The following is a 72,089-nucleotide window of genomic DNA, read 5'->3' on the forward strand; positions in this document are numbered from 1 at the left end:
CCAAACTGTATTGGAAATGTTAAGTTGTTAGACCATTTTCTTTCCTGAAGCAATGAATGAGAGTTTCTGTTGCTCCACATTCTCATCAGTATTTGGTGTTGTCAGTGTTTTGGGTTTTAATCATTCTAGATGCACAGAGGTGTCTTGTTTTAATTTGCAATACCCTAATGACATAAGATACTGAGCAGCTTCTCATGTGCTTTTATTTGCCCTTTATTTTTTCTTCTCAACTCGCATACTTTTTATATACTTTTTTTCTTAGTACATTAGCTAGGACTTGCAGTACAGTGCCCAGTAAGAGTAATGAAAGAAGATAGCCTTGTCTTGTTGATGATCTTAGGGGGAAAGTTAAATAAGACCTTAGTTTTATTTTAAATCAACTGGATTACTTTCCCCTCTATTTCTAGTCAGAAGGTTTTTGTGGTTTTTTAAATCATTTATAGTATTGCATTTTCCAAATAATTCTTGTGTATCAATAAAATTTTTCATGTTTAACATATGATGGATTATAATAATTAGGTTTAAAATGTTGATACAGCCTTATACACCTGGAATCCATTCAACATTTTTATGGTGTATAATTATTTATATACAGGGTTGAATTTTATTTAGTAATGTTTTGTTGTAGGTTTTCATATCTGTTTTTATGAAACATCTTGGTTTGTAGTTTTTGTTTTTGTTTTTCAGGCTGCCATCCAGTTTTGTTATTTGAGTAATACTGACCTCATAGAATAAGTTAGGAAGTGTTTGCTAGCTATTTGGGTAGATTATAGGGAACTGGTATCATTATTATTGAACCGTTTGTCAGAATTCACTAGTGAAACCACCTGCAACAGGCAATTTCATTTTAGAAGGTTGTTAATCACTGAGTTGGTTGTTTTAATAGATATCTGCTCAGATTATACATCTTGTGTGAATTTCTTTAGATAATGACTTTGAGGGAATGTTCTATTTCAAGTTACCAAATTTGTGGGCATAGAGTTGTTAATAATACTCATTTACCAATGTTGCAATGTTCATGGGATCAGTAGTGATGGCCACTCTTCAACTTCTGATATTTGTAATTTGTGTCTTCTCTTGTAATTTTTTCCCCCCTTTGGTAACCTGACGAGAGGCTTATAAATTTTACTGTTAAAGAAGACTGAAAAAGTAGTGGTCTGTAGTTTGGTTTGACAAAACTAAAACTTATCCTGGTTAAAGCAGGAGGTAGAAAATAAACCTAGTGAAGTTGCTTTGGGAGAACAAGTTTGAGTCAGAATGTTAATACTGCAAGATATAATGTTCCTAATTTCATTAATTGATGACTATAAGAAGTTGAATTCAAAAAGGAGTCGAATTGTTGGTAATCAGGGACTCATTGAAAGAAACAAAATACAGATTTTCTAGAACAATCAGCATGAAAGGTTGTGACTGTTTCTTTATAAAATCATAATAGATTAGTTTGAGAAGGGCAATAAATAACATTTTGCTACTGACAGTGCTGTCTTGGGCAAGGAGAACATAAAAGGAAGCATGTTTATAAAATTAATTGCTAATATACATGCATTAATTTAGTTCTTAGGGAATATTTTCATATGGTCATCCCATTTCAAATTTCCTATAAACTGGTCAAATTAACAGAGCCTAGAAGAATTGAACCAACTATCTGAGCTACGACCATCTGGCAGACTTCACATAACATGAATTAAAAATAAATGTTATTTTTGGGGCGCCTGGGTGGCTCAGTGTGTTAAGCTGCTGCCTTCGGCTCAGGTCATGATCTCAGGGTCCTGGGATCGAGTCCCGCATCGGGCTCTCTGCTCAGCAGGGAGCCTGCTTCCCTTCCTCTCTCTCTCTGCCTGCCTCTCTGCCTACTTGTGATCTCTCTCTGTCAAATAACTTTTTAAAAAAAAGATTTTATTTATTTAACTTTTTTTTAAAAAAGTTATTTTTGTAATTTGTGGAGAATCTGATTGGGTTTTGCAGCAGAAAATAAACTGTGTAGTACAGAATGAGGGACAAAGAATCATTAAAACCATTATTTCTCTACAAGAATTCTAACCTTCCCAGTATTTTATGTATATTGTACATTTTCTGTCATTAGAAAGTGCTATCACACTGGGGACATCTGATCTGCATAATGTTGTGAGTTAGACCACATTTCTAGACTCAAAATTTTAGAGTGTAGAAAACTGAGGTTTACAGAGGTAATTTTCTAGTTACTTGGAACAATGAGGAAAGACCTAGGTCTTCTGATAATACAGCTAGTATTTTTTATTATACTAGTTTTGAAATGTATTATGCATTAACTATGTAATTTTACCTGCTTTATACTTACATTAGTCACTTAAATAGTAATACAAGAAATTAAAATATTCTTCAAAGAAATACAGTTATTATTAACTTCTTCATTGGTTTGAGAAGACCATAAATCATTCAGAAACCAGACTATATGTGGTCATAAAAAGCACATAGATCACCTTGATTTTTAGAAAATATCACTGCATCTGGCTTCCTAATTTGTATCGTAAGTGACATTTAAGATACAAAAGAAATACTACCGTTTCCTTCTGCTCTGCACCACACATTCTGACACTTGATTTTATTTTCATTTGTTTTCACCTCCAGGATTTACATATCCACTGATGTCCTTACATAGACATCATAGATTGCAGTCTTTTTGAGGACAAAACTTTTTTTTCTTTCAAGACCTTCACCATGACTTTAAGAACAAATGGTAGATATTTGAAATTTTTAATTCATTAAGTGACCAAATAAACTTAACTTACACTTTTCTTACCAAAATTTTTGGTTAATTTTGTTAAAATGGTACTAATCTATGGAGAGGCTAAACTTAATTTATATTTATATAATTTATATTAATATATTTATATTAATCTATATTAATATAAATAATTTATATTAATTTATATTTATTTCTATGTACGAGAATTTTCTTCTGATTAAGGAGAAGTAAATGAATAGCGCTTCTTGTGTTCTATGTTGACTTTTTTGGATATTACATATTACTATAATACATATGTATCTATCAGACAAAAATAAAAATACAGTTCTTGCCTCAGAGTTCTTAGATTATAGAATGCTTTTAGTAAACTTTGGTACATGGACAGTTGGTATTATTAATAAAAACTTTTAAAGGAAATTATAAAATTCATTGATTCTCTGAAAAGGAAATAATTTCACTCTGCTTTATATTCATGAAATTTAATTTCATGGTTATCCAAAAAGTTCAAAACTGTCAGTGAAAAAATGTCTTCAGCCTAATTAATGTCAAATTTTGGAAATGTGCAGTCTATGCTTTAAGTACTGATATTTCTGGTTAAGAATAACAAAATTAAGGTTTGGTAGAATTTAAGAGGCAATGTATTGCCTGTTTCAAAAAATGTTGATCCAGGGCACCTGGGTGGCTCAGTGGGTTAAGCCGCTGCCTTCGGCTCAGGTCATGATCTCAGGGTCCTGGGATGGAGTCCCACATCGGACTCTCTGCTCAGTAGGGAGCCTGCTTCCCTCTTTCTCTCTCTACCTGCCTCTCTACCTACTTGTGATCTCTCTCTGTCAAGTAAATAAATAAAATCTTTAAAAAAAAATGTTGATCCATACCTCAAAGTTTAAGTAAATCTTCAGTGCTGCACCATTGCTACTTAAATCCATTTACAAGTTACTATACCATTGCTCCATTCTAAGAGGAGGTAATTTGTATTCTCTATAATCCAAAATGTAATTGTTCACCTGAAGACTGAGTAACCCCTGAGGGTTTACTCCATGCAATCTCAAAATGATCATGCTTTCTCAGTAAGGAGCATGCTTTCAACAGAAGAAACAGACATTTATACAGATATTCAAGTAAATTTTTTCCAAATTTTTCTTCAGCATGCATAATGGACTCATGTGTATATAAGTAGATTGTCACATAAAAGGTGACAATCATGTTTTATTGTTTTAACTATTGAAATATTTCACTGTGCTGGACAAATTGTTTTTTTTTTGTTTGTTTGTTTGTTTTGTGTAATTGACTACTACAAACTGTTTTTCAGAGTCTTGTTTTGTTTCAAACACAATGATGTCCAAATCTTCCTGTGTTTTGGCTTTTCTAGTTGGTCCATGTTTTTACCTTTGATCCTATGAGTCTTGTTCTGCTCTCTCTAGAATTTAGGGCTTACTACTTTATCTTTAAAACGAAATTAAATTCAAAACTCCTAAATTGTGCTAGGAACTGTATTCAGCTTTGAGGTCAAGTAGGATAACCGTGCCCTATGAGTTTCCCTTGGGAGTGGACAAAAGAATATGAAAGGAGGCATGGAAACAAATAATTATTATAAGTTAAAGATATAACAGTTAGGAAAATACTTGCTTTATGTGACTAAAAGATGACAGTGCTACTAACTCTATATAAGAAAGGTTTCATGTTTATGTGCTACCAATTACCATCTGATTGTCTTATATAAAGCTGTAATTTATAAATCTATATAAAATCCCAAACTTAATTTCATTATGAGTTAAATTGTTTCCTTATTTTCTCCAAGTATTACAGTTTTAAATATATTATTTAACCCACTGAGATTTCTTAAGTGATTCTTAAGAGTACAACATACTTTATTTAATAAATGGGTCAAGAACTATTTTTATGGTTCTCTTTGAAGCCAAGACTGTGAAATCACCTCTCTTCAGTGATTCTGAAAGTTCTGAGAAAGCATTACAGATGAATTAGAAACCCCACATATGTACCATAGTTTCCTGAGGTAGAGAGTGTGCACTGAAAATGGAGATCAGCTGCTACAGTTAATTTTGGAAAACCTCAAATAATATTTATATTGACAAGAGTTTGAGGTGTGTGTGTGTATTTTTCTATATATATGGAAAACCATAAGAATAAGAGCTTTAAATTATTGTTCCTTACATGGTTTATTGTGATGGCTGTTATTTGGTCTTTGTAATATCTTATTTTCAAAATACCATTCTGATTGGTATTTTCTTAGCTATTAAAATATTATTTTGAGGTATAATTTGACTTTAGGAAAATTGACTTACTGAACTAGCTGTATGGTCTTCGATACACTGTTTAATTTCCCTGGTAAGACTAAAACCTTTTGTTCTTGATCATGGGTAAGGTGGTCTTTATTTCAGCATTAATTATGGTATCAGCTATAGGTTTTGGTTTCAATTTTGGTTTTGAAATTTAATTTATGAGGTTGAGAAAATTTACTAGTATTCTTATTTCACTGAGCAATTTTTTCATGAATGTATGTTTTATTTTGTCAAGCACATTCGCCACATCTTTTGCAGTTAGCATATAATATTTCATCCTTTAATTTTAATGGAATAAATGAAATATGTAGAAGGGTTTTTTTTTAATGTTGACGACTTTGACTTACTATGAGATTATTTTGTTCAACTGGCTTTTTAAAGTATTTTGTTGTTGTTTTGTTTGTTTTGTTTTTAAGTAATCTCAATACCCAGTGTGGGATTTGATTTCACTAGAGTAATATGCTCCACCCACTGAGCCAGCCTTGCATCCCTCAACTAATGTGGAAGTTTATATCATAGGTTTGACTCCTCTTTCCTTTTTCTTTATTGTATTTAATGCTATAACTTAAAGCACTGATTAGACAACTTTTATAAGTTATGTTTTCATCAATTATTGTTGAGGTTTCTTTAAATTTTTAGATCCATGATATATTAGAAAGAGATTGTATAATCTTCAAGCATGTGGAGATTTTCTAGATCTATCTACTTAGTGACTTAGAATTGATTACCACTATAGTACAGAACAAATTCTGTACAAATTCTCTTCTAACAAAATGTGACCTGTTTTGTGGATCAGCTTTTATCATTGAGTATTTCCAGTACATTTGAGAGAAATGTGTATTTTATCAATATTGGATGTGATATTATACAATATTAGTTAAGTCAAAATATTTAGTACAGTTCTTCCAATCTTCTATATATTTACCAATTTTTTTTGCCTAATAAAAGGCTAGAGGAAGGATATTAATGAGGCCAACTACTAATTTATGACTACTACTATTACTAAATTTAATAGTAATTTAAACTACTAAATTTAAAACTAAAACTACTAATTTACTAGTTTTGCTTTTTTGAGATTGTTATATTTACCAAATATTTATTCATCCAGGCATTACTATCTCTTCAGAATTAGTTTTCTATACTTTCTCTTCAGTTTAAATTCTCTTAACAGACTTTATGTAGCAGGTCTGCTAGAGAGAAATTCTTCCACATTTTGTCTGAAATGTATGTATTCACTGATTCTTTATCTGCTATTTATAGCTCTCTTGAAAGCCCCCTAAAAATAAATCTTAAAGCCTAATGTGAGTGTTTTTTTTTTTTTATTGTAGCATTTCCATTCAGTGCTTTTGAAAATTTCCAAAAAGAAATTCTATCTTTTATTGAAAAGCATTATTTATTCCCTCATGTTTCTCACTTCTCTAAATTATTTAACATGTTAACCATAATTACCTTAATCCATTTCTGATGATTCCAACAGCTGGACATTTCCAGGTCTGATAGCATTATTATGATAGTAATACGTTTTCACATTTCTTAATATTTCATTAAATGTGGGATACTTTGTATTTTAAAAAAATGATAAAAATTGTTTCCCATAAAAAATGAGACTGTTTCATTTGCCAAGTTACTCATCTGGGATTGAAGGGTGGAAGGCCTGATGCATTGCGCAAGTCTCGGCCACCTGTTAACTTTCTCCTGTTCCTGTACATACGTCCTTAACTCTGCCAGGCCCCTTACTGTCCCTTGGCAGCAAGGGACCCTTACTTCTCCTGCCTCAACTCCAGGGACAGACAGTCATTTCCCATGTCTAAATTTTAGCTGTCTTCCTCTTAACAGCATTTAGGGAGATTTGTTCCTCCTTTCACTTCTCTGTGAAAGGTGTAATCCACCGTGGATCTCATCTAGCAGGGGACTTGTTCCTTTTTTGTATTCACAGGATTCATAGTCCCATGTCTGTTTTCTAACGCCATAAAATAACTATGATTTTGAGTATTACTTGTCTTGAAATAATTACTGGATCTTAAGTGACATTCTTTGGTGATTCTTTACTAGCCTGGTACCATTTTAAAATGGCACTGGGAGATCTGGTCTTAAATTAGTTGTACTTGAAGTTACTATGAAATCAGTATATTAGTATGTGTACTAAAACACCCACTGTAGGGGGAGATGACTAACTGCATCCCCCAAATTATAGTTTCCTTGAGCAAATTGTTGGAAATGGAAGAAGAAAAAGGAAAAGACCAGATAACATGTATACTGAAAATTACAGGTTTGTTTCCTAAGGAATCAGGCAATAAGTCTACCCAACTAAGTCTAACAAACACTGAAAAAAATACAGAGTAGATAAGTTTGGGGCCACTCCATATAAACATTCACTCCTGCTATTGAGTAAAAATGAGAATGACTCATCTTATAGGAAGTCACTGAGTGGATAATTCTTGTATCTTGCCGAATACATATTAATAGAATTATTCTGATTATACACTGTGCAAATGAAAAATGGGATCAATCACCAATAAACAACAACAAACATATAAAGGACAATTGGGTATGTCTGCTTGACCAGTAAAAAAGCCTGTCAATCTAAAAAGAGGGAGCCAGGCCATACTTTAGAAAAGATAGTTGATTAATAATCCGAAGACAACTTATTTTGGTAAAGTTTCATTGTTTTATTTTTACTTCTGTTTCCCTTGCCTCAGGAGACCTATCTAGAAAGAAGTTGCTATAGCCAATGTCAGAGTTTACTTCCCGAGTTCTTCTAGAGTACTTCAATAGTTCTCTTATGCTTTTATGTCTGACATTTAGGTCTTCAGCACACTTTGAATTTATTTTTGTGTATGGTATAAGAAAATGGTCCAGTTTCATTATTTTGCATGTTGTTATCAAGTACTTCATCAAAACAAAAGCTTCTCCACCGTGAAGAAAACAACAAACTAAAGGCGAATTACAGAAAAGGATAAGATACTTGCAAGTGACATATTTGATAAAGGGTTAGCATCAATATTTAACCTTGCATATTTTAGAGAAATGTAGAAGAATATGGTAAAATCCCTTTTTGAAAATACATTTGAATGTAATTCATTTTAGAATAATGATTATCCGTTCCAAGAAAGAATCCTTCTAAGATTCTCTATAAAATATGGCATACTCCGTTTCAGCGGGTACAGACCTATTTTACTGCTCTCCTAGTGAAATATCTGTGTAGCGTCCATAAAATGTTATAGTGAATATTCTTTATGCTAAAAAATGATTCTTAAGCTCCCAATCCATATAATACGTAAAACGTCTGATGATAACATAGTGCCTGATTTAATCTAATATGAATCATAGCGTTATGATCCAACACGGTGTGCATCTCTGACAGGTGTACTACAAACTGCATTGCAATCTGAGGCCAGTAGACATATTAAATCCTTGATTTACCGATCTACATTTTATAGTTAGAAGATTGATATCTTAACTCTGCTTAAACAAAAATGGCCATACTGATAGTAGTAAAAAATGTTTCTTATTTAAGTGTAAATCAAACAAGGAGGTGAAATGAAGTGGTAATCATTTCAGCTCCTTTCTCACCACATTGTCTCTCAAGGTGATGTAACAATGCACTGCTTGAAGTACTGGAATGCTTTTATATGTAATTTATCTCAATGTGGATTTGTTTAATCATAGGTGGCTAAAACTGATTAATGCATGAATAGGATACAGTCAATATCAACATGTATCATTCTTTGGGCATCTCTGCAGTAAGAGAGTGAATGAAAAGTTCGAGTTGGGAAAGTATCAATTTCCATTAATAAAGATTTTTAAGCCTGCACAGAACAATAGATATTTTAATGAAGGAACAGGGAAAAGCATAAACTCCTTGAATGAGAATTATAAACACCAATTACAATACTGTGTATAGCTGAATTTGGAAAGAAGTTTTCAACCTGTATCTATAAAACATAAAAATGTGAAATAGGTCCCCTTAGGGTGCTCTTGGAGAAAGAAGTAATGTACTGGTATTTCAAATTTAAATCTAGTTTAATAGTAGGCAGTAACTTAAACTTAAAACTTTTCTCTGTCATAAAGAATGATTTAGGCTATTTTCTGAGTATATGCACCATCTAAAATTTTGTTTAAAAAAAAAGTGTAGAGGGGCACACAGTGTTTTATCTAAATTAATGAAATAATGTGTGTGCCAGACAAGTGAACATCATTTGTTTTTGTTTTTGTTTTTGTTTTCAAAAAGTATTAGAGCAATTCTGTTAAATATTTTATACCCATCTTCGTAGCATTATATTTTTGGTAGAAATATTCCTAGAAACCTACACTTTTGTCTATATGGCCCAATGATAGTGACACCTATAAAAGTTACAATTGTTAGGTTTATTTGAAATTATTATCTGCGTGTAGCAGCATGTAGAATTTTACTTTTAAACACGAATCTGGTTGAACTCCAGACAATTTATCTAGACTTTTAAAGCCAGTATCAGGGCAGCCAGGTGGCTTAGTCAGTTAAGTGACAGCCTTCCACTCAAGTCATGCCCTCATGGTCCTGGGATCCAGCCCTGCATCCTGCACAGGCTCCCTGCTCAGTGGGAAGTCTGCTTCTCCTTCTCCCTCTCTCTCTGTGTGCTTGCCCGCTCTACTCTCTGTCTCTAAAATACATAAATGAATCTTAAAAAAAAAAAAAAATGCCAGTACCTTCTGTGAGGCAGTTTCATGATCCCTAAAATTGCAAGGAGGTAAATCTCAGGTTAGGAAAACCTGAAAGCTAGTTCTTAGGTTTTTAGTGCTGTTATTTCATGGGTGTGTTGGGTGTGTTGGGTGTGTGTGTGTGTGTGTTGCATATTAATCATACAAAAACTCCTGCTGTCACATAATATATATGTACATATTGTATGTACACAATATGCATGATATCTAAATATCATGGTTAACTTAACTGGGAGAAAAAAATGAGAAGGCTTCTATATATAAAATACTCCTGGATTTACAGGCCACATATATGAAATATCAGCGGTAAAATATTTTTCATTTGAGTTAAAGTGCATTTTTTACACCTTTTGCCAAAACCAATCTACTCTGTTACCCAGGCTCCCACAACATAATAATATATTAATAAAAATAAAATTACCATGAATTAATTTATTTTAATCTAGTTTTATTTGGCAGGTGCTTGATGGGTGAATGGTATACTGTGTAAGAAACAGTATCTGATAAATGTGCCAAGGTCATAGTCACAGAACAAATGTTATATGGATAAGAGAAAAAGGATTGCAAAGAAGGGTCTATCAGAAGCTCAGATTTATACCTGTCCTGGGTTAAGTTAAACTATTTTCTGTGCATAGGGCCAACCCCCATCCCACAGAGGCACAAAGGTAGCCTCTATGAGGAAGGAAAGGCATCCACCAATGTGGCAAGAATTGGTCACCTTTGGTCTTGGTGAACTTGTACAGGCATAAAGAGTCCTGGTAGAAGCGAGGATCACCCAGTCTCACAGCTGTCCATTTGTTGAAGTAACAGTATAACTGCCTTGCTAGTCTCCAGAATACAGAGTTTGAAGTCCCTCTCTCCTGACAAAGAAGCTGGGAGTTTTTCCAGTGTTAAGTCATGACCCAGACATGAAGGAAGATGCTGGGGACGAAGAACACAGCCATGAGGAAGACGGTCCCTTTGAACTTCAAGAATACAGGGTTGCCCAGGCCAGCTTGGAAGACGAAGGTGTTGGAAAACAGGAGGAAAAGCATGCTGATGTTGAAGAGAATGGCAGTATCCTGGATAACGAAAAGCACCACTATGAGGGGAACCATTCAGAGTAGTTCTGCGAAGGAATTAACAGATCCTAGGACAGCAGCAGGAACTGCAGGGAGAACCCAGGCGATAGTCACTGATCTGGAGCGTCTTCCTTTTGTTCGATTTGGCCCCCACGGGCACATGTCACAGTTTCCCAGAAAACAGCACCTAGATTTCTCCCCAGCAGTGAGGGAGAAGCACTAGTGCCTCAGAACCGGAGCTGTTTCCCCAGCTCTAAGACAGGGGATTCAAAGACCCCCTCCATCGGTTGTCCCACGGATGCCATCCTGGTTTCTGCAAACGGGTTTTAAATCCTGGAAGCAGATGGCGGTTGCAGGCTCCGGAGCTGTGCTAGCCTGGGCTTTCCCGCAGTACTCTGTGGCCAGCGCCGCTGCCTTGTTTGGACCGCTGCTTACCCGGGCCTCTTCCCCTCCTTTCATTACAGTGTCGCGGCTCCCAGCTCCTGAGGCTCCCAGCTGCTGTCCAAGGCCTTCCGCCTACACTGCAGGGCTTTGTAAGGGCCAGCCCCTGGGAGACACTTCGGCCTCTGCGTCAATCCTTGTTTCCATAGGATGGGCGGGTGAGGGACAGGCGGAGCTGAGGTACTCCTTGTGGAAGAAATGCCTGTGCAGGAAAAGGAGTTGGGAGCCAGCACCTTGGTGTGCTAGGAGAGGGCTGCCCCAAAACCCCGCACTTAATTTCCCAGGTTCAGCAACTATTTTTTAGGCTCCTGTCTTCTACATTGCTAACCTATTCCAATTTTCTTAGTTACAGCGTGTGTGTGTGTGTGTGTGTGTGTGATTGCGTAAGCCCGTGCACATTTGTATGCATGTGTGTTAACTTACTGTTTTTCTCCCCCCACTCTTAAAATGCAAGCTCCACATCTGTTGGAAATTTCTTCATTTATTTTCTTTTGCTATATCCGCAGATTGTAAAAAAAATGCCTGGTATATAGGAAGCACATAGAAAACATATGTTGAATGAATGAAAGATGAATACCGATGACTTATTTATATTAGCAATCCATATCTCAAACATATCCTGACCTACTTATGAGATAGGAAATGTTTGACTTACATAGAATTAAACCTGTGTCTGATCAAAAGATCTATATTTAGAAGAAAGCCAGTATAATATTTGTATATTATACTGGGAAATGATACCATTTGACTAAACTATACTAAAAAGTGCATATTTTACATCAATCTAAAATGCTAGCTCTTAAGAAAAATTACTAAAATTACAAAGGTTTTGTTAACAATAGAACAGTTACATTATTGAATATGTATGTTGTGATTTTATGAAGACACGTGTACCCTACTAGGTAATCCCAGCCATTCTGAGAATTTTATTATAAATAAGATCAGGCTTGCAACTTTAGGCTTAACATTTTGACATAGTGGTTTCTTATCATTTATGGTGTACAGAAACTTTTCATAGAAGGCACTGAGAAGGGCGCCTGGGTGGCTCCGTGGTTTAAGCCTCTGCCTTCAGCTCGGGTCATGATCTCAGGGTCCTGGGATCCAGCCCCACATCGGGCTCTCTGCTCGGCGGGGAGCCTGCTTCCCCCTCTCTCTCTGCCTGCCTCTCTGCCTACTTGTGATCTCTCTCTGTCAAATAAATAAATAAAAATCTTTAAAAAAAAAAAAAAGAAGGCACTGAGAAATAGTTCACTTGCAAAATCCATATTCAAAAATAAAGATCCTTTGGACAGATGGATAATGATGTGAAAGCAGTTTGACATATTTAAGGTTTGAAGTTTGTCCATTACTGCTGATGATAAAGTTCTAGGAAATTTCAATCTTTGCCCAAAAGATTAAGGTCAGCATCTCATTGAAATCTCTTTTTAAAAAGTAAATTAGGTAGTACTCTGGAATCCTTATTCCTGTGTTCAAGAATCATATGAAAGGGTGCTGATAAAGAAGAAACCTTGAACCGCAAGGCTGACTAAACAAAATCGCTAAGCTCTATATTAGTCTCAAGAGAAAAACAATCCAATGAAGTGACAGAGTGTTGCTGACTCAAGAAATCCTTGACTTTCACAGCTGTCTCCAATTTCCTAAATATGATTTTAGGTTTGTGGTTAGCTAACATTATTAACAGTAGAATTCTAGGTTTTATATATATAGAGAGAGAGAGAGAGAGAATATTCAGAAGCACATGGGAAAGGTTTATAAATTCTTCCATAAAATTGTCGTGTCACATTCATAATATTCACACTCAGCTTTTTTACTATGTAATAGAAGGCATTCATCACCATCCAAGACAGCTATAATTGACTGCGAGATGGTAGACATGCTTGAACATAGCTCTCCTTTTCTCCAAAGTTTAAACTCTACACAGCAAAAATTAAAAATGAGTACATTTTTTAGCAATGACCTAAGGTAGTGTCAAACCTATCCCATTCATCTCATTAGGGTTATTTTCTAACTAACTGTTGAGTCGTGTTAATACATACCCTATAAAGTTTGAAGAGAGGAAAAAAAACGAAGTTATTGAATGTATCCTCTGCAGTGCATTTATAAATGTGGCATTTATGAAGTCTTGTCAACCTCTCTACTCATATTTAATATGCCTAGTCTATACAGGTAAAAATTGAAGATCAAAAAGCTTAGGCTACCTGTTGAAAGTTACGCACCTAGTAAAGGTCAAAACCAAAATTCAAATCTAGGTTGTTCCATTCTCACATTGTTAACCAAAATGTTACAGTGAGAGTTGTATCTTGGTGGTTTTCAATTGTTTCTTTTCAGCAAAATGTCTAAGCTAGTAGCCTTATAAAGAAGAGAGTGTTTTCCTTTTTATTGATCATTACGTAAATTATAAGAATAATTGCACATGGAATATTTAAGGAGACTTTCATTATCAATAGGTGGTTTATATCAGTAAAAATGTCACTGGGTTCAAACAAAAAGTAAAAATCTATAAAACCAAAGAAAATGGGGGAGATGATGACCATGCAGTTTAAAAAGGTGGAAAGCACGTCAGTAATGGAACAGGAAAACTGAATCCAGGTGTGCCTGGTGGCTCACTTGGTTAGGAGTCTGCCCTTGGCTCAGGTCATGATCTCGGGATCATGGGATCAAGCCCCATATCAGGCTCCCTGCTCAGCAAAGAGTCTGTTTATCTTTATCTACTGCTCCCCTTGCTTGTGTTCTCTAGCTCAAACTGTCTCTCAAATAAATGACTAAAATCTAAAAAACAAAAACAAAAATAAAACAAAACACCTGAATCTGGGGTCAGAAATAAAAAATCCAAACAAATAATTTGGAGTATACACAAGAACCTTGGAGATTCACGATATCTGTCACTTCTATAAATGAGGTTGAAAATAACTGACACAGGATATTTATTTGAAATTCTAGTTAAGGTTTCAATTGTGTGTAAAGGAGAGTGAAATGCAACTAAATACAACCTATTGATGAAATACAAGTAAGTTCATATGTGATTATTAAATAGAGGAATGAGTATCTCTCTCAGATCGACTATATGTTTTAAGAATTTTCCCAGAGTTTTAATATTTTGTACTAACAAGAACCAGCAGTTGAATGCAACAGAAAGCGTCCCCTGAAAGCAACAGGGTGCTACACATACATGATATAAATCCACTCCACATTTTTTTTTTTTTTTTTGCCAAAGGCTTTGACTTACAAGTCCTATTGGGTCATCTTCTCTAATTTGCGCATAGTTCAGTACCTGCAGCTCTTCCTTTCATTCCCTCTGTTGAGCTATCTTCACAGTTTTTTAGGTAAGATCATGTATTTATTACAGTGCTCCACTATTTGATAATTTCCCTTGTTTACCTATACTAGTATTTTTCCTTGGGAATTGTTTTTGGTATTCCAGCTGGAAGTTCCACTGATACTGAATACACTGTTCTGAATTCTGTTTTATTGTTGTTGTTTTGTTTTCTCCCAACTGTTCCATTTAGCACCATGTAAAAAAATTTTTTTAGCAACATATACATTATATATGATAAATAGGTCTAAACTGCTATGGAAAGATTTTCAAGGTACATGTAGAATTTTAAAGAGGATACATCGGGGGCACCTGCATGGCTCAATACGTTAAGCCTCTGCCTTCAGCTCAGGTCATGATTTCAGGGTCCTGGGATCGAGCCCCAAATCGAATTGGGCTCTCTGCTCAGCAGGGAGCCTGCTTCCCCCTTTCTCTCTGACTGCCTCTCTGCCTACTTGTGATCTCTCTGCCAAATAAATAAAATACTTAAAAAAAATACATCGTAGAATGCATAGTGTGATTGCATTGGTATAAACGAGGGAAAAGTGAAATTACATATAGATTTGCTCTTGTATCACAGAATATATTTAAAAGGTTTCCAGGTGGATAACACAATGGTAGCTACCTAGGTCTGTATCTCCCAATATTTTCTCCTAAAACAAAAAAGAGAAAGAAAAGAGAATGTACTAAATATCATGCCTTCGGCTTTCCCAAATTGAAAACGGAGAATGCCCAAACTGTAAAGTTGAAAGTAGGGAAAAGAGAGAAGTCACTAGATTCTGGTGTACACTGTATATTAATCCTGCCCTGTGGCAAGGCTCTGTGCTGAAAATTGCAGAGAGAAAGAGGAGGAGGAGAAAAGGGAAAGATGAGAAGGAGAAAGCTGTGGAGGAGGAAGAGCTATGAAGAGAGAACAGAGGAGCTGGTGATGCATCCAAAGTGAATCTAAAACAGCTGGCAGTGAAAGTATGACAAGTGCAATAGTGAAAATACTTTTTAAAATAAAGCTTTCAGAATTATCACAGCATGATTGTCACAGAAGCAACTTAAGTTCTTACAATATGAAGTGGCTGTCTTTGAGACACAGAGCATCTGAGAGAAAAAAAAAAAGGAAAAAGAGAGGTACCTCTTGGGGGGAGAAATAATGAAATATAACGAAGATTTTAAACTAGAATCTCAAGTATCTTTTTGAAAATAAATGAAGACTTGAATCTACAAATTAGAGGGCAAATAGGAGAAAATTATCTCAGAATGATTAGGTCTTAGAAGTATCCTAGTAAAATATTCAACTTTGAAGAGAGAGATGAAAAAAATAATCGAGTTCTTTAGCAAAAAAAAAAAAAAAAAAAAAAGATCAAATAACTTATAGGGCAAAAAGGAATTAGACTGACATTCAATTTTTGCAAAGCAGCATTCAGAGCAAGACCATAATGGAGCAGGATCCACAAAATACCATTTAAAAAAGTGTGAACCAAGAATTTTATATTTAGTTAAACATTCCTTAAATAAAAAGGTTATAGAAAAATTTTAAACATAGATGAATTTAGGGAATTCTTTACTAATGAGATCTCCTCGGGGAAACTAGAATGAGCTCCATTACAGCAAGAGATGCCTGGGGTAATTTCAACAAACGGACAGTTACTGAACATTTAATGTATGCAACTTAAATTTAATGCTGAAAAATGGAGATGAGGATGGACTACTAATGTGCAAAATCCATAGATAGTGACAGAGTACAACTTTTTTTAATGGAAAGATGAGATAGAAGGAAGTTGGATGAGCTCATTGATTCTTTTTAAATTGATGTATAACATTATATCAGTCCTTGACACATGTATAGGCCAAAGATAGGAAATAAAGGATCCCATTAAAAACCGACAAATCAGGTATTAAAAGTTTGAGTATGGAAACTGGGAACTAAGGGCATTCATGAGTTAGAAGTACAAAGGTAGTAACTAGAACAAAAATACAAACCTTCCAGGATACACTTTACAGTTAAAATGAGATTATAGCATATAAAGAAGCATGAAATTCAAACATAAAACCTCTATTTCTGCAACAATATTTTATAATTAAAGCCAAAAATATTTGGCAGAAAAATAAATGGGAACAAATGTAGTTTACCTCTTAAAAAAAGATACCAAATTTCCTCACAAAATAAGAAGCGATTATGTTATTTTCAAGAGGCAGATGAAGATAAACTGATTTACAAAGACAGATTTTTTAAGGAAAGTCTACAGTTATATTAGGCAACTAGAAACTATAAAAAAGTGGGTAGCAATACTATTTATCTGACCAAGAATAACTTAAGTCCACAAGTTAAGATCACAGTAATTGGGACAGATTAAAGAAAAAACCTACACAGTTATTTTAATCTAGATATTTTCCATAGGATTACAGTTTAACAGTTCAGGCACCATGTATATTTGAGCAAGTTAATATATTATGATGAAAGTCAAGGCTGAAGTGTTAGAGAATGTAGTTAGATGTAAAGAAAGGCAAAAGCTAGAATAAACCCCAGGTGTTGGTTTGAATGGGTAGTATCAATAAGAACTCATTGTTTCCTAGGTCCAATTTCGGAGAGATCTTAGAAGCAGTGATCTTCTTGATGTTGGATTTTAAATGTATTCTCAGTTAAAGGAATCAAGGTTCCTTAAAGAGATGGTTGATTGCATGGGAAGGAGAAAGCAAGGTGAGTTTGGAACATCTTGTGGTGTTAAAAAAAAAAAAAAAAATAGGAAGTGCTCCACAGATAAAGGAGGCATTGCAAACACACCAAACATTATATGAATGAGATAGGTAGTTGGTACATAAAGTTAAACTTCATTAATTTTTCCACCTGCACCATTCCCATTGTATTAATATACCAAAATGTTTTTATGCATCTCCTTCTCGCTGGACATTTAGGCAGCTTCCAGTCCAGATCTATTTAGAACTGTGCTGCTATGAATTTTTTTGTCCATGTCTGTTAATAAGCCTGTGTATACATCTATGTTGTAAATATTTAGAAGAGGGCCTGCTAGGTCCTAGGGAAGATATCTGTTAAGCTTGGATAGATACCACCAAATAATTTTCTAAAGGGATTATCCCACTTTACTTTCCCATCAGCAGTGTGCTGGGTCCCACTTGATCTGTATTTTCTCCAGATTCTGTAGTTTTCTTCCTTTCCATGTTAGCCATTCTGATTTTTTGAAAAGCCTGTAAAGAGAGACCCATTATCTCAAAGAAATGATAGTCATGACAATAGACTTCATAGCAGTTACTCTGGAAGTCAGAAGGTGGTAGACAGGTGGAGACAGAAGTCAGAAGGTGGAAGGTGGAGACAGGTCTCCCAGCTTCTGTCTCTGACTTTGTCTAGCCTATCAGCGGCACAGCAATCCAAACCCTTTGATCAAAACATTGAGTCAGGTCATGTCCCTCCTTGCCTTAAAATTATCCAATGGCTTTGCCTCTCATTCTATTGAAAAAGCCCGAATTCTGAATATAGTATAGTAAGACTTTTATGAATTGGTTCCTTCTTATGCTTCGTTCTTCTCACTTATTCAGCCCTGGCCACCTACTCTTGATCACACACCAATCATGTGCCCACTCATGTCCTTTGCTCAGTCTGTTCCTTGGCCTGGAAATTGTTCCCCCCAGATGGCCACATGGCTTCCTTGTCAAATATTTTCTCCAAATGCTTAAGTAGCAACCCTCTTTTCACTTCCTAGAGTCTTTCTTGCACAATTCTACTCTTTGATATCTATCCCCATCTAAAATATGGGTTGGTCTTCATCTAATATGATACATATTTTGTGAGTTTCTAAACCTCTGTTGTATAAGCACAGCTTTTTTAAAACTGCTATCATGTAAGAAAATCTTGCAAAATCAATAAATTGCTTTTCTCAGTGGGTTTGCTGCCAGAACACTGGTGTTACAAAAACCACTGCTAAACCTAAATAAAAATGGGGAAGGAAAACACTCTACCAACACTGTCGTCATTGGATATGCAGATTCAGGCAAGTCTACCACTACTGGTTCTCTAATCTATAAATGTGGTGGGATCCATAAAATAACTATCAAAAATTTGAGAAGGGGGCTGCTAAGATGGGAAAGGACTCCTTCAAGAATTCCTGGATCTTGGATAAATTGGAAGCTGAATGTAAATGTGCTATCTCCATTGATATCTGCCTGTGGAAACTCGAAACCAGCAAGTATTATGGGACCTTCACTGATGCCCCAGGACACAGAGACGTTATCAAAGGTGTGATTACAGGCACATCTCACGCTGATGGTGCTGTCCTGATTGTTGCTGGTGGTGTTGATTAATCTGAAGCAGGTATCTCCAAGAATACACAGATCCCTGAGCATGCCCTTCTGGCTTACACACCGGGTGTGAAACAACTAATTGTTTGTGTCAACAAAATGGATTTCACTGAGCCCCCCCAAGAGCCAGAAGAGGTGTGATAAAAATCATTAAGGAAGTCAGCACCTACATTAAGAAAATTGGCTACATCCTTGGCACAGTAGCATTTGTGCCAATTTCCGGTTGGAATGGTGACAACATGCTGGAGACCAGGGCTAACATGCCTTGGTTCAGAGGATGGAATCACCAGCTAGGATGGCAATGCCCATGGAACCATACCGTTGGAAACTGAATTGTACTTCACTACCAACTCGTCAAGCTGACGAGCACTTGCATCTAGTCCTTTAGGACGTCTGCATGATTGGTGATATTAGTACTGTTCCGTGGGCGGAGGGTGGTGGTTTTAAAACCTGGTCCCCTTTGCTCCAGTTAATGCTACAACTGAAGTAAGTCTTTTGAAATGCACCATAAAGCTTTGAATGAGGCTCTGCTTGGAGGCAGTATGGGCTTCAGTAGCAAAGGTGCTCTTTGTGGTGATGTGGCTGGTGAGAGCAAAAATGACCCACCAATGGAAGCAGTGGGATTCATGGCTCATTTGATTATCTTGACCTATCCTGGCCAAATCAGTGCCAGATAAGTCCCTATGCTGGATTGTCACATCATGGCTCACATTGCTGGCAACTTTGCTGAGGTGAGGGAGATGATTGTTCATTGTTCTAGGAAAAAAAGCTAAAGATGGCCCCACATTCTTGAAATCTGGTGATGCTGCCAGTGATGAGAGGATTCCTGGCAAGCCTATGTGTGTTGAGAGTTTCTCTGACTGTCCTCCTCTGGGTCATTTTGTTGTTGGTGACGTGAGACCGTTGCTTGTGGGTGTCATGAAAGCAGTGTACAAGAAGGCAGCTGGAGCTGGCAGGGTCACCAGGTCAGTCCAGAAGTTGAAAGGCTACATGAGTATTATCCCCAATACCTGCCACCCTAGTCTTACTCAGTGGTAGAAGAACAGTCTCAGAACTGTTTATGTCAGTTGACCATTTAACAGTAAAAGACTGGTTAATGATAACGGTGCATTGTAAAACCTTTGGAAAGGAAGGAAATTTTGTGGACCATTCGCTCTGTATGTGTGTGTGTGTGTGTGTGTGTGTGTGTAGCAGTTTTAAGTTCCTAGTTTTTAAAATCAGTACTTTTTTTTTTTTTTAAGATTTTATTTATCTGACAGAGAGAGACACAGCAAGAAAGGGAATACAAGCAGGGGGAGTGGGAGGGGGAGAAGCAGGCTCCCCTCTGAGCAGAGAACCCCATGCGGGGCTCAATCCCAGGACCCTGAGATCATGACCTGAGCCAAAGGCAGAGGCTTAACACACTGAGCCACCCAGGCACCCCTAAAATCAGTACTTTTTAATGGAAACGACCTGACCAAAAATCTGTGACAGATTTTTGAGACCCTTTAGAACAAAAGTGTTATGGGGAAAGGGGAAGAAAAACTAATAAATTAATATAATGTAGAAATTTATATTGAAAGTACATTTTTAAGCTTATAGTTACTTGTTTGAAGGAAATAAGTGTTGTTTTTTTCTACTGCTTTAAGCATTTCTTTTGTTTGGGTTTCAGAGTTTTAATTGTATGTGCCTGCCTATGCTTTGTCTTTATATATGTACTACTGTGCAGTCATACTCATTTTTGAACTTATAGATTGGTACATTTCATACATTTTGGAAATTTTTCAGTTTGCATTTCTTAAGATATCCATTCTCTCTATCTTGTCTATTCTGGAATTGTAATTATACACTTTTGAATCTTTCTACCATGTCCACATGTTTCTTCCAGACATTACTATAATTTTCATCTCTGTTTTCTTTATATTTCTATCTGGCTATCTTCTGATTATCAGTCTTTGAATTCCCTAATCCTCTCTTCCATTATATCTTCAACTTCTATTTGTAGATACTATATTTTTAATGTTTAGGAGTATTTGCTTTTTTTAAGCAAATAAATGCTAATTCCCTGGTAAAATTATCCACCATTTTTTTAATCTATTTTAATGAAAATAGTAGTCAAAGTACATTTTTCAAAACTCCATGTTCGGATCACTTGGGGCTTTATTGGTTTCTCTGTTCATCTTGATGTTTGTCACTTGGTCTTATTTCTTCCTAGGACGGTTTTTATTGAATGCAGCATACATGAACAATAGCAAAGGCTTGAGATGTTGTTTGGTTTCTCCACACTTCATTTAACTTTCTTCCTATAGGCAAATGGAGTAGAGTCAGATCCTCTTACTCTAGCTCAGGTTTGTCTGCCTGTTTTTTTTCCTTCTAGGGTTTACCTCTTTCAGGGTCTCACATGAAAGCCTGAATTTTAAACTTAATCCCTCATTCTTGTCAGCCCTGAAACCAATTTTTGTCTTCACTGTGTATATTCTGGAAACCCTGGTTAGTGCTACAGCCTCTTTAGTGTCTGCTTTAACATTCTCAGCATCTCCTCCAATGCAAGGAGTATTTATTTCAAGATGAGATTATGTGAGGACTTTGCCGCTCATTTAATTTTATTTCCATGATCGTGACACTCCTTAAATCCCAGCTGCCTTTGGTTTTTGCTTTTTTTTTTTTTAATAGATTTAAACATCTTTAAAAAAAAAAAAAAACAGTTTGTTTTAGTTTCTACAAGAAGAGTTAGCCTAATACAGCTTCTATCATTCTACCTAAATGTGGAATTTCTCTAGAAATATATTTGGGATTAATATTTGTAACTATTTCACATGAGAGCCAGTTGTGTTGGCTGAGGTCTCAGAAAAGAAAAAAAAAAATCCTCCTCTCATTTTTAGACCAATACATATTGAACTCTACCAGCTTTCTTTCAAGTCAGGCTTTTAATTTTTCTGTCAGAGAATCTATTGATAACTTTGAATTGTCATGATGATTTCTTGTTGTACCATGGTGGTCAGTGGAAATCTGTTTATATCTACAAATGAAGAGAGAGAGAGAGAGTTGGGAGAGATTTTTTTTATTGTGAAAGCCATTGACTCTTCCTGATAACAAAACAATAACAATAATTCTCTGTATTAAGCAAAAAGAGAAGTAAGCAATACTGGCTACATAATTTGTCTGTCATATTTTGACAGAATGTAACATGAAAATACAGAGCCCTATTTAAAAATGAAGAATTTCAAGACCCCTAAAGCAGAATATTGAGTAGATTTTAGAATAACAACTGTTCCTTCTTTATTTCTAAGGTTAATAAACAGGCTAGGGTAGAAGTAACTCTAAAAATTCCCCTCATTGTAATGTTCCAAGTATTTCTGTAATGATGAGTTGTTCAGTGCCCAATATGATATGTACACTGTAATATATAATCTATTGGGGAAAATTCCATATAATAAAAATGCATTTAAGAAGCACTTCTTTTAAAAGTTATGGGTGAGCTATGTAGAAAATAATTTATACCTCTTTGATTGTAGTTACAAAAAAATACAAAACATACATTTTATGTGCTAACTATAATGTTTATTTTCTTCATGAGAGCTCCTCTGAGAGCTGCCTACTTTATACTTAGAGCCATTGTCTGCATTCTGCTGTGTTATGCTGACCCCAAATATCCACAAATAGTACAACTTCTTTTTCATGTCATGATACTTTTTCCTGGTCAAAATTAACTTATATGTAAAATTGGATATAGTCCTATAGCCCTTCTAGTTAGAAACATTTGATAAAAGTGACTTTGAACCATTGCTTAATTTAAAAAAAAAAGTTAATAACTTAATTTTTTTCTCCATATATCATGTTTTCCCATGCTTTTGAAATTTCATACACTGTTCCTCTGGTCTAAAATGCTTCTATCATCCTAATTTCATTGGCAAACCCTAATTTTAGGATTTGGTTTAGACAGAAAGTCTTGCTGGAACTTGCTGGCTGAGTTCTGACTGACTCTGTGCTCGGGTAGCATCTTATACAGACTTAGAGCCTAATGAGCCATTAGGTACAGAGTATCATAGACTCTCAATGTGTCCGGTTCTTATGGTGGTGTCCTGTTATTAACCTTTGTTATCTGAACATTTCTCAGGTGTTCAGCAAACAACTGTTTGCTAAACTGAAATGAAAAATAGATTTCTACAAAACAGTTGTGTTCCTAATTTCACTCATCAAACATTTCTTAAGTGCCTAGCATTTTTTGGACAATGGACATATACTACTCAGCAAGACAGATTTGTCACTGCCCTTAGAGAACTTAAAATACTAGCAATAAAAATTAAAAATGAAAAAAATACTGTGATCATTGCTATAGGGAGAGTAAAGAGTGTAAAGAGTGCTCAGGATGTAAATAGATCTTAGGACCCTCAGATTACTTGGCTTAAAATGAAGTTGCTCCAGTGATGTATTTAGTATTAGCATTACAAATTATCAGAAAGATTGTGCAGACAACTAATCTTGTTAAGTCTATTTTCTCTTTGTTATTAAATAATGATGTCATCCTCCCCCACTTACTAATTTCAGACTTACTGATTGCCTTTGTATGCATATGAACCCTGAGGCAAAGAGATAAGGGACAGTTATTTTAAAAGAATGATTTAGATACTGAGGTTTTGCATTTCCTTAATTCCTACCACATTCCCTTATTGACACTCCCAGGCCTCCTTGTGAGCAGCCTCGCCCACACCTCCCATTTATTGGCACCAAGTAGGCACAGGATTAATACCGCCTGTCTCCAACAGAAGGAATAAAGAAAATAGATTTCTACAAAAATCATAAGTAATACCTCAGTGTCATTTTCAGAAATCTAGGATAGCCCTTAAATTTGTGCTTTTCTATTATAAATATTTACTGTGTCTTTGTTCTTTGATAATATTAAAATATTTAGTAATATACAGATAGGAAGATATGAAATCATGTCACATAAATGGACAACATACTACTTTACTGTTAATGGTTTTGTTTGAAGATGTAGGTAAAACGATAGGAGAACATCAAAAACTTTTAGTCACTTAAAAGCTTTGTTATGGAACTTGATTATTCAAATGCGATGTCAAGTAGTAACACATCAAGTTATAAATGGAATGGACTCCTAGATCACTCGGTCAGTTCGATCTTCATTTATGTTTAGATAACTCTTTGATACTACTCCTACATAAAGCTGAATTATTTGCCCTTCAGATCTGACTTTCCTAATACATAGATGGTAACTTGTTGGTTTATATCACTAGCACATAATTTATATTAAAATATCACTTCCTTTGTTGTCATCTCTACTTGTAAGATGAACTGTCTCCACTTTGGCTAAAAGCTATGTATGACTTAAAAGTGAATAAGGTCTCGGAGGACCTACTAAATGGGAAAACTTTTGGTCTCCTATACCTATTATTTGTTATGTTTCCCAACCACATATTTCCTATTGTAAATGATTTTAGTAGTTTAATCTCTGTTATGTTAGGGAGACTGCTGTTGATGTAACTTTAGGGGAGAGATTTACCATATTCAGATAGAATATCTTGAGAAACACCCTGTGCATTTTTAACCTTTAAGTACAGTCTGCATGACAGAGAAGCAAAGTTTTTGCAAAAACAAGGGAAAAAATTCTTACTCTTAGGTAAAATAAGATAGCCCATATATATCACAGGCCACCATGTTTGGAACTTATGTCCCCTGTATGTGTTTCAGCAGTAATCAGAGTTCTGATCTTCAGAGAAACTTAGGTGAGATAACTTTAAAGCCCTCAAATCCTAATTACTGAATATAATTATTACTGAATATAATTAGGGAATATAATTAAAGTTGTTGGTAATTTTTCAGTAGCTACCATGATCAACTAATCAGCTACTTTTGATTAATGAATATGGTTTTGTTTTTATTTTTACCAGTATTCTTGAAAGACTGAAGCCACAGGTGGATAATTTTCTCTCCCCTGCCCATTGGCAGAGATAGCAAATTATCTCAGGTACATATCCTGGCCTTTGATCTTGGAACACTAGGACTAAATTAGTCTAGAAAAATAATTATAGTCTAGATAAAGCTAAGATTCTTCTTTCCTAAGAGGAAAGGAATAATATAGCAAATTAACTTTAATACATTATTTCTAAAGCCTAAATGGCCACAGGTATGACATAATAAATCTATGTTTAAATTTTAAATAGGTTTTCAGAGAGCTAAAACATGACACAGACACAAAAAGTTTCTCCATTTTTAACATTAGGGGAAACTATTTGTATGTGTGTATCTTCTAGACCTCACACCCATATGTGGGCTAAAGAAAATGTTGAATAATGACTTATTAAAATAAAAGAGAAAAAAATATTTAAAACTCTAGAAAAGAAATTCAGCCCTATATAACCTTTCCTTTTCTAGACTATTATATTTTAAGTATTAAACTCAGTCACTATTCATATTAATTTTGTTTTTGGTCTCTAGGGACCAAAAGAAGTAAAAACTGTAGGAAAAAAAAATTAAGAGAAAAAATCAAGACTTTAGGAGAATAAAAATAGAGTAATTCAGATTTATCTTCCAGAAAGGCATGCTTGTGTTCTTTCTCTAAGCACATTTGTTGAAGGCCCATCTGCATAATTTGCAGGACCCAGTAGAAAATGAAAATGTAGGGTCTTGTGTTAAAACATTGACACAACCACAGCAGAGCATGAGACCAAGCGTGAGGTTCTCCTCATCTTGCGGCTCCGTGTGACTGCCTCAGTTGCACACCCAGGAAACCTACTACGTAAGTATTTTCCACGTAGTTGCTTCTGATTCTAAAATAGTTTATCAATTCTTTGCTTTTTTCCATTTTAAAACCACACTAGTACTTATTAGAAAGGAGTTGAATATTGATTAAAATCACTGAACAGGTTCATAATTTTTGATGTGAAGGAAGAATAATGTTATAGTATAGTTGGTGAGTTTATTGGTTGGTAGATAGATTCAGGAAAATTATCCTTGGTTAATTCATTATAAGTATTGGCTGAAGGAAAGCCAAAGATGAACTTCCTAGTTGAACTGGTATCGGTTGCTCTGTAGTTGACTTATTTTGATAAAATCATTTAGCTCTTTTCTATCGTGCTTAAGACCGTATTCTATCTAATATCACTGTAATGTGGACTAAGTTTTACTAAGTACACACTGACCTATTGAGACCAATTAAATGTAATAAAGAAATGAACACCATAATGTTTATATGAAAACTGTTAAATTTGATTATAGGCAGAACATGTGAGTAAATTGAGAGTGAGTAAAGGTCACTACTGAAAATTATGTTAGACTTATTTTAAATTAACATAGGAAAACTATGACTTTATGCCCATAAAAATAAATTTTGTCTATATTTGATATATATCTGTAATAATTTATTAATTTCATAATTAAAATTTCAAAAACAGACATGTATACAGTGCATTGATATGTTTTTTTCATATTTAATATACAATGGGTATAGGCATGGTACAAAGAAAATGGGGGATCATAATTGAAAGCTAGAGTCCTAGACCGGCCCAGGACTACTTCTCACAAATCTGACTGTTACCTCCATATCACTGATTAACATGGTCTATGTTTTTTTTATTTATCTTTAGAAATTACCTCATGACTTATTGCTAAGATGGCTAAGAGCATAGATCAGATTCACCATCCTGTCACTCCTTATTATCATTTACAATTTTTTACTTCAGTGATATTTAAATGATACATTGAAACTTCTGTCTTTTTGCACTAACTGATTTACATGCTGCCTCTTGATTTACCTCTCAGATGAAGAAAATTCCTCCATCTACGGTTCTTTCTCCTTCCCATCAATCATTTTCTGGCAGTTATAATCTTTGCTTTCATGTTGTCTAGGTTGATCAATATTCAACAGTGTAAATTTTAAAGTTTTCAGCCAAGATGAAAAACAATAAATGTTAAAATTCTGTGACTTTAACCATGCTACTTACGTAGGCAGTAGGGTACTGATGACAAACTTGTTTCTCTGTGGGTCAGTGTCCTAGCTCTGAGCAGCTCAAGAATGGGATTCACATCTTGTTGAAATGGATTCTGTCTTTTTACTCGTCATCAAGGTCTCAAAAGTGTGATTTGTTACAGTTATTTTATATTTGAATCAGCTTTGTCTTGTTTTCCTTTTTTCCAGAAATTCTATTTCACCTTTATGCTGTCTTTATTGACTGAAGTAATGTGAGCTTTCTTTAGCGTGGACTATTTATTCCATACATATTTTTTAGTATCTAATCAGTTCCTTTCCTTCCAGACTATTTTTTCTTTAAATGTCACTCATGACATCTGCTGTATTTCAAGGTCTCCTTAGTGCACGTACCAAGTTACCATTTCTGTTTTGCTGGAATTCTAGGTGAACTTCACTGTTGTGGGTATAGCTTTCCTTTATTTTACTTTTAACTCCTATTTCTCCTTTTTTAACTTATTTTTATTTTTTCAGTGTTCCAAGATTCATTGTTTATGCACCACACCCAGTGCTCCATGCAATATGTGCCCTCCTTAACACCCACCACCAGGCTTACCCATCCCCCCACCGATCTCCCCTCCCATGAGAGACCGTGGACTTTGTGAAACTCATATTTCTTTTATTAATATGTTCAAACAACATCCTTAAAAAGAAACAAAGATAGAGAGGCAGACAGGAAGATACAGGGAACACGGGAGACACAGGAGGAGAGAAAACCTGGGAGGTAAAATTTCTGTCTGGTGGCCTTGGTAGACAGAGAATTTTAGATTCCAAATCATATTTTAAAATCAAAATGTTAAAGATACTAAGCAATTTTATTTGTAGATTCCACTTCAATGAAAATCTGATGCAATTTTTCTGTACTTTCTCTCCAGAAACTTAATGTTCTGCATTTCAAAGTTATGTATCAAGAGGAAGATTTATTTAGTTACATTTTCCATCTATTCTCAAGAGCACTGAGCATTCCTTTTTATTGTGAAATTTGTGATTTTTTTTTCCCCCTCAGCTTTTATAAATGACTTCTCTTCCTGCTGTAGGTAGTCCTACTTCTCCATTTTTTTTTTTTCTCTTCTCCATAGCTCAAATTCATGCCATTCATATATGGACACTATTGGGAATGCTGCATTAGGTTGCTTTTCTCTCAAAATCAATCTCTCTTAGTCTTTTTTTAACTGTGAATAAAATTTCCTTCATTTTTTTGCATTTTTAATGTTTTAAAATTTTTAATTTACATAATGAGTATACAATTTTAAAGCTCTCTTGCCCACCCCATCCTACTTTTTTTTTTTTTTTTTGTAGTTCATTTTGTATAATATTCTGGCTTTATGGAACCAATACATTCTTGAGTCATTCTGAAAATATGAATTTGAAATGTTTGAATTTTTCTCTGGAAGCCTGCAATCCTAATTGTTTTCATTCCTTTTGTGCTATTACTTCTTCTCGGTCATTCCTTACTCTACTGATGATTTGCATCATGCATGTGGCAGTGAGAAGATAATTTAGACTCTGGAACCAGTATCTACCATAGGATCTCTAATTCTTTCAGGAATTGTGATAAATTTGTGTTGAAGCCTGTAGTTCTCCACTGACCTGGGTAAAGTCTGTGCCATTTAACCTCTGTCCTCTATGTAATCTAAAATGGCCAGATACAGGATAAAGGACCAGGAGTGTGAGTGGAGGGGTGTCACCTATTCCAATTGTTCCATATATGGACTTCCTAGAAACCACTTTCAATCCCCATTCCACTCTCACCCCACCCCAGCCCCCAATGACCCCAAGCTTTCTGCTTTTCTTGCTTTTTTTTCAAGCTGGCCTTTCAGGTTACCTGCCTGGCCACTTCCTCCTCTGCTTTATCACTAAAGTGTCCACCATCTCTTATTCTCCCATAAATAGCTTTAATTATGTTACCCACTGTGCTTCCTGTCCCCAGCTCACTCATACATCCCCAGATTTCTTGTCTGTGACAAGTACATTTAATGACCCTCATTTTTAAATGGGTCTAAAAATGGATACGGGTCAATACATACGCTCAGACGCCTCTTCAACAATTATCTTTGTTCCTATGCTATCCATTCCTCTTTGGAATTTTCATTTTCTATTTTTTTATGAACTTTATTATTTTGAAGCTACTGCCTATTTAGAAATAGCACAGTAATTTTCAATTCAAATAATTTTTTTTAAATATATTACTTGTTTTGTCACCATTTCTTCTTAAATTTCATTCTAGGCTTACTTGTGTCTTAACATAAACCTTGTGTAATACTTTCTGTCATAGTCTACCAGTACGAAACTTTCTTGTGCATTCTTTTATCTGGAAATGCTCTTTTCTTCCTTAGCCTTGAATGATAACTTAGTAGCATATGAACACCTAAATTGTTATCACTGAGCACACAGAAAATTTTCTCTAAGCTCTGGTCTGTATTGAAAACATTAATCCTGACATTGATCTAAATTTTTTTCATGTCATGTTTAGAATTACTACCCTTTCTCTCTGCTTTAATATTCTTTGCTTTTTCTCCTTTTATTTTACTATAATGTACATATATATGGAGTTCATCTGTGTGTGTGTGCATGTGTGTATGGAGAGTGAGAGAAAGAGTGAGATATATCTCCCTATCTATATGCTTATGGCGAGTATGACTTAAGCTTCCTTAAATGTGAGGATTAATATTTTTCAAATGTTCTACAAAATTATTAATTATTATTTCTTTTAATACTGCCTCTCTGAAATTTCTTATTTCATTTCATTGAATTTATAATATAATTTTCCATTCTATTTTGGTATCTCTTAACCTTTTTTCCTATCTTCTGTTTTCTTTTAGAAATGATAATTATTAGATGTGATGGAACCATTAGCTAATAATACAGTGGTAACTGTGTTGCAATATATAAATGGATAAAATCAACATATATATTCCTTAAAGTTCTGCAATGTTGTATGTTGAATAAATCTGAATGAATCTGGGGAAAAATCCCTATGGGCTCTGTTATCTGATCCAGTGCTATTTAAATTGCAGAGGTTATAAAGGTATTTTTCAGTTTTGTCTTTTTTTCTAAATATTCTGCAGAATTTTTAACTTAGAAGAGCTATATTTTAACTTCCAGAAATTCTAATAGTTATATTAGCCATTTCCTTGCCAATTTCCCTGGTGTCTAACTTTTTAGTATATTTTATCTTTTTTACATTTGTAAGTTAAGTCATTGTATAGTCTTTTCAGATTTTCTGTTCCTTTTTAAATTTTTTTATGTTAATTCCAGCATAGTTAGCACATAGTGTTAAATTAGTCTTAGGTATGAAGTATAGTGAGCAGTTCAACAATTCTGTACCTTACTCCGTGCTCATAGTGATAATCCTATTCTTTAATCCCATCACCTAATTCCCCACTTTCCCCCACCCACGTCCACTCTGGTAACCACCAGTTGGCTCTGTTTGTTTCTTGGTTTGTCTCTCTCTCTTTTTTTTTTTTTTTCTTGTTCATTTTGTTTTTTATTAAATTCTACCTGTGGGACATCTGGGTGGCTCAGTCAGTTAAGTGTCTGCCTTCAGCTCAGGTCTTATTGCCTGGGTCCTGAGATGGAGTCCCGAATCAGGCTCCTTGCTCAGCAGAGAGACTGCTTCTCCCTCTGCCTGCTGCTCCCCCTACTTGTGCAGGTGCACTCTCTCTGACCAATAAATAAATAAAATCTTTAAAAAGTAATAAAAATAATAAATTCTACCCATTGGTAGTTATATGGTATTTATCTTTCTCTAACTTCTTTCACTTAGCATTTTACTTTCCAGCCCCATCCATGTTGTTGCAAATGGCAAGATTTCTTTTATATTTTTTAAATGGATGAATACTAATCCAGTTTGTGTGTATGCATGTGTGTGTGTGTGTGTGTGTGTCTATACACACACACATATATGCACCTTCATATCTATTCATCTATCTATGGACACTTGGGCTGCTTCCATAATTTGGCTATTGTGAATAATGCTATAATAAACATAGGAGTGCATGTAACTCTTTGAATTAATGTTTTTGTATTTGGGGGGTAAAGGCCCAGTAGTGTGACTACTGGATCATAAGGTAGTTTTATTTTTTAACTTTGTAGGGAAACTTCATTCTGTTTTCCACTGTGGCTGTACCTCTTTGCATTCCTACCAACAGTGCATAAAGTATTTTTTTCCTCCATATTATTGGCTAACTTTTTTCTCCATATTTCCTCTATATTGTTCCTTGATTTTTGCTATTAGACGTTCTAACAGGGGTGAGGTGATATCTCATTTTGGTTTTGATATGCATTTTCGTGGTTATGGTGACGTGGAGCATATTTTCATGTCTGCTGGCCATCTAGAGGTTTTCTTTGGAAAAAATGTGCATGTCTTCTGCCCATTTTTAAACTGGATTATTTGGTTTGGGGTATTGAGTTGTAGAAGTTTTTAAAATTTTTTTAAGTATATATATGTTGGATAGTAACCCTTTGTCAGATACGTTATTTGCAAATATCTCCTCCCATTTAGTAGGTTATTATTCGGTTTTGTTGTTTCCTTTACTGTATAGAAGCTTTTTATTTGAGGTAGTCCCAATGGTTTTTATTTTTGCTTTTATTTCCCATGCCTCAGGAGGCATATCTCGAAAAATGTTATTACAGTTAATATTGGACATTACTGCCTGTACTGTCTTCAAGGATTTTTATATTCTCAGGTCTCAGACCTAGGTTCTTAATTTATTTTGAGTTTATATTTTGAAGGCTCTGAAAGAAAGTGGTCCAGTTTCATTCTTGGGCATGTTGCTGTCCAGTTTTCCAGCACATTTATTGAAGACACTGTTTTGCTGCTAGTCAGATATCCATTTCTCCTTTAGAAGATTAATTGACCACATAATTGTGGGTTTATTTCTGGGCTTTCTGTTCTGTTGCTCTATGTGCCTGTTTTGTGCTACTACCATACTCTTGATTATTACAGCTTTGTAATATAAAGTCTGGAATTGTGACACCTCCAATTTTTATCTTTTTCAAGATTAACTTGGCTATTTGGGGTCTTCTGTGGTTCCATACAAATTTTAGGATTGTGTGTTCTAGTTCTGTGAGAAATGCTGTTGATATTTTGATAGGGATTGCATTAAATCTGTAAATTGCTTTGGGTAGTATAGACATTTTAACCATATTTGTTCTTCTGGAACACATGGGTGGCTCAGTCTGTGAAGCATCTGCCTTCAGCTCAGGTCATAATCTCAGAGTCCTGGGTTTGAGTCCAGCGTCCTTATCCCTGCTCAGCCGGGAGCCTGTTTTTCCCTCTCCCTCTGCCACTCCCCCTGCTTGTGCATGCTCTTTCTTTCTTTCTCTGTCAAATAAACAAATACAGTCTTTAAGAAAATAAAAATAAAACAAAACAACATTTGTTCTTCCAATCAAAGAACATGGAGTGTTTTTCCATTTCTTTGTGTTATCTTCAATTTCTTTCATGAGTATTGTATAATTTTCAGAATACAGGTCTTTTACCTCTTTGGGTAAGTTTATTCCTAGATATGTTATTTTTCCAGTGAACATTTTTCTATTAACCTTCTGGGTGCTCTTCCTCCTTTATGGGCTGTCTTTGATGCTATATAATTGTGAATTCTTTTTTTTTAATTTCGTATTATAAACTAATCTTGAATGTAGATTGGTTAATTTATGGTAGTTCTATGAAGGCTTGATTGTGGACATACCTCTCTGTATAGCAGGTGGTATTGATCATATTAATATTTTGGTTGGGCAATATAAGTTCAGACTCTGACTTTTAGGTAACATAGGCTAGAAGTTTTACTTTCTTTTCATAAATTATAATTTATTTTGTTTTTTTATTCTTCTACCCTCCTCCCCTTCCCTGCCCCCCAAGAGCCTTGACCCTGTGTGCGTATTAGCATCCCTCAAGGCTTTTTGGTCAGTAGATGGCGTTCTGCCTCCTGCCACTTGGGGCAGCCTAGCCATCATTAGGATCTTTTGGCAGAAAATGGTTTTATTCAGTTCACCATGCTGTCAGAGCATTCTTAAGAATAGGTTACAAATTGAATTTTCTGTTTCCCCACACATAAATTTTTTGCTATAGATTTGGCTAACTTTTTCTTGAAATGGCTAGATTGCAAGTACTTTAGGCTTTCCTGTATCTACACTGTAACTATAATTTGAAAGCAGCAATGAATAATACACAAGATAACCAAGTTAGGCTGTATTCTAATAAACGTTCAGCCACTGGGCTGGATTTTTCCCATAGGTCATATTTTGCTGACCTCTGGTTAAGTGAAATTTTTATTCTGATTCTCTGAACAGAAATCAGGAATATATGGTTCTTTATAAAAGCATGAATTTACAAGGTTTTTATAATTTGTAAATATATTTTGCCCAAATATATGCAAATGTGTATAAGAGTGTCTGTGTGTGGGTATATGGATATGAGTAAGAGAGTGTTTGGTGTGCGGTTATGAGCGTGTACCTGTAATTTTTTTTCTCTGGGGAAAGTCTCCATCTTTTTTCAAAGGTTAGTAAATCACTCTCTCTTTCTTCTAAGGCTGTTTTCTATATGAAACTTTGAAAAGATAGTTGAGAATAAAAGCTGTCAACAACTCTTTACAAAATGTATAGAATCACAAAAGACCTGTGGAGAATTGTTTCCCCACCAGCTTCTTAATTGATCGGCAACATTAAAAGTGCCAATACGTGCATGCTACCCTTGAGACTTGTCGTCCTGACTACTTTTCTCTTAGCCATTGTGTCTTAATTTCTGGCCACTTCCCTGATTCTATGGAGTGTCCAAATCCAGGATTCTGTATCAGTTATTTTTATAATAAAATTTAATTAAAATTATATTAAGGGGAGGAGTCAAGATGGCGGAGAAGTAGCAAGCTGAGACTGCTTCAGCTAGCCGGAGATCAGCTAGATAGCTTATCTAAAGATTGCAAACACCTGAAAATCCATCGGCAGATCGAAGAGAAGAAGAACAGCAATTCTGGAAACAGAAAAACAACCACTTTCTGAAAGGTAGGACCGGCGGAGAAGTGAATCCAAAGCGACGGGAAGATAGACCCCGGGGGGAGGGGCCGGCTCCCGGCAAGCGGCGGAGCAACCGCGCACAAAATCAGGACTTTTAAAAGTCTGTTCCGCTGAGGGACATCGCTCCAGAGGCTAAACCGGGGCGAAGCCCACGCGGGGTCAGCGTGGCCTCAGGTCCCGCAGGGTCACAGAAGGATCGGGGGTGTCTGAGTGTCGCAGAGTTTGCGGGTATTGGAACGGGAAAGCCGGCTACAGAGACAGAGCCGACAGTAAGCTCGCAGCTCCGTGTTACCTTGAACCGGTCGCAGGCTCGGTGAGCTCGGAGCGCGGCCGGAGGTCAGGCAGACGGGAGTAACTGGGCGCTGTTCTCTGAGGGCGCACTGAGGAGTGGGGCCCTGGGCTCTCGGCTCCTCCGGGCCGGAGACCAGGAGGCCGCCATTTGTATTCCCGTCCTCTGGAACTCTACGGAAAGCGCTCAGGGAACAAAAGCTCCTGAAAGCAAACCCGAGCGGGCCCGGGTAAGGGCGGTGTAATTCCGCCTGGGGCAAAGACACTTGAGAATCACTACAACAGGCCCCTCCCCCAGAAGATCAACAAGAAATCCAGCCGAGACCAAGTTCACCTACCAAGGAGTGCGGTTTCAATACCAAGGAGAGCAGCAGAATTCCAGAGGAGGAGAAAGCCAAGCACGGAACTCATGGCTTTTTTCCTGTGATTTTTTTTAGTCTTGCAGTTATTTTAATTTTTTCTTTTTCATTTTTTTTTTTCTCGCCTTCGGGTAAAATTTTTTTTTAACTGTTACCTTTTTCTTTTTTAACGATTTTTTACTAGTTTATCTAATATATATATATTTTTTTTTACATTTTTCTTAGGTGTTTTCTTTTTTTAAAAATATACTTTTCTTTTCTTTTTTTTTTTTTTTCTTTTTTCTTTCTTCCTTTTTGAACCTCTTTTTATCCCCTTTCTCCCCACTCACGATTTTGGATCTCTTCTAATTTGGTTAAAGCATATTTTCCTGGGGTTGTTGCCACCCTTTTAGTATTTTACTTTTTTAGTATTTTACTTGCCCCTTCATTTACTCTTATCTGGACAAAATGACAAGACGTAAAAATTCAACACAAAAAAAAGAACAAGAGGCAGTACCGAAGGCTAGGGACCTAATCAATACAGACATCGGTAATATGTCAGATCTAGAGTTCAGAATGACAATTCTCAAGGTTCTAGCCGGGCTCGAAAAAGGCATGGAAGATATTAGAGAAACCCTCTCGAGAGATATAAAAGCCCTTTCTGGAGAAATAAAAGAACTAAAATCTAACCAAGGTGAAATCAAAAAAGCTATTAATGAGGTGCAATCAAAAATGGAGGCTCTAACTGCTAGGATAAATGAGGCAGAAGAAAAAGAATTAGTGATATAGAAGACCAAATGACAGAGAATAAAGAAGCTGAGCAAAAGAGGGACAAACAGCTACTGGACCACGAGGGGAGAATTCGAGAGATAAGTGACACCATAAGACGAAACAACATTAGAATAATTGGGATTCCAGAAGAAGAAGAAAGTGAGAGGGGAGCAGAAGGTATACTGGAGAGAATTATTGGGGAGAATTTCCCCAATATGGCAAAGGGAACGAGCATCAAAATTCAGGAGGTTCAGAGAATGCCCCTCAAAATCAATAAGAATAGGCCCACACCCCGTCACCTAATAGTAAAATTTACAAGTCTCAATGACAAAGAGAAAATCCTGAAAGCAGCCCGGGAAAAGAAGTCTGTAACATACAATGGTAAAAATATTAGATTGGCAGCTGACTTATCCACAGAGACCTGGCAGGCCAGAAAGAGCTGGCATGATATTTTCAGAGCACTAAACGAGAAAAAACATGCAGCCAAGAATACTATATCCAGCTAGGCTATCATTGAAAATAGAAGGAGAGATTAAAAGCTTCCAGGACAAACAGCAACTGAAAGAATTTGCAAATACCAAACCAGCTCTACAGGAAATATTGAAAGGGGTCCTCTAAGCAAAGAGAGAGCCTACAAGTGGTAGATCAGAAAGGAACAGAGACCATATACAGTAACAGTCACCTTACAGGCAATACAATGGCACTAAATTCATATCTCTCAATAGTTACCCTGAATGTGAATGGGCTAAATGCCCCTGTCAAAAGACACAGGGTATCAGAATGGATAAAAAAACAAAACCCATCTATATGTTGCCTCCAAGAAACACATTTTAAGCCCGAAGACACATCCAGATTTAAAGTGAGGGGGTGGAAAAGAATTTACCATGCTAATGGACATCAGAAGAAAGCAGGAGTGGCAATCCTTATATCAGATCAATTAGATTTTAAGCCAAAGACTATAATAAGAGATGAGGAAGGACACTATATCATACTCAAAGGGTCTGTCCAACAAGAAGATTTAACAATTTTAAATATCTATGCCCCCAACGTGGGAGCAGCCAACTATATAAACCAATTAATAACAAAATCAAAGAAACACATCAACAATAATACAATGATAGTAGGGGACTTTAACACTCCCCTCACTGAAATGGACAGGTCATCCAAGCAAAAGATCAGCAAGGAAATAAAGGCCTTAAATGACACACTGGACCAGATGGACATCACAGATATATTCAGAATATTTCATCCCAAAGCAACAGAATACACATTCTTCTCTAGTGCACATGGAACATTCTCCAGAATAGATCACATCCTCGGTCCTAAATCAGGACTCAACCGGTATCAAAAGATTGGGATCATTCCCTGCATATTTTTCAGACCACAATGCTCTAAAGCTAGAACTCAACCACAAAAGGAAGTTTGGAAAGAACCCAAATACATGGAGACTAAACAGTATCCTTCTAAAGAATGAATGGGTCAACCGGGAAATTAAAGAAGAATTGAAAAAAATCATGGAAACAAATGATAATGAAAAACACAACGGTTCAAAATCTGTGGGACACAACAAAGGCAGTCCTGAGAGGAAAAATATATAGCGGTACAAGCCTTTCTCAAGAAACAAGAAAGGTCTCAGGTACACAACCTAACCCTACACCTAAAGGAGCTGGAGAAAGAACAAGAAAGAAACCCTAAGCCCAGCAGGAGAAGAGAAATCATAAAGATCAGAGCAGAAATCAATGAAATAGAAACCAAAAAAACAATAGAACAAATCAACGAAACTAGGAGCTGGTTCTTTGAAAGAATTAATAAAATTGATAAACCCCTGGCCCGACTTATCAAAAAGAAAAGAGAAAGGACCCAAATAAATAAAATCATGAATGAAAGAGGAGAGATCACAACTAACACCAAAGAAATACAAACTATTATAAGAACATACTATGAGCAACTCTACGGCAATAAATTTGACAATCTGGAAGAAATGGATGCATTCCTAGAAACATATAAACTACCACAACTGAACCAGGAAGAAATAGAAAGCCTGAACAGACCCATAACCAGTAAGGAGATTGAAACAGTCATTAAAAATCTCCAAACAAACAAAAGCCCAGGGCCAGACAGCTTCCCGGGGGAATTCTACCAAACATTTAAAGAAGAACTAATTCCTATTCTCCTGAAACTGTTCCAAAAAATAGAAATGGAAGGAAAACTTCCAAGCTCATTTTATGAGGCCAGCATCACCTTGATCCCAAAACCAGACAAGGATCCCACCAAAAAAGAGAGCTATAGACCGATATCCTTGATGAACACAGATGCGAAAATACTCAACAAAATACTAGCCAATAGGATTCAACAGTACATTAAAAAGATTATTCACCACGACCAAGTGGGATTTATTCCAGGGCTGCAAGGTTGGTTCAACATCCGCAAATCAGTCAATGTGATACAACACATCAATAAAAGAAAGAACAAGAACCATATGATACTCTCAATAGATGCTGAAAAAGCATTTGACAAAGTACAACATCCCTTCCTGATCAAAACTCTTCAAAGTGTAGGGATAGAGGGCACATACCTCAATATCATCAAAGCCATCTATGAAAAACCCACCGCAAATATCATTCTCAATAGAGAAAAACTGAAAGCTTTTCCGCTAAGGTCAGGAACACGACAGGGATGTCCATTATCACCACTGCTATTCAACATCGTACTAGAGGTCCTAGCCTCAGCAATCAGACAACAAAAGGAAATTAAAGGCATCCAAATCGGCAAAGAAGAAGTCAAATTATCACTCTTCGCAGATGATATGATACTATATGTGGAAAACCCAAAAGACTCCACTCCAAAACTGCTAGAACTTCTACAGGAATTCAGTAAAGTGTCAGGATATAAAATCAATGCACAGAAATCAGTTGCATTTCTCTACACCAACAGCAAGACAGAAGAAAGAGATATTAAGGAGTCAATCCCATTTACAATTGCATCCAAAACCATAAGATACCTAGGAATAAACCTAACCAAAGAGACACAGAATCTATACTCAGAAAACTATAAAGTACTCATGAAAGAAATTTAGGAAGACACAAAGAAATGGAAAAATGTTCCATGCTCCTGGATTGGAAGAATAAATATTGTGAAAATGTCAATGCTACCTAAAGCAATCTACACATTTAATGCAATTCCTATCAAAGTACCATCCATCTTTTTCAAAGAAATGGAACAAATAATTCTAAAATTTATATGGAACCAGAAAAGACCTCGAATAGCCAAAGGGATATTGAAAAAGAAAGCCAACGTTGGTGGCATCACAATTCCGGACTTCAAGCTCTATTACAAAGCTGTCATCATCAAGACAGCATGGTACTGGCACAAAAACAGACACATAGATCAATGGAACAGAATAGAGAGCCCAGAAATAGACCCTCAAATCTATGGTCAACTAATCTTCGACAAAGCAGGAAAGAATGTCCAATGGAAAAAAGACAGCCTTTTCAATAAATGGTGCTGGGAAAATTGGACAGCCACATGCAGAAAAATGAAATTGGACCATTTCCTTACACCACACACAAAAATAGACTCAAAATGGATGAAGGACCTCAATGTGAGAAAGGAATCCATCAAAATCCTTGAGGAGAACACGGGCAGCAACCTCTTCGACCTCTGCCGCAGCAACATCTTCCTAGGAACAACGCAAAAGGCAAGGGAAGCAAGGGAAAAAATGAACTACTGGGATTTCATCAAGATCAAAAGCTTTTGCACAGCAAAGGAAACAGTTAACAAAATCAAAAGACAACTGACAGAATGGGAGAAGATATTTGCAAACGACATATCAGATAAAGGACTAGTGTCCAGAATCTATAAAGAACTTAGCAAACTCAACACCCAAAGAACAAATCATCCAATCAAGAAATGGGCAGAAGACATGAACAGACATTTCTGCAAAGAAGACATCCAGATGGCCAACAGACACATGAAAAAGTGCTCCATATCACTCGGCATCAGGGAAATACAAATCAAAACCACAATGAGATATCACCTCACACCAGTCAGAATGGCTAAAATCAACAAGTCAGGAAATGACAGATGCTGGCGAGGATGCGGAGAAAGGGGAACCCTCCTACACTGTTGGTGGGAATGCAAGCTGGTGCAGCCACTCTGGAAAACAGCATGGAGGTTCCTCAAAATGTTGAAAATAGAACTGCCCTATGACCCAGCAATTGCACTATTGGGTATTTACCCTAAAGATACAAATGTAGTGATCCAAAGGGACACATGCACCCGAATGTTTATAGCAGCAATGTCCACAATAGCCAAACTATGGAAAGAACCTAGATGTCCATCAACAGATGAATGGATCAAGAAGATGTGGTATATATACACAATGGAATACTATGCAGCCATCAAAAGAAATGAAATCTTGCCATTTGCGACAACATGGATGGAACTAGAGCGTATCATGCTTAGCGAAATAAGTCAAGCAGAGAAAGACAACTATCATATGATCTCGCTGATATGAGGAAGTGGTGATGCAACATGGAGGCTTAAGTGGGTAGAAGAAGAATAAATGAAACAAGATGGGATTGGGAGGGAGACAAACCATAAGTGACTCTTAATCTCACAAAACAAACTGAGGGTTGCCGGGGGGAGGGGGTTTGGGAGAAGGGGGTGGGATTATGGACATTGGGGAGGGTATGTGATTTGGTGAGTGCTGTGAAGTGTGTAAACCTGGTGATTCACAGACCTGTACCCCTGGGGATAAAAATATATGTTTATAAAAAATAAAAAATTAAAAAAAAAAAAATAAAATTATATTAAAATACAGCTGATGTGCATCTTATAGAAATTTGATGAAGCAGAAGTTTAATGTAAACAGAAGTTTCTCCTATAATATTTCAGGGTAGAATACATTTTATCTGTTTTTTTGCCTTAAGGAAGGGTTGTGAAAAGTATTTATTTTAGTGTGTTAATAATTGATAATGGACTGAATTAATTACCCCTGCAAGGACATTTGTGTTTTAACAAGTGTATAGTCATAACCGAAGGAACTGTCAGTATTTGTACTAGCAATAAAGGTTAATGGAAAAGTTGTTTTGGATCAGAAAGAGCCTTTTGTGACCCATCTATGGGACTCCATCTAATTTAGAAAAGGACTTCATCATGTGAGCATAGTGCCTGAACTTAGCTGCCTAACGCAGGCCCCGGTGACCCAGACCTATTTTATCCAGAGCAGCTCTGCTTTCTTTGTTATATGGTGGATCCCCACTAAAGATTTCTTTGAATTAAGAGCTTTCCAGCTCAAGAAAGGACAACAGCAGCAGCAGCAACAAAAAACATTTGAAGGTCACTGGTCTAATTTATTTATGATTTGGAGCTATCCATACCTGAGTTCTTGCCTCTTCTCTTTTAAACATCCCTGAGGTGAGGAGGCAATATTTGGACCAGATTATTTCTACCTTTGTAGTCCTACCTCTGTAGGACTAAGTTTTTAAATCCAAACCTATCTCGTTAATATCTGGAAAAAAAATACATTAATTTATGGTGATGTAGTAACTATATTCTAGAGAACAAATGTGTGATAGAATGTGTAGAAACATTTAAAAATATTCAGATCACCTGGGAAAAACATGTCTTTTAATTTACTTAAGGTGCATTTACTACTCATTTCTACTATTCATATTCATAGAAGATACATTTTCTTTCTGTTATATTTGGTATGACAGAATGCAGTGTCCATGAGTACTGGAAACTTGCAACAATCTAAGAATGTGACTTTTGAGTTGTAGAATCGAGCCAAGTAGGATGTGCATAATTGTTGGAAATTTGCATTATGGCTTTCCAGAAAAATTGGTTCTTCTTTCTATAACTGTATTCCCAGAATAACCAATTATTTTAACTCAACGAGGTATACCAAAGACCTCTGTTTTAGTGTCTCAATCATTAAAACTGCATGACAGAAAGAAACTTGATTATAATATCCAGTGGAGTTATTATTTCTCAGAATTAAAAAATGTTGTTTTTTTCCTTGGAATATTATTTTTCTTGTGGGGGAAAATAATTTAAAAAGAACAGGCTTTCCTTTTTCTCCCTCCCCCACCAAGTAATTGTTTTTAAAGTTCAAAGCTAATTTCAATTTTAAGTTGGTTATTAGTCTTAAGGAGAAAGAAACTTTCTCCTTAAATAAATAAATAATTATTTAAATAGCACCCATGTTTTTGACGTCCATAGAAATATAAGAAAATTATTCCTAGTCTATAGTAAATTCTTCCTGGTCAGCCTCACTCCACTGTCCCTCACCTTCAAGGTGTGTTTGTCTTTAGTTTGCATGATTATTTGATAAACATGAAGTGATAATCTGTCTACTTGGGTTGATAGCATTGAGTCCTGTCTAGGGCTAGGCTGCATCCCTCCAGGGGTTACATAAATAAATTCTGTCACTTCTTCTACTGCCTATTAAACTTAGGAAATCAATATGCTTCTCTGTGTGTGTGGGCTCCCAGGAAGATTTCTCATAAAAACTGTCAAATAAATACTGATTGCTAACTGAGCTAGTTCCAGTTTCAGGCATGTGAACTTGCTGTTCTGGAATACACTGTCAATGCAAAACGTTACTACAAAATTAATGTGAATATTTAAAAAAATACAGGAATTCATATAGATGAGCCTCATTCTCTAAAAAATAAATAGCATTTTGTCTTTTGTCTCATTGAGTTTTCTGACAATTTACTCTGCATATTTCTATGATCACTCTTCAAGCAGTTGTAGTGAATTTATTTTTTATTTCCTTGTATTGTCGGTATTTCAGCCTTATACAGTATTGAAGTTATCAACTTTGCAACTCTTCAGTCAGTTTTGGCATTTATATTTATCTAAAATTGTCTTTTACATCTATGCTTTTAGATTTACTAGTTTAAAATTTATATATATAAATGTTCATTAAAAAATAATCTATCAATTTATAATGTAGTTCATTTGGGTTTCCTATTTATCAGCACTTTGCTAAATAATTAACTTTTTCTTTTTTTAAATAGATACTATGGTTGATTGCTTTTTCCTAGTTTATTAATGTGTTTCTGTTTTTTATTTTTTTTAATTTTGCACTAAATAACTTAAAAGCTGCGAAATAATTCAGATTTGTAAGAAAATTTGTAACTTTAAATCATCTATTAGAAAAAAAATACTGGAATGAAGTTAGGTATCTATTTTATAGAGAAAGAAAGCAAACTCAAAAACTAAAGAAAACTAAGATATAGATGGCAGTTAATGATATTGAAAACAAAGAATGGCCAAGTCAATTAAAAATGATTTTTTCAAAATTACTAATAAAATTGAGAAAAATAAAGCTAAAATCAAAATACTTAGAAGATACATTACTACCTATCACACATACTTAAAAAGTGAGAAAATATTATGAATAACTTCCTGCCGATAATTAAAAACAAGATAGACCATGTACCAACAACTCCTAGGAAAATAAAGCTTACCAAAGCTACATGAAGAAAATTTGAGATCTAATATTCCTGTAACTACAAAAGAAATATGCATAATTTCAAATTCTCCCTCAAAGGAAACTCTGGATTAAGACAGCTATTCTGATTAAATAAATAAGTAATAAATAAATAATACCAAGATTGCATACACTATTACAGAGAATAAAACTTTAATACAAACTTTTCAGGTCAACACAAACCAGAAAGCTAAGCACAATTCAATACTAGAAAGATGTAAGTACTCTCCAAGTTACTCTATATATCCAATGTAATCACAGCATTCCAAACTTTATCACATTCTTATTGTAGAACTTGACAAATGATTTTAACTTTATATGAAATTTCAAAGGCCAAGGATAGACATGTGGCAAATAGAAGATAAGGGAGATATGTTTTAGGGCTTATCATAAGATTTGATAAAGTAGGATTTGGGGTCTTAAAAAAAGAGAAATAAACTGGTGGAAATCAAAAGAGAGTTTAGATCAAGCCCAGGACATGATTTAAAGGGGAAAAAAAATAAATAAATGGAATTATAAAATATTGGGAAAGAATTGTCCTTTTCAGTAAATGATGCTAAATCAATTGCATACCCTTGTGGAAGAAAATAAAGCTTGGTGTTCACCTTACATCACACACAAAATTCAATCACAACAGAAATCAATAGGTAAAATGCAAAATAATTAAATTCCAGAAGTTAACATAGGCAAATATCTTACAGTCTGGCGATAAGCAAAGATTTAATCAACAGGACACTAAAAAAAGCAGTAAACATAAAGGTAAAACTGATAAATTGATCTACGTGTCAGAGATATATCCCAAGTCATTTAGACTTACATCAAAAAGTAGAAACAACCCAAATTCCCCTTAGGAGCAGGATGGATACATAAACAGCACTTCATTAATAGAATGGAATACAAAGCATCATTAAAATCAACAAATTGCAGCTCCATACAACAGAAATGGATCTCACAACAGAAATTGATAAAAATGTGAATGCAAGAAGCCAAACCCAAAAGTACACATCTTGTCTTATTTCATTTACATAAAACAAAATGAAAACCCAAGCAGTGATGTTTAGAGAACTTAAAGCTATAAATAAACGCAAAGGAATAAATGTCAAAATACAGGTAACATTACATGAGATTTTGAGAGGGGCTCTGCTACATGGGCTACATTCAGCCTCTTGACCTAAGTGTCTCAGCTAACCGCACATTTACTTGGACCTATGTCATTAGGCTGTAGAATTCTCTGTTGTCCTCACATTTTGTTACATTCGACATGCCGTGAGTTACAAGAGCAGGAACCATGAGGAGAGAGAGGACAGAGAAGGAAGAGGGGAGAGTCTCCCTCTCGCACTCAGGGTATCAGGTAGTATTTCTGAAAAAACTTCTCTGAAATATGTATGGTGTATTAATTTTGGTATATTTAAATCTGGGTTTCCAGGTCCTAACTAAACCCTAGTTCAACTTGAGCAGTATTCAGAAAACTCAAACATCTGAATGATTAATGTTATCTGTTAACAACTGAAGTAACCAAAAGGACACGGGTCATCAACATCAAACATGATATTTACAGTTTCATCAGATGTAAGGTGAGCACCAAGCTTTATTTTCTTCCACAAGGTTATGCAATTGATTTAGCATCATTTACTGAAAAGGCTGCTGCATTTTGCACTTCCCAGAAGTTCACATTCCCTTATTTGTTTCCCAAGGAACTCTTGAAAAGAGTCGTGAAGATAAGAGTTAAAATGTTACCAAGAAGCACACTGTGTAATCTTTGTTAAGTTTAACAAGGAAAATTCTGTCAAATCCGTCCCTGTCTCTGGACACAAATGGAACAGTCGACTATTTGATGTTATTTTAAGTCTTAATGTTTGACTTCATTATAATATTATGTTACAGAATCCACAACAATTACCTGAGATTTGATGCTTAATGACTATTTGTTAATATCTTATTCTACTTATTTTTAAGCCCATTTTAGATGAAAATCCTTCCTTGAAGGAAGTAACACTTAAATGGAAGTCTGTTCTATAAATGGATAAAAATTATGCTGTTCAGGTGTTCATTTTGGAGGGCTTCGGCAGTCAGAATCTCAAGCTTGCCTTCCACAATAGGGAACACATTCTGACAATTCCATTCGTGTGTTCCCTATATTAGTAGAAATGCCAGTATTTATATGAAAATTAATATAATAGAGTCAGTATGGGTAATAATTCACTTGGAAATAAAAGTTTACACTTCTGCATGATTCAATCAGTTTTCTGATCATGGTAAATGACTTACTTGACTTCTCTTTTATCAGGCAACCCTCATGGCTTTTCAGCCGGTTAGTTTTTTAAGAATGCCAAGTTAGCAGCTTCATTCAAAAATAAAAAGTGACTTTTAAAATTGGAAAACCTGAGCTTTTTAAAATTTAATAACAAGAGAAAAGATCTTCACTGGAAGGGGAAGTTTAATAGTCAGTTATTTGATTAAGGTGCATCCAAAAGCTAGCAAAACATACTAATTTGTATTCAGTTCTCACAAATACCACAGCAAACAAATCCTGGCAGAGAGTTTCAAAGATCATAAAAATCTTGCATTGCATTGAAAACTGTTTTTGTCTAGATTTTTTAAAGCTGGCTTTGCTTCTATTATTTATGTTTTCTTTATGCACTTGAGTGGCACAAGGTGTCCTATACTACACAAAGTTTGGTCAGCCTTCTCAGCAGGCTCAGATGAAGATTTCGAGAACCTTTACTATGTTATTATTTCGACTCCCCCACCCACTGAAAGCAGTACTTTCTCCAGCACCAGTGGAAGGGTGTTGAAAGGTCAGGTAAGGTGCGTGAAACTAACTATAATTTAGCATTTCGCAACATATTTAGAGTTGCATAAAAATAGTTCACCTGTTCTTTTTATATGCTGATCCTAGTGTTGTATCTTCTGGCATAATGAAACTAATTTGGCAGAAACAAGGAAGCTGGTTGATACTTTGTGTGTTATTATTGACTGAAGAGTAAAGAGGCCAGATTTCTCTTAGAATTTCATTTTTCCTACTGTGGAGGAAAAAGAAAAGACAATCATTGTATTTCTGAATTTGTACTAATGATCATGAATATGATGTTTGTCTTTGAGAGCACACAATGATTTGTTCTACTAATCAGCTTGTCAATAGAATAATGGTACCATTTGTCCAACACACATGTTTCTGTGACAGGTACGATTTTCTATATCCCATCAATTCCATCTTCATATACTACCTTTCAGTCTCATAAGAATCATCAGAAAAATTTCAAAAAAGAATTTCAGAAAGGACTATTATCGTGTAGCTTACTTTCTTCTGCTTGGTAATGTACTGAAAACAATCATGCTATTCTCTATATCCATCAGTACCCAATACCATTAATTATTTTGCTAAGATTTATTTTACTGGCTCTTAAAGCTCAAACATCGGAAAACCCGCTCCGTCGCATATCAAATATATTACAAAGGCATATTTTTTCCAAAGTCATAGTTTTCTTCTTTTTCTTATAATTCTACTTTGATATTAGCTATTTTAAAACACTTATCCTTGAGCTTGAATTCTTAAATTTCAGATTTTCATTCTGCATATACGGATGGGAATTCCTAATGGGAATAACCTTTAAAACAAGTCGATAGAAATATCAGCAAACAAAAGTCTGCAATTAAATCAGCTGACACCGTGGGTCTGAGGCATCATGTGAAGATGAGCCATGGGACAAGAACACCAGGCTTCAGGTGACATTCACCCAACAGATGATTATGCAAGAGATGGAGATATTAAGGCCAATGGGTGCTAATTTATGGCCTTTAAAAATGCAGTTAAATGCATGCATCACTCTTTTTTTTAAATATGAGAATTATATGGAGCAACATAAAAGGGAAGCAACCTTTTTTCATTTATTATTTTGCGCTTCAAAAAGCTTGAAGAAAATAAAACACCTTTTTTTAATTCCTCTATAGAAGGAAACAGTTCTCATCTGTGCAATGAGGTTTAAGCTTCACATCACCTACGTAAATTCTTCTTACGTCTCTTTTATCTGTTCCAGTATGCCTCCTTGACATTTATAGGCCAGCAAATAGACTCCCTGTTGGCTAATTTAACATCTGCAGATTGTGTTCCTTATGAGCATAAAATCTGAATAACTTAGATGTCCTAAAATTCCTTATACTGTCTCAGAAAGCTTAGCCTAGCTCTGAGACCTCTCTCCTAGCTAGGAACACACAGAGTGAATTTTGGACTGAATGAATGAAACAGTGACTGTCTGCATGTGATAATTCCTGGGGATGAGCTCCTTAATAATTTACTGAAGTATTTGTAGAATTAAAGACTTTTCACATGTAAAGCATGCCTCCCTTCTTCTACTCCCTAACTCCTTAACTCCATGTAGATTCATTAAGCACTATAAATGAGTACTTAGGAAAGTCTGTTGTGTGAACGGGAGCTCACAAGGTATTATGACAAGTAACATGAACAGAATATTCCAGAAACTTGGTAATCTAATAGAAGTCATAAAATTTATATACTAAACCACCATTAAAACGTTCTATGTAGGGGCGCCTGGGTGGCTCAGTGGGTTGTGCCTCTGCTTTTGGCACAGGCACAGGTCATGGTCTTAGGGTCCTGGGATCTAGCCCTGCATCAGGCTTTCTGTTCAGTAAGGAACCTGCTTCTCTCTCTCTCTCTGTGCCTGCCTCTCTGCCTACTTGTGATATCTATCTCTCTCTCTCTCTCTCTCTCTCTCTGACAAATAAATAAATAAAATCTTTTTAAAAAAGCAAAGTTCTATGTAAGCAAGTATATCCTATTATGGTAAAAGTGCCTGAGCATAGTCAGGGTAAAGGAACATTCAAAGTGAAATAGAATTACTCAAATAAGCCTTCTTGGATAAATCTTTTCTTAAACCAAGTGTGAGAAGATGATCAGCAGAAATTGGGGAAGGAAATTGGCTACCTTCTAGTCAGCACTGATGTCATAAGGTAAAACTCCTTGTTAAATGGCCTCATGACTTCATTTATTTTACCTTTTATAGTCACCACATTTGGTTTCTTTTGTTTTTTAAATCATTAAATTGCCATCTCTGTTAAAACCATATGTTTCTTTTTTACACAAAACCATAATTATTTGTATAAGATTGCATTCTCAGAAATAATCATTGCCTGTATCAGAATTGGCCAATTATTAGGCATTTGTTGAATTGTTTAATAACAATTCAAGTCATAAACAAAGTTCACTTTATCAGGAAAAACTGCCCTCCCATTGCAGAAATGTTATTATCTCCCAAATTTGGACTCATGAATAAACCTTGTTCTCCAATTCAGATATATTAATGCTTCCTCCTCCCTGAGGAATTTGAGGTAAACTTGCTAACGTTCCTTTATGTTGATACAAATTGTTTCTGTCATAGAAGTGAACTGAAAGAAATATTAGTCCGCCCATAGCTAAAATTTAAAATAAATCAGAAATCACATTGCTGGTGCCTATCATTCCCAATGAATCACCAACAACGCAGAAACATTCCAGTTGTGATAGATACACCGGCAGACAAATTGGTTTTAAAGAAAGCAGGTGACCAGCAAAAGCAAGCAAGACTGCAGAATAGGGAATCATCCTTTCTGGTAGAAGAATAGAAAAAACAATATTCATAATATTTCTCAATTAATAATTGCTATCAGATTCAAATGCAACTCTTGAGTAACTGGTAATAAATAAATATATATAATAAATTAATATATATAAATATATATAAATAAAATAAATTAGTAAATAAATAGGTCCTATTTTGCTTTTTAAAGATACGGATGTTACTACACTGATAGAGAATACTTTTTTTTTCTTTTTTTAACCTGCAACTCAAAACTTTTACATTTGATGTGATACAGCAGAAGTAAGCACAGGGTCATCTCTAGACCTGGATGGTCACTTTGGTATTTGCAGGGGTGCTGACAATTGAACTAAGTTTAAGAAGGAGTAAGACTTAGAGTAAGGTGTAGGTAACGTCATCCAGACCAAAGAAACCTCATGAGCAAACACATACATTTTAAGCAGGATATTGACTGGATCTGGTTGAGTTATAAATGGTTTGCTTTGACAGCAACGTGAGTACTAAGAGGGAAGGCAGAGAAATTAGGATGAATTTTTACAAACTGATTATATCTGTATAAAGAAGCCCAAAATGAAGAGCTAGAATACTGTCCGTATCTAATAATTACTTCTCATGCTCCCTGGCAGTCACTGACACATGAAAGGATAACCACAGTCTTGACCTCTAAAATACCTGGGATTTTTTTGCACTATATGTGAATGAGATAAACAATGTACTTTTTGTTTGGGTCATTTTTCATTCAGTAGTTGTTTGTCTCTCTTTTGCTCAGCTTCTTTATTCTCCATCATTTGGTCTTCTATATCACTAATTCTCTCTTCTGCCTCATTAATCTTAGCAGTAAGAGCCTCCATTTTTTATTGCACCTCATTAATAGCTTTACTTCAACTTGGTTAGATTTAAGTTCTTTTATTTCTCTATAAGGGGCTTTTATTTCTCCAGACAGGGTTTCTCTAATATCTTCCATGCCAATTTCGAGCTCATTTAGCACCTTGAGAATCCTCATTCTAAACTCTAAAACGAACATGTTACCAATGTCCGTATTGATTAGGTCCCTAGCCTTTGGTACTGCCTCTTGTTCTTTTTCTTGTGGTGACTTTTGCTGCCTTGTCATTTTATCCAAATAAGAATATATGAAAGAGAGAATAAAATAATAAGAAGGTGGCAAAGACCTCAGAAAAATGTAGACTAACCAAATCAGAAGAGACCTGAAATCAGGGGAAAAAGAAAGGGGATAAAAAGAAGTTTAAAAAAATTTTTTTTAATATTATTTATATATGTATATATATATTTATTTTTTAAATAATATTTTTAGGGGCACCTGGGTGGCTCAGTGGGTTGGGCCGCTGCCTTTGGCTCGGTTCGTGATCTCAGGGTCCTGGGATCAAGTCCTGCATCGGTCTCTCTGCTCAGCAGGGAGCCTGCTGATTCCTCTCTCTCTGCCTCTCTGACTACTTGTGATCTCTCTCTGTCAAATAAATAAATAAAATCTTTAAAAAATAATAATAATAATATTTTTTAAAGATTTTAAAGGATCTTACCAAATCCTTTTTTAGAAATTTTTAATTTCTAAAAAAGGATTTGGTAAGATAGGTTGGTTGGGGAAAAAAGGAAAAGAAAGTGGAGAGAATTTGCTCAGGCTGGAGACTAGAACAAAGCCCTGTACTAGATTTAGGGTATTTTTTGATCTATTAGAAGTTTATTCCAAAATTTTTTAGAAGAAAAAACCATACATGTATATAAAAAATAAAGTTAGATACAATGAAGGATAAAATATGACTATAATAATGAAGGTTTAAAAAGATTTTTTTTTAGAAAGGTATTGTTGAGATAAATTAAAAAACATAAAAAGACGAAAGAGGAGGGCGCCTGGGTGTATCAGTGGGTTAAGCCACTGCCTTCGGCTCAGATCATGATCTCAGGGTCCTGGGATGGAGTCCCGCATCGGGTTCTCTGTTCAGCAGGGAGCCTGCTTCCCTCTCTCTCTCTGCCTGACTCTCTGCCTCCTTGTGATCTCTGCCTGTCAAATAAATAAATAAATAAATGAAATCTTGAAAAAAAAAAGAGGGAAGAGGAAAAGTTAAAAAAAATTAGAATAAAAAAATAAAATTAAAAAATTTAATTAACTTTGCAAGACTAAAGAATCATGGGAAGAAAGCTATGAATTCCATGCTTTGCTTTCCCCTCCTCTGGAATTCCACTGTTCTTGACCAGTGAGCTTGGTCTTGGCTGAATGCTCTTGCTGATCTTCTGGGGGAGGTGACTATTGCTGTCATTCTCAAATGGTTTTGCCCGAGGGGGAATTGCCTTGCCCTTGCCAGGGGCGGGGCTAAGTAATCTGCTCGAATTCACTCTTGGGAGCTTTTGTTCCCTGAACACTTTCCGTAGAGCTCTGGAGGATGGGAATGAAAATGGCGGCCTCCCAATCTCCAGCAGGAGGAGCTGAGAGTTCGGGCCCCATTCCTCAGTGTATCTTCAGAGAAAAGCACTCAATCACCCGCATCTCTCTGGTCTCCGGCCATGCTCCAAGCTCACCCAGCCTCTGATCCAGCGTTTCTGTCTCTGGTACACAGCCCCATTTGAGTCTCCAAATCCAGCAGATTCCTGCCACTCTGCTCTTCCAGTGGCTCTCCCCAGATCTGCCACTTGTGGGGTCCCTGCTCAAAGAGCAGTGGTCTAATGTGCCACAGATCACAGTTAGGATAATCCCAAACTAAGAGCTCACTCCTCAGCTCTGTCTCTGTAGTCAGCTTTCCGCTCTAATACCTGTGAGATCTGCTATATTTGGACACCTCTGATCTTTCTGTGACCCCGTGGGACCTGAGACCACATTGTCCCACGAGGGCTCCACCCCCACTTAGCCTCTGAAGTGATGTCCCTCAGTGGAGCAGACTTTTAAAAGTTCAAATTTTGTGCTCCATTGCTCCACCACTTGCCCAGAGCCGGCCCCTACCCCTGCGGTCTATCTTCCCGTTGCTTCGTGTTCACTTCTCCACTGGTCCTACCTTTCAGGAAGTGGTCAATTTTCTGTTTCTAGAATTGCTGCTTTTCTTCTCTTTGATCTCCTGATGGATTTGTAGGTTTTGAAGTGATTTAATAACTATCTAATTGAACTCCTGTGACCTGATATCCTCTCAGTCTGCTACTCTTCCGCCATCTTGACTGCTACCTCCTCTAGTTATCCGAACCTCTTAAGAATGAGACAGAAATTGGGATAATTTTTGTAACTCAACAAAGTCATGGAATAAAGATGTTCATAATAGTTACTTATTTTTGATATTCTTGGAATTTTAGTGTTAAGAACTTTTTACCTTACATTATACATTGACTATAGCAGTTTGTCTTCTCTTTGCGTCCTTCCTCTCTCTCTTCTGGTGTCACTGTTGTTACAATTTTCTTTATAGTTTCAAAGGACAAACTTCTGAACTTTTGGCTTTGTTAATTTACTGTTTATTTGCTACGTCATTGGTTCTTTACTGAATTATTTCCCTTCTTCTCCATCCTTGTCATTTAATTTGTTCTTCTCTAGCTTTGTAAGATGAACATTTACGTAATTGATCTTTGGCTTTTCCTATTTTCTATCATAAGAATGTAAAGCTAGTTTTTCTCTCTAAGCATAGTAAATGCCTTCTGCAAATATTGGTATGTAATGTGTTCATCATAATTTATTTAAAATTGCTTGTAATTTTCTAAATTGACCCATGAATTCTTCTTTTTTGACCTATGTGTTATTAAAAAGCAAGTTGTTGTTGTTGTTGTTTTGAAATACTTGGGACTTTCTTAGATGTCTAGTTTTACTGATTCTAATTTGCTTCTGTTTGTGTCAGAGGACATAGTCTGAAAGAGTACGCTCCTTTTAAATTGAAGAACATTTGTTTTCTGGCTCAGAAAACAACATTTATTGGTAAATGTTTCATGTATTCCAGAGAAGAACTTGTATTGTCTAGGTATTGGATGTAGTTTTCTAGGAATACCATTTGGGATAAAGTAATCAATAGTGATATTCAGGTCTGCCATATCTCTATTGATACATTACCTAGTTGGCCTGTCAATTACTGAGTGGTGTTAAAGATCACAATTATGATATTGGATTTTCCTGGTAGTTTTGCCAAAAAATCATACTTCAGCTATTTTGCAGTTCCATTATTTCCATTATTTGGAGAATACATAGTTATAAGTGTTAAGTTTTTCTGATATATTGAGCCTTTAGTCATTATAGATTGTCACTTCTGCCCTCTGGTAATATTCCTTGTCTCACTATTTGTTCTTGTATTTAGACAATTATTCTAGTTACTCTTGCTTTATTATGATTCAAGATGCATAGTCCATAATTTTGCTTCCTTTTAGTTTCAGTGTCTTTGCGCTTTTTGATTTAACATATATCTTTAGTAAAACCATATACTTGAGTCTAGATTTTTCACCTAGCTTAAAAATCTCAGTCTTCTGAGAATTTAGTCTACTTATTTGTACTGCAGTGATTTAAATGGTTAGATTTTTATTTATTTTATGATTTTTAGTAATAGACCCTATTTTTAAAGCAGTTTTTAAAAAACATTTTATTTATTTATTTATTTATTTGTAAGGGAGCTGGGGAGGGGCAGAGGCAAAGGAAGAGGGGGAGAGAGAATCACAATCAGGCTCCATGCCCTGTGCATAGCCTGGTGTGGGGCTCAGTCTCACAACTCAAAGACCATGACCTGACTTGAAATCAAGAATCAGATACTTAACAGACTGAGCCACCCAGGCACCCTTAAAATAGTTTTAATTTCACCAAAAAAGGAGCTGCAAGTACAGAGACTTCCTATATACCCTTCACACCACCATACATGTATTTTCCCACTATTAGTATCTTGTATTAGTGAGATACAGCTGTTAAAAGGATGGGCCAATACAATTACATTATTATTAGCCAAAGTTCTTAATTTACTTTCTTCCTATTGTCAATTCGATTGCTTTTGACAAATATAGAACTACATGTATCCACTGTTACAGTAATATACCTGATATTCTGCCCTAAAAATGCCATTTTCTGCCTATTTTCCACTCTGTCCCTCCCCTCAACCCCCTAGCAACTGTTGGTTTTTTACTACCTCCACTGATTTATCTTTTCCAGAATGTCATACAGTACATAAACTTTTCAGATTGGCTTTTTTTTTACTTAGCAATATGTATTTAAGTTTTCCCATGTCATTTCACGGTTTGTTAGCTCATTTCTTTTTAGCCCTGAACAATATTCCATTACCTGGATGTGTTACAGTTTGTTTATTTACCTGTTGAAGGACATCTTGGTTGCTTTCAAGTTTGGGCAATTCTCAGTGAAGCTGCTATAAACATTTCTGTGGAAGATTTTGTGTGGATATTTATCTTCCACATTTGTTCTGTATGCGAGTTTTCAATTTATTTAGGTACATGCCATAAAATGCACATGTTGGACTATATGCTAATTTTTGTAAGGAACTGTCAAACTGTCTTTCAAAGTGGTTATAAATTTTGCATTCCATCAACAATCTATTTGAGTTCCTATTGATCTATATCCTCACCAGCATTTGGTGTTATCAGTGTCTTGGATGTTTGGTGCTCTAAAATCTGTGGAGTGGTGTCTCATTGTTTCATTCCTTTGTTTTGAGAGAGTGCGCAAAACAAAGGAGTTGAGGGTGTTGAGTGGGGTAGGGACAGAGGGAGAGAGAGAATCTTAAGCAGGCTCCCTACTGAGTGCAGATTCTGACATGGGGCTTGGTCTCACAACCCTGAGATCATGACCTGATTCAAAATCAAGAGTCAGAGCTTTTCATTTTAAAATAGTAAATAGGGGCGCCTGAGTGGCTCAGTGGGTTAAAGCCTCTGCTTTCGGCCCAGGTCATGATCCTGGGGTCCTGGGATTGAGCCCTGCACTGGGCTCTCTGCTCAGCAGGGAGCCTGCTTCCTCCTCTCTCTCTCTGATCTCTGTCAAGTAAGTAAATAAATAAATCTTTAAAAATAAATAAATAAATAAAATAGTAAGTAATTAATTTTATCTGCTTTTAACCAACTGAGCCACCAAGTGCTCCTATCTCATCGTTTTAATTAGCAATTCCCTGGCAACTTAGGATGCTGAATATCTTTTCAAGTGCCCACTTGCTATCGGTGTATCTTCTTTTGTGAGGGATCTATTCATATTTTATCCAAGTTTTAATTAGGTTATTTTCTTAATATTGTACTTTAAGATTTCTTTATATATATCAGATGCCATTCTTTCATCATATGTGTTTGCACATATTTTCTACTAGTCTGTGCCTTTTATTTGCATAACAGTGTCCCAGTGGCCTGGGTCATCACCCCTATGTGACAGTGTCTTTCACAGAGAATACATTTTTAATTTTAGTGAATTCCAACCTATTAACTTTTTTTCATGGATCACTCATTTCAGGTTGAAACAAAAAATAATCACCAAACTCAAGATCATCTAGATTTTTTTTTTCCTGAGTTTTATAGTTTGGTGTTATATATTTTAGTCTATGATCCATTTTGAGCTAATTTTTCTGGAAGGTGTAAGATCTGTGTCTAGATTCGTTTTTTGCATGTAGATGTCCAGTTTTAACACTATTTGTGTTAAAGAGACTTCTCTTACTTCATTGTCTTGCTTCTTTGTCAAAGGTCAGTTGAATATATTTGTGTGACTCTATTTCTGGGCTCCCTCTTCTGTTCTGTTGATCCATTTGTTCTTTCACACACACCACACTGTCTTGGTTACTGTAGCTTTACATTAAGTCTCAAGTTGGGTAATATCAGTCTTCCAGTTGTGTCCTTCCCCTTCCCTGTTGTGTACTATTCTGGGCCTTTATCTCTTCCTACAAATTTAAGAATCAGTTTGTCAATGACCATAAAAAAACTTGTGGGAATTAGGGTTGTGTTGAGTTTGTATTTCAAGTTGGGAAGAACTGACATCTTGACAGTGTTGAGTCTTCTTAAAAATGAAACTGGAACATCTTCAGATTTCTTTAGTTCTTTGATTTCATTCATGTGTTTCACATTCTTCCTCATGTAGATTTTCTACATGTCTTTTTTTAGATTTATATGTGTTTCACTTGGGATATATTAATGTAAGTGATATTGTGTTTTTAATTTCAAATTCTACTTGTTTATTGTTAGTAGTCCTTTTTAGTATCCTTTAGAAAGGATATTTTCTACCATTCTGTCCTTGACTTCATACATGTTTTCTTCTTTCTAGTCTGTTGTTAAGCCCATCTACTGAATTTTTGAAAATATATTAAAATTCTCAAATTTATAAGTCCCATGTTTTTAATTTTTATTTTTTGAGATTATGTGTATGCATTTCTTTACATATTTTAACGTGTTTATAACAGTTTATTTCAATTCCTTTTCTAGTCGGTACAACATCTTGATTACTTTCAAGTACTGATTTTTTTCTTTAGTATGAGTAATTTTCCTGTTTGTTGACCTATTCATTTGCTTATTTTTAGTTTGGAAATTTTTAAAGATTTATTTATTTTAGAGAGAGCACAAGTGGGAGGGGCAGGCGGAGAGGGAGAGAGAATCTCAAGTAGACTCTATGCTGAGCCCAGAGCCAGATGCAGTACTAGATCTTATGACCCTGAGATCGCGACCTGAGCTGAAACCAAGAGTCAAGTACAACTGACTGTGCCACCCAGATGCCCCTTAATTTCAGATTTGGATCAATAGATGTGCAGTGCATATTGTACATTTTGAACAATGTATTTAGAAGGTCAGAGTCTGTGATATCTCTGAGGAGTGATTTTCTGCTAGCATACAGTTAATTTGAATGGACTCAAACTCCAGACTGGATTTCCCTTCAGATAATGGTAACTGAAATCTCTGCTGAGATTTTATAGTTTGTAAAAGATGCTTTTTCTTTGTCAGACCCCACCACCTCCCCCCACCCCTACCATCCCCTGGCTCTTCCCTGTGGTTGTATAATTTAGTGGTCAGCAAAGGATTTGGATAAGTTTTACATGCAGGTTTTGGCATTGACCTCATTTGCTTTCCTTCTTCCCATGTTCTTCATTTAACTCTAGATTTGTAGTCTGCTCCAAACTCTGTGCTCTGACATACCAAGCCAGGAAGTCTGTAGCTTTCTACCTTCCTAAGAAGCACATAGATTCGAGACTGTAACTGAACAAAGACACAAATTTGTTACTTTGACAAGTGTGGTTTCTTCTTTCCATTATAGACTCTTCTTTGGTATTAGTTTACATTTGCTTCCTTTTCATTGCCTTTAAGTGGACTTCTCTGAGATTTTCTCTTGGAACATTAACCTAAATTAACTACACTACATTGATAATGAAGGAGTTCAGGACATGTGATTCCCAACACACGTCCCTTTGGTATATAGATTATTTAGAGTTGAAGTCTCTCTCTGAATTCCCCTCACCTGCATAAAGAGAGATCCTCCAAGGATCTCAATCATGATAAATCCCCTCCCTGGGTGTTTAATCACCCAGAGAAGGCTGACTATTGTCACAGAAAGAAAACAAGAAGTTGACACCAGTTTGGCACAAACTATGCTATCTCCCATCCATTCTTCTAAGGGCCCTTTCATCATTGCTCAAAATCATTGGCTCTCCCCTGAGATGCCTTCACCCCTCTGCCCATTCTTTTATTAAGATGGTGGATAAGCTTTTACAATTCCCTGCCTTTGGGGTATTCACTCTTTCCCTGTGAACTTCCTGTGCTTGGAGTTAAAAACCCATCAATTTGTATCCTATTTTCTGGTTAATTTGTTTCAGTTTATTCCATAGGCTAAGCTATCAAATGTAGGATTGTCAGAGGGAAAGTCTTTGCTCCCCTACAGCAGAATTGAAGAGTTCTGAGTTAGGAATCATCCACAGTAGTGAAAATCATTGTCATCTTTTATGCTTTCATAGCCTACACATATGGGGTGAAAAATGTAATAGAGTTTTACATTTTCACATTTTATTAGTACATGAGAGTATGCAAATCTTGCCAAAAGAACACCTTAAGTTTTGGTCCTTGCTCTCTAGAAAAGCACTGCTAAGTTGTTACTTGTATCTTTTATTTTTTATCTAACCTTCATTTCAGAAAGACGATTTTTGCTAGGTTTTGGTTTTGGGATGATAATGCTTTTATCATGTAACTGTATGGCTCTTATTTCATTGCTTTGTAGGTTTTATGATGGCTGCATCATAAGAAACAGGTGTTTAGGCAGGACTTTGCTGATGGATTTAAAAAAACAAACAAAACCCTCCTACAATTAAAAAATAGAATAGCAGACGATCTAAGTGTACTAAAGGGAGAAAATATTTAGGGTAACTCTTTGCCAGTTGCTTTGAATGTTAATCATACAGCTACTCTGTGTCCTTGCAGTTGCACTCCTAATTATGTATACTAGAACACTGAAAAAGTAAGTCCGTTGAAAGTCTTGGACATAATGTTTATAGCATGTTGATGCAGAGTAGCCCAAAAGTGGAAATAACACAGATGCCCATCGATGGGAAAAAGGATAAACAAACTGCAGTATAATCATAAAACTAAATACCACTTAGTCATAAAAAAGAATGAGCTACTGATGCATACAACCACATGGATAAATATTAAAAACAATTATATTCAGTTGACGAAGTTTTACACACCAAAAAATATGTGTAAGAAATTACAGAATGGGTAAAGCTAAACTATGGTGATAGAAATGATTTTGCTTGATGTTTGGTGGTGGATGAATTTGTTGTTTGAGTGTTGATGGACAAGAGACATATGAAAATACTCTGGAGTCATGGGGAAATGATCTGAGCCTTGATACTCAGGTGGAGTATTGAAGCTGATTGATTTTCAAACTCTAATTCTGAAGTAATTTAAGATCTGAGCATGCCACTGTAGCTGTAGGTAAGTTGTTCCATAAATAAATAAATAAATATGCAAGAACACTTGAACAGAAACTTCATAAAAAGGACTCATCATTATTAGTTATCAGGGAAAAAATTACGTTAATAGATATGACCTCATAACAAACGGCTATAATTAAAAAGACAGCATCCAATGTTGGCTACAATATGAAGAAGAAAATGGTAAAATGTTATTGAAAAGTAATTGTTGATTCTATATAAGGTTTAACATAACCCTACTCTACTATCCAGGAATTTAATAGTAGTTACTGACTCAACCTGAATTGTCTGTGTTCCAGGAAGCAGGTGATAGGAGGGAGGAAGTGCTTCCTGGGTGTATGTAGTAAGATCAGACACCCAAGGAAGCTGAACACTGAATGCTCCTTGCTCCTGAAAGTAGAGCAGTGATATGGAGGGGGGCCAAAAGAAGGCATCTAGAGCAGGTCCTGCTATCCTAGGGAACAGGATAGTGACAGGTTAGGTAGAGAAGGTGGACAGAGTGACTGGAAGTTTGGTTATTTCATGTCAAGTTTGTTGATTGGGCAAATAAGTCAACACATTGGGAATAGTTGCATATACACTTATGTAAAACACTAGCAAAGGATTCAAAAACATGGCAGGGGCAAAGTCCAGTTTGAACTTTGAGATTTGGGGTTGGAATTGGAAATATCGGTATGAAATCTTACCATCTTTTTTAATATACAATTTAATCCCAATTATTCATGGATTACATTTCAGGATTCATTTGATTGCAAGAATTTATTTATAACCCCCAAATCAACCTAGTCTTTTCATAGTTAATTGCAGACATGAAAAGAGTCATAAAAAAATCAGAATTGTCTAACTTACATGTTGCCAACTCAGGACAAACAAAACAATGCCTGCTTTTTGTTTAAATGCCCATACTGTGAACACATTTTTTTTTTTCAGTCTGCTTAGTGCATGGTTTTCACATTTCTGTATGGTGGCGGGGGGCAGATTTTCATGCTTAAAATGCCCCCAGGCATAGTGCTGAAGTTCTGTCTAATGTTCTTTTTTAAAAAAATTTAATTAATTAATTAACATATTTACTTAAGAGAGGGAGAGAAAGGGGGCAGAGGGAGAGGGAGAGAGAGAATCTTAAGCAGGCTACACACCCAGCATAGAGCCTGAAGCCGGGCTCCATCTCACAATCACAAGATCATGACTTGAGCCAAAATCCAGAGTTGGTCACTTATCTAAATGAGACACCCAGGTGCCTCTCCATCTAGTGTTCCTAAGTACAAAGTAACTATGATATGCCTTATGGAAAAAACACATGTTTTAGATAAGTTTTGTTCAGGTTTGACTGACACTGTTACCATGAGTTTTATATTAATGAATTAATAATATATATTTAAAAATATGTTTTCAACCAGAAACATGCATAGAATATGGTCATGTATTGATCAATTAGTGGAAATGTGACCAGACACTGCTAGGAAATTAACGCTGTATACACAGGGACAATGATTCAGTGTTTCCTAATTTGGAACTTGCAATGACTTAGTAGAATAAAGTCTATTTTTATGCTATAAATAATGAGAATCAGGGGTGTGTGTGTGTGTGTGTGTGTATTCACAGAAGAGTTTAGGCTTACTGATAGCCACTTACCATTATTTTGGGCTTCTAAAAATCATCTGCATTAATAAGTCTTCTTGTCCAGGAATAACTTATACCAGAAAGTGAAGTTGGGCTCAAAGAATGATAAAGAAATGTCGAAGTATATAAAAGCTTACTTGATGGTTCTCTCACTGAGTATTATCTTGGACAATTGGGCATCAAAATAATTAAAACTATCAGATTATATCCCCTTTCACAAAACAAACTCATGAGTCCATACTGACACAAGTATATAAAGGAGAAAAGAAAGCTCTTCTTTAATAAAATAACAAAATAAGGAAGTAATGATAGGCATTAATAACCAAAAATAATGATGGTGGCTGAAGCTTTGTTGAGGAACAGTGTGCTGGTATAATACTGAAATAGCTCTCTTCACAGTGATTTTCCCGTGGAGAAATCTCGAGTCTGGTTATGAGGAAACATCCTCCAGACCCAGGTGGTGGATCATTTTATAATGTAAAAACTTGCAAAAGTTCAAGACTGTTAAGGATATACGACAGGACGGATTAAACAACTCTTTCAGATTGAAGATTTATGAAACATGAAAATGACAAGCAACTGTTTCCTGGGCAAGTAGCTGGACTAGAAATGGAAAAGATAGATTCATGCAATGGCTCGCAAACTTCCGGTGATGTCTCTGAACTGGAACATAGCATTGTAGGAATGTTGATTTCCTAAATGGGAGGGTTGTATACGGTTATGTAGAAGAGGGTCCTGATTTTTAGAAGGTGCACACTAGAGTACTTGAACAGTGGTATGGCATTATAACTGAAAAAGATTCTTTCTCTTTCTTTTTTTTCTTTCTTTTTCTTCTATGCTTGTATATTTATATCTATGTAATATATCTACATAATCTATAATAAAGAGCAATATTTCTTGATCATTTCACTCAGGGGAATTTTTTGGAATAATTTTTAGGTTTAGCCACACAAGAAGTTATTATATTCACAGCTTTTAGTAACTTAATGAGGTCATTAATTTGTAGATATAATATTACAGTAATAACTTTCACTGCTATTTTAAGTAGAGAATGACATTTTCTTGTGGATGTGATTATTTCATCCAGTGCATCAGCTCAATTTCTCTGTGTAGCTTACCATCCCCATAAACTATATCCACTTTAGGTCACAAAGGCACGTAATTGAAATTATAGTTTTTCTATTCAATTAGATTTTAAATTCTTGTCACAAATTTCTTCTATAAAGTTGCTAATAAAGCAAATATGTTGTTCATGATTTGTTTAGCATCTGTTTCAAGGTTCGCCGTTCTTAAAACTAAAGACAAACTTATTGGGAAGAACAAAAAATCCTTTTAGGAAGAATCTCCTTTTCTTTAATTTTGTTTCTTTGTATAAATTTTTAAAATTCATAAGGTAAATTTCATATTTTGTTAAATTATTGAAGTAAAATCAAAGTTGATTTTCATTAATGTTAATGAAGTGTTCAATAGCAAATTTTAACTCAGCCATAATCCAAAACAATATGAAAACAAATTAGTCTAAGACACAAATCTCTATGACTTGAAAAAACATGCCTTATGGAGTGGTATCGTTGCAGTGGATAGCTAGGCATAGTAATTATAGAATTACCATATAAAGGCTTTATTTCCTTGAACCCCTTTTATAAGCTTGTGTATGTATAAAAGGTACCTGTGCCTAGTTTTTGCTACACAAAATACTTAATTCTCAGGCAAAATTGGGTTAAATGCAAAAGGATTTATTTTCAATTGAAATAAATTCTACTTTTGCTCAAGATGCTTGTTAAACATAATGGTTTGCTTACACATAAAAGAATGGAAAAGAGTAGCAAAATATTCACTGCTTTCTTATGAAAGGCAAGGTAGTCTTAACAGGAACTGAGAAAGAACTATACTACTGGCTTAGAACAGAGCAGTCACCTCAACTGGAATGTCATCAGACTACATACTACAGCTCACTGACATTTTTTTCTCTAAGTCCACTACTCTGGCTGAGCCAAAATTTCAGAAAAAGGGTTACATTCACTCAGTCTAGAGAGGAAGGTAAATGTTCATTCTGTCCTGTAGTGCTTCCCATCTTCCAATAAGACGTAAGACTTGATTTCCTTCCACACTCTCAAGCCTAAACACAAAACAACAATTTTTAAGTGGTTTTTTTGTCAACGTGCTTTTCCATAAGATTTCATTTCCATTTAAATCAGATTTTACCATCTGAAGCCAAAACGTTTTCTCCAAGGCCTTGCAGAGACTTGTTTATTGGTTTCTGTATTAAAAATTGTGTCCTAAGACTAATATTGTAATAAAACAAATGTGAGTTCACTTCTTGGTGAGTTACAGATAGTGACTGTACCAGGTAGAGTTGTCTTAGAAAGGATGTTTTTTGAAGCAAACAAGATGTTGGGGAATGAGTTACAAAGCTCTGACTCCACAGTTAGGGGTGAGTGGGTTTCTTTTATTTAGGGTTAAGATGAATGTTCACAAAGGGGAGTTTTGCCATCCCATGTCCAGGCAGGTGTGATGTCATGCATGAGTACTTAGGAAACATGCCTATATATGTATTGTATGCTATGTTCATGCGGTTTATATTGCTGCTTGAGTGGAGATTTTAACATTATAATGAAGCAGAGGTAACTGTTGGGTGAAGAAAAGGGAGGTATGGGCATGCTCTGAGAGACTGTATAAACTAGATGGGGCACTGGCTGTGATGAGCACTGGGGGTCATATGTAAATAATGAATAACGAAAATTTTACACCTGAACTAATACACTGTATGTTCACTAAGTGGAATGTACATGAAACGTTGACACTAAAAAAAAATAAAATAAATAATAAGTAATAAACTAGATGGGGTTTGGGGCTACTTATCTCAGATAGGAAATACAGGGCCTTGTTTTCTTCTGACCCGGCACTAAGGGTTTTCTACTCATTTAGTGTCTCTGATATGGCGAGCCTCTTTCCTTGTCTGATAGACTGTTCAATTTTTTTGCAGTCCCTTTTTTCCCTTAAAGTCCTTAGCTACCAAGATTTTTGCCTTTTTTTTTTTTTTAAATTCTGACACTTTCGAGGAAGTTCTGCAAGGTATGTGCTTGGGCAACTAGAGCACAGATTGCAGAAAATAGGTAGGAGCCTAAAATGACTTTCTATCACAGAAGCTGTGTCTCCCTTTTTTTTTTTTCTCCTGGGGGCCCTTAACTCTTTCTACTTAAAGGTTTTGAACTGACTCTTTACCTTCAAAGAGTCTGTCTAAGCAAAATCTGTCCTATTTTCTTGAAATTATTCCCGTGATACCCCTTTTGACTAAAGCATCCTGCTGCAAAGTCTTCTGCTTCAATTTTTGATTTCTTAGCGGAGGATTTATGCTCTTTTTGTCCACACTTCACACCATTGTTAAGTACTCAATTGAGCTAGTTCTTAAGAAATAGAAATTTTATGGCATTATCTAGAATTGTTTTTCATGTTATCATTAAGAATTATTGATACCAACATCTCTATATGAACAAAGTAGTTCTAAATTGTAATGCAAGGGTCCTGCTCTCTACCCTTCACCACTCCGCCACCCTTATTTTTCTTTTTATTTTATTTCTTTTCACTGTTCCAGAGATCATTGTTTATGCATCACACCCAGTGCTCCATGCAATATGCGCCCACCACCAGGCTCAATTAACCCCCCACCCCCTCCAACCCTCAGTTTGTTTCTGAGTCCCTGGTCTCTCATGGATTGTCTCCCTCTCCAATTTCCCCCAACTCACTTCTCCTCTCCATCCCTCCATGTCCTCGTGTTATTCCTTCTGCTCCACAAATAAGCAAGACCATATGATAATTGACCCTCTCTGCTTCACTTATTTCACTCAGCATAATCTCCTCCAGTCCCGTCCATGTTGATATAAACGTTGGGTATTTATCTTTTCTGATGGAGGCTTAATACTCTATTGTATATATGGACCATATCTTCTTTATCCATTCCAAACATTGAAGGGCATCTTGGTACTTTCCACAGTTCGGTGGCTCTGGCCATTGCTGCTATGAACATTGGGGTACAGATGGCCCTTCTTTTCACTACATCAATATCTTTGGGGTAAATACCCAGTAGTGCAATTGCAGGGTCATAGGGAAGCTCTATTTTTAATTTCTTAAGGAATCTCCACACTGTTTTACAAAGTGGCTGCGCCAACTTGCATTCTCACCAACAGTGTTAGAGGTTTCCCCTTTCTCTACATCCTCTCCAGCACTTGTTTACTGTCTTGATGATTTTGGCCATTTTAACTGGTGTAAGAGGGTAGGTATCTTAATGTGGTTTTGATTTTAATCTCCCTTATGGCTAATGATAATGAACATTTTTTTCATGTGTCTGTTAGCCATTTGTGTGTCTTATTTGGAGAAGTGTCTGTTCATCTCTTCTTCCCATTTTGTGACATGATGATCTGTTTTGTGTATGTTGAGTTTGAGGAGTTCTTTATAGATCTTGGGTATCAGCCCTTTGTATGTAGTGTCATTTGTGAATATCTTCTCCCATTTTGTGGGTTCCCTTTTTGTTTTGTTGACTGTTTCCTTTGCTATGCAGAAGCTTTTGATCTTGATGAAGTCCCAAAAGCTCATTTTCGCTTTTGTTTCCTTTGCCTTTGGAGATATATCTTGAAAGAAGTTGCTGTGGCCAACGTTGAAAAGGTTACTGCCTATGTTCTCCTCTAGGATTTTTGATAGATTCCTGCCTCACGTCAAGGACTTTTATCCATTTTGAGGTTATCTTTGTGTATGGTGTAAGAGAATGTCAACTTTCATTCTTCTATACATAGCTGTCCAATTTTCCCAGCACCATTTATTGAAGAGACTGTCTTTTTTCCACTGGATATTTTTTCCTGCTTTGTTAAAGATTATTTGACCATAGAATTGAGGGTCCATATCTGGGCCCTCTACTCTGTTCCATAGACTCTGGTCTATATGTCTATTTTTGTGTCAGCACCATGTTGTCTTGGTGATCACAGCTTTGTAGTAAAGCTTGATATCAGGCAACATGATGCCCCAGTTTTGTTTTTTTCTTTTTCAACATTTCCTTAGCAATTTGGGGTCTCTTCTGGGTTCATACAAATTTTAGGATTGTTTGTTCCAGCTCTTTGAAAAATGCTGGTGGAATTTTGATCAGGATGACACTGAAAGTATTGATTGCTCTAGGCAGTATAAACATTTTAACAATGTTTATTCTTCCGATCCATGAGCATGGAATGGTCTTCCATCTTTTTCTGTATTCTTCAGTTACTTTCATAAGTGTTCTGTAGTTCCTTGAGTACAGATCCTTTACTTCTTTAGTTAGGTTTATTCCCAGGTATCTTATGGTTCTTGGTGCTATACTAAATGGAATCAATTTTCTCATTTCCCTTTCTATATTTTCATTATTAGGTATAAGAAAGCACTGATTTCTATACATTGATTTTGTATTGTGCAACATTACTGAATTGTTGTATGAGTTCTAGTAGTTTGGGGGTGGAGTCTTTGGGTTTTCCATATAAAGTATCATGTCAACTGCAAAGAGAAAGAGGTTGACTTCTTCATTGCCAATTTAAATACCTTTTATTTCTTTTTGTTTCTCATTGCTATTGCTAGGATGTCTAGTACTATGTGGAATAAGAGTGGTGAAAGTGGGCTTCCTTGTCATGTTCCTGATCTCAACGGGAAGGCTGTCAGCTTTTGTCCATTAAGGATGATATTTGCTGTGAGTTTTTCATAGATTTTATGAAATTGAGGAACATTCCCTCTATCCCTATACTTTGAATCATTTTAATCAGGAATGTATGCTGTATCTTGTCAAATGCTTTTTCTGAATCAATTGAGAAGACCATGTAGTTCTTCTCTATTCTCTTATTGATTTGTTCTATCACATAGATTGATTTTTCAATGTTGAATCACTTCAATCTCATGGATAGATCCCACCTGGTCATGGTGGATAATCTTTTTAATGTACTATTGGATCCTATTAGCTAGGATCTTGCTGAGAATCTTAGCATCCATATTCATCAGGGATATTGTTCTGAAATTCTTTTTGGTGGGATATTTGCCTGATTTGGGGATCAGGGTAATTCTGGCTTCATAGAAAAAATCTGGAAGTTTTCCTTCTGTTTCTATTTTTTGAAACAGCTTCAGGAGAATAGGTATTATTTCTTTGAACGTTTGGTAGAATTCTCAAGGGATTCCATCAGGTCCTGGGCTCTTGTTTTTGGGGAGATTTTTCGATCATTGCTTCAATCTCGTTACTAGATATTGGTCTATTCAAGTTGGCAATTTTTTCCTTATTCAGTTTTGGAAGTTGATAGGTTTCTAGGAACGCATCCATTTCCTCTAGGTTGCTTAACTTACGGTATATAACTGTTGATAATAATTTCCAATGATTGTTTCTATTTCTTTGGTGTTAGTCATGATCTCTCCCTTTTCATTCATAATTTTACTAATTTGGGTCCTCTCTCTCTTCTTTTAGACTAGTGTGCCCCCAGCCACCATCTCAGAGGTCACACAAAACAACCCCTGGCTTGTCTCTGCCCGCCCCCCCCCCATGCCACTGAAACCGTGAGCAATAATGGTCCAGAGAGCCCACTTCCAGCAGCTGCCTTTGCCGGGACTGCTGTCTGGGGTCCAGATGGCCCAAGAGATCCCAACCAGAGATAGCACGCTGAGATTTTCAAGTCCAGGCTGGGAGACCACCCACTAGAGCCTGCACAGAGCTCTCTCAGGTGTGGGTAGGGAGTGCGGTTCAGACCCCAGTTGCGTGCTGTGTCTGCAGAGTGCAAAATGCTGTGGTTCTAGAAAGACCCAGCTGGTGTCCACACTAGACACACTCACACGCACCAGTGAGAGTGTGCCTAGCCCAGCACTAATGCAAGCAGTGGAAAGCTGGAGGCTCGGGGACCACAGCCTGGAGGCTTCGCTGCACTCTCTCTGGCACTGGTGGTCATTGATGGTGGCCATCCTTCGTGCATGGACTTAGGCCCACGCTCATGACCACCCAGTTCCACCCATTTCCCCTTAATATATTTTGCTCTCTTTGAGTGCTTTTAACCAGTCTCCAAGTTAATGCTCATCCCCAATCACAGGGTACTCTCGAATTGGGGTATTCCTTTCCAATGGGTCACTTCTGGCGGCTCCCTCTCCCTTCTGTTTATCCTCCGATATCAGTCCAATCATTCCCAGTACACTTTACCTCTTCACTGGAGTCTTCTGCCCCTGTAGAGATCCAGAAGTGTATAATCCTACATCTCAGGCTGGTTTCATGGGTGTTCAGAGTGTTCTGGTAGATAATTAGCTCACTTTAGGGGACTGGTTGAAACAGGGTCTCCTAATTCTCTGCCATCTTTCCCCTCTCATCCTATTTTTAACAGTTGATACATCTTGTGCCACAAACTCTAGACAGTAGCAGAAATATAGATATCTATATAACTCTTCCACACAGGTATTTTGTTTCTAATTATAAGGACAGAAATAGTAAGTATTTAATTTCACCATCATTTATGAGTATTTTTATTGAGGTATAAATGACAACATTACATTGGTTTCAGCTATACAAAATAATGATTCAGTATTTATATATGCTGTAAAATGTTTACCACAGTAAATAGTTACTATCAGTCTTCATAACAAAGATACAAAACATTTCTGTTTATGATTAGAGCATTTAAGATTTACCTTTAGTAATTTTCAAATATGCAGTGAAATACAATGTTATTGACTCTAGTTACCATCCTGTAAAATTACATCCCCATGACCTGCTTATCTCATAACTAGAATTTTATACCCCTTGACTCCCTTCATTCATTTCACTTACCCACCCCCCCACACTCCTCTCCTCTGGAACCACCCTTCTGGTTCTCTGTATCTATGAGTTTTGTTTGATTTTGTTCATTTGTTTTGTGTTTAAGGTCCCACATAAAAATAATATTATATGGATTTCTCTTTCTCTTTCTGACTTATTTCATATGGCATATTACCCTCAAGCTTCATCCATGTTGTTGCAAATAGTAAGATTTCATTCTTTTTATGGCTGAGTAGTATTCCTAAATACCTACATATCTATACATAGATATATTATAGATATATATGTATTCTTAATAATTCTTTATATTTTTTCCTATAAATATAAAACACTATTTTCCTCTTTATATAAAACACACTATCTAATTATACATATAATGTATATGTATATACAAGCATATTACATATGTATGTGTAGATATACACACACAGACACACACCATTTTACATCATCTCTATGCATTCACCCATTGATAGATATTTAGGTTGTTTCATATCTTAGCTTTTATAAATAATGCTGCAATAAACATAGTGGTGAATATAGCTTTTTGGAATTAGTGTTTTTATTTACTTCAGATAAATATCCAGAAGTAGAATTACTAGATCATATGGTAGCTCTATTTTTAATTTTTAGAGGAACCTTTGTAATGCTTTCCATATTGGTTGTACCAATTTATATTTCTAGTAACATTGCACAAAAGTTTCTTTTTCTTTATGCCAATGCTTGTTATTTGTCTTTTTTTTTTTTTTTGGAAGGGGGTGGGGTTAGTGCAGAGGATGAAAAGGAAGAAAGAGAATGTAAAGTGGGCTCCATGCCCCACATAGAGCCTGAAATGGTGCTTGACCTCACAACCTTGAGATCACGACCTGAGATCAAGAGTCAGACACTTAATTGACTGAGCCACCCAGGTGCCTCCTCATTTCTTGTCTTTTTGATAATAACCATTCTGATAGGTATGGGATAATATGTCATTGTGATGTTGATTTGCATTTATATGATGGTTAATAATGTTGGCATGTTTTCATATTGGTCATTGGTACCTCTACTTTGGGAAAAGGTCTATTCACATCCTCTGCCTATCTTTTAATCAGATTTTTTCTATTGAATTATATGAGTTTTTAAACTATCTTTTAGATATTTGTCCCTTATTAGGATACATGATTGGAATGGGAGACATTACTGGAATCAGTTGCTTTTTTATTTTATTTTATTTTATTTTTTTAGTTTAATATAGTCCCTCTTGTTTATTTTTGCCTTTGTTCTTTTGCTTTTGGAGTCCCATAAAAAAAAAAAAAAAAAAGAAAGAAAGAAAGAAAAAGAAAAATCATCACTAAGATCTGTGTCCTGAAATTTATCACCTAGGTTTTAGGGATTTTTTGTTTGCTTTGTTTTGTTTATGAGAGTTTCATGGGTTCAAGTCTTAGGTTCAAGTCTTCAACCAAGTTTGAGTTGATTATTGTATATGGCATAAGAGAGTAGACTGATATTCTGGTCTTTAACATAAGTTCTCATACATACATGATTATATTTCTTTTTATTCTGTTCCATTGATCTATGTGTATGTTTTCTTATTAACACCATACTGTTTTGACCACTATAGCTTGGTAATATAGTTTGAAATCAGGGAGCATGATGCCTCCAGCTTTGTTTCTTCTTAAGATTGCTTGGGCTATTTAGGATTTTTGTTGTCCCAGACAAATTTTAACATTGTTTGTTGTATTTCTATTTAAAAATGCTGCTTGGTACTTGATAGGGATTTCACTGAATCTATAGATGGCTTAAGGTAATATAGACACTTAAAAAAATCTTAATTATTTCAATCTATGAGCACAGAGTGTCTTTCAATTTATTTCTAATTTCTTTATCAACTGTATACACATTTAGGAGACAGATCTTTCACTATCTTGGTTAAATTTATTCCTAGATATTTTATTCCTTTGATGCAATTATAAATGCAATTATTTTCTTAATTCTTTTGGTAGTTAATAATAGAGAGAAACGGAACAGATTTTTGTGTACTGATTTTTTACTCTGCAATTTTACTGAATATATTTATAAGTTCTCACTTTTTTTTGTAAAGTCTTGAGGGTTTTCTAAATATAAAATCATAAGTTCTGCAAATAGTGACAGTTTCACATATTTTTTTCCAATTTGGATATATGTTATTTCCTGTGCCTAATTTCTGTGGCTAAGACTTCAAATAATATGTTGAATAAAATTATCAGAAGAACCTAAAGTACTAGATACTCCAGGCCTGAAAACACACACAAACACACAAGTACACACATGCATGCACCACACTCTTTCACACAATCATACCTAAATTTTTGAAATTTCCCATTGCATGCCAGTGCCAGTCATATTTAGGTAACTGGGTAGTTTGACATTTCCCTACGAACTCCAAGTATGTTTAGATAAAAAAAAAAAAAATTTGAACCATCATAATAATAGATCTGAAAAGTCAGAAGCTATATATTCTTTCTCTGCCAAGTTATGCATTAATTTTCCAAAAAGTAACATTTATCAAAAAGAAAAATTGGTCATACATATTTTTCCTTTTACTGAAGATACGTTAAATTGAAAATAAATGAGTAAAAGGGTACAATTTCATAACAAAAAAAAAGAAAAAAAGTGGGGTGCCAGTAGTAGACAAAACATTTCAACACAGTTGTACGTCCCAGAGAACAGATCAGCAAGGGTTAACCAATAACTGAGAGAAGAGCATGAGTTAGCCTACATTCTGATACAGAAGTATTGAGCCTAAAGTAAGATATTCTGCCATGGATAACCTTGGAGATCAGTAATTTTTTATTTATTTATTTATTTGACAGGAGAGATCACAAATAGGCAGAGAGGCAGGCGGGGAGGGGTGGGGAACCAGACTCTCTGCCAAGCAGAGAGCCGGATGGGAGGCTCGATCCCAGGACCCCGGGATCATGACCTGAGCCAAAGGCAGAGGCTTTAACCCACTGAGCCACCCAGGCACCCGGAGATCAGTATTTTGAGAAGCTGGTAATAACTTGGGGCAGATGTGAGACACAAAAGGAAACCAAAATATGAGTGAAACATATTTCAAATAATAGCCTTCTCTCCTCCAGTATTGATAAAATGCCTTCCACATATAAAACTGTATTCTGCTACCCAGGTAAAGAGAAGGAAATGAATGGCTCTGGGGTACAAAGTTCTTCACCTACCATCATTTAGACAGCCCCACTCTAAAAACCTGTCCTATCCTCCAGTCACACACGGAAGCACTGAATCTTCATTAGTCCACCCCAACAAAGTATACAGTGCTCCTGGATTCTGCTTGCATTGTCTCCTGGTTAAATATGAACAGAAATTCAAGACTAACATAGGTTTGAGGAAAGCCTGAAACCTGGCAGAGAGAGAAGGGGAGGACAAGATGTATAAGCAAAGTCTTTCTCAAATGAGTATAACTTCAGAACAAGTATGTAATGGAGTGTGATGCTGTTCAAAAGAAGTGAGAGACTGAAGGGTATTGGAAGGTGAAGATAAAGTATCTTTGCTGAATAGCAATTAGTAAAAAGGGCGATGGACAATATTCCAAGAAGAGAAATGGATGACACAGAATATGCAAGAGGAAGGTGACAACAGAGAATATTTGTTGAGGCTGCCCAACATCAGTCGGACAGGGATTCTCAGAAGGGCCAAGTGAAAAAACATGTCTTCATATCAAAGAAGCATCCCAAAGCCCATGAAACTATAAATTCTGGTACTGTGATAAAGACTTGTGAAATGGCAGAAAAACTAAGGAAATTTAGAAATTGTTGGGTTTTTTTTTCTTTTTTTCTGTCTGAAGGAAGGAGAGTGAGGAGGCAGAAGAGACTGAGGAAATGGTTACCTGTGAAGGAGGGATCATTTAATTAGCATTGGTATTCTCATCAGCAACACTGGGTAACATGACAAAGAAGTGATTTTTGTTTTCTTGGTTGGTTGGTTGGTTTGGTTTTTAATTTTGAGAGATGATTTTAAACCACCTGTTCACTATTCAGTATTTTCAATTAAGTGTGAGAGTTAGAATAAAAAATAATTTCAGACGTGAGGAATCAGAAAACTTTGCACATATCTGATCCTAGCAGGTTACTTAGATGTTTTAGCATTATAAGGAAGTAAATCATAAATAAAAGGTGAAAAATGAAATGACATCAGAGTTCCAGTCTCCTGGAGTAGCAGATCTAGAGATGGCAATCAGTCCAGACTACAGAGGCAGGGTTGCAGTTTCCAGGAAAAAGGGAGGTGTTTGGTGAACAAAAAGGAATATGCAATGGATAAAGAAGATGTGGTGTATATATACAATGGTATAGTATGCAACCATCAAAAGAAATGAAATCTTGCCATTTGCGATGACGTGGATGGAACTAGAGGGTATTATGCTTAGCGAAATAAGTCGATCAGAGAAAGACAACCATCATATGATCTTCCTGATATGAGGAAGTTGAGAGGCAACATGGGGAGTTTGGGGGGGAGGAAAAGAATAAATGAAACAAGAT

This window comes from Mustela putorius, unplaced genomic scaffold (assembly GCF_011764305.1).
Source record: "Mustela putorius furo isolate JIRA1106 unplaced genomic scaffold, ASM1176430v1.1 tig00003845_pilon_pilon_pilon, whole genome shotgun sequence".
NCBI classification, from domain to species: Eukaryota; Metazoa; Chordata; class Mammalia; order Carnivora; family Mustelidae; genus Mustela; species Mustela putorius.